Source organism: Jaculus jaculus, chromosome X, assembly GCF_020740685.1.
Source record: "Jaculus jaculus isolate mJacJac1 chromosome X, mJacJac1.mat.Y.cur, whole genome shotgun sequence".
Lineage (NCBI taxonomy): Eukaryota > Metazoa > Chordata > Mammalia > Rodentia > Dipodidae > Jaculus > Jaculus jaculus.
In genome coordinates this window covers 150,951,518-151,023,268 of record NC_059125.1, presented here as the reverse complement: position 1 = coordinate 151,023,268, position 71,751 = coordinate 150,951,518, and the positions used below count along the sequence as shown (strand labels likewise).

At 48.0% G+C, this 71,751-nt stretch overlaps 1 protein-coding gene across 1 annotated transcript; it reads left to right on the top strand.

The window, feature by feature from the left end:
- Window positions 1–37,036: 37,036 nt before the first annotated feature.
- On the top strand, window positions 37,037–51,906 carry LOC123456589 (heat shock transcription factor, X-linked member 3-like). Its single transcript, XM_045139974.1, has 3 exons — window positions 37,037–37,369; window positions 37,863–38,400; window positions 51,818–51,906. Exons 1-3 carry the CDS (start codon window positions 37,037–37,039, stop codon window positions 51,904–51,906), a joined length of 960 nt encoding a protein of 319 aa, XP_044995909.1.
- Window positions 51,907–71,751: the final 19,845 nt, after the last annotated feature.

Here is a 71,751-nt window from a genome sequence, read left to right as displayed (position 1 = left end):
CGGGCTTCCCATGGGGTCTCGCGCACGCGCGCCCCGCACGACTTTGCCGTCGGGCCTAGCTCCTGCGACGTGACGTCAGAGGTCCTGGAGCGTGCCGCAGGCCCCAGCAGCGCGCTGCAATCTGTGGCTCCAAACTTTCCCCTTGCTGGGAGGGAAGGAGCCTTGCTCGGTCGTCCTTCCTGAGGGCCTCATGGGAGAGTCTTTCGGTGGGTGGGGCTAGGCCTGCTGCTGTGAGCCCTCTCCCGCAGACATCTGCTCCTCTGCCTCTCCCTGGGGGGTTGTCTGCACCCATAAGTGAAATGCACACACATGCTTAGGTATTATGGATGGGCCCATGGATCAAAGGTAATGCATGGAAACACCTATCACCAAGGCCACATCAGCAGTGGTGTCATCAGAACCACATGCTATTCATAGAAACCCTGGTCTTCCCTTCTCTTGGGCATGAGGACAGTTCCTCTTGCTGTGGTGGCCTGGCCATTATGGTGGGTGAGAGGTGGAAGTGGTGTGCCCTGTCACCATGGGCCTGAGTTGGCTGAGAGCACCAAAGCCCATGTGGTCTAACAACCACTGTCCTTAGGGAAATGGGATTGAAGGGTCCAAACTCTGCCCTAGGCTATATGCTGCACCAGCTTAGCTCTCACCCTGGCCTGCTCTTCAAGCAGCCACTTGCACACTGGGTCAGGAATCCAAGCTCCACCCAACTTTCTACCTCACCATTCACAGCCTTCCCTCTTCCGCAGCCCTGCTGAAGTTTATATCAGGCCTAGAACACTTCCCCCATCTCCTAACTCAGTCCCCACAGCCCTGCCCCACTTCCTTCATTACCCCACCACACGTGATGGCCCTCTCTGCCACCAAAACTCAATATAACATACACAGGTAGGACCCAATTTCTACCTTAGCACTCACAGCCCCTCATAGCTTCCAGTTTAGCCCACCCTAAATGAACCCAGCCCTGCCCTCCTACTTCCTGTGGCCTTGCCAACATGAAAACAAGATGACCAAGCCTTGTTCTGTACTCCGACCAAAATTCCCAAACCATATTCTCCCACTGCCCTGGCACATCGCTGTCTCAACAAATTCAGCTCTGCCCTGTTCCTCCCAAAGCCAACTCCTGCTTCTGTGTTTTTCCTTGCTCCTGCTTGCCACCCCATCACAACAGTCCTACTGGATGGCCTCATCCTGCTCCTTCTTCTTGGTCCTTTTCCTCCTTCTTTTTCTTCCAAACCAACTGCTGCAGATCCCCTGAACTTACTCCAAATTTCTAGAGTGCCTCAGATCCAGGTGTGTCCAACAGAGGTTCCATTATCTCTGAATTTTCCATTTTTAAACTCTCACCAGAATAGTCTATAAAATTTGGCTAATTGCTCTGAAAGGCTTGTGGACTCCCAGGTACCAAGTCCCCCAGCAAACAAGGTCCAAAAGACTAAAATCCATTTGGACAGATTCATCTCACCAACAGCAATCCACTCCTCACACCAATTAACTGTTGCAGTCAGCTATACATTTCTGGGATGAACATCCACTCAAACACAGTTTATTGGAGGAAAGGGTTTATGTCATGCTTACAAAATCAAGGGGGAACACAATCAATGGTTGAAGAATCTGGCTACCTTTCGTAGATGCAAGCAGGGATATAAACTGAAAAGTAGCCAACCAACATCAAAAGCAGCATGCACAATCCACCAGAGCTCAAAGGCCCTGAAAACCCTGCAGCTGGCAGCCTCACATTGCTGGGATTAACTTCCAAAGAAGGCACACTTTATGGGACAAACAAAATTTATTTGAAGTTTACATATCCAGAGAAACTTCCATAATGGCAGAAACTGGCCCACATTCACAGGCCCAAGGAGAGAGAGAGAGAGAGATGCCACAAGCCACACCCTCATCATAATCAAGCACACTTAGGGACTCCAGGCAAAGCTTAGGCACTTTGTTTATTGTTAGACTGAAATCACCTTAGGCCTGGGTACTGGGATCCACCCACAGTGACACCTCCTCTATCCAGGTGGCCATAGATCTAAATTATATTTTTAAAATAAAATTCTGAATATATTGGGGGCTATCCATTCAAGCTATCACACACTCATAGTAGGGTTAGGTATAAAACTGTCACCAATGACACACCCCCTCTAGCAGGAATCTGCCTGGTAGGGGCTCAATTAGGAAGTTTAATCAAAAATCACTGAGTCTGTGTAGGCAAACATTCAACCTACCATACTCCCTTAAGCCTCAGGTAATTATCTATCCTGAAGGAGGGGTGGGCTGTTGGAGCTCTTACCCCTAGCAACTATATTCTCTTCCTCCTGCCTGATTCTGACAGTGGGTATCAGATTTTTGGATCCCAGCACTGCTTCTTCAACACAGATCTCATTTGTACAATCTTCCCCTGCATGCCAATCACTGTAAAAATTTAACCAGAATCCCCTTCCTTATCTTCCTTTTCTTTCCCCCTTTCTATCAACAATCAGAGGCTAACAACTATGTACCCATTCCCCACTCCCACCATCCTTGTAAAATACTTTTCCCTTAGGCACAGATCTTTCTGAGAGGACGTCTGAACCTGCGATGCATGTCTTATTACCCACAGCAAAGACCATGCCACAGCCAGTTTATGATCTTGTTCCACACATGATACCTCCAAAGAGGCTAATATGTTCTCATGTCCATCGCCTATTAGGGGACAATCTCATACTCAGGAGGAAGACAGACACATTCATCAAGGAGACTTGAGACAGTATATCAAGTAGAGGAAGATGGCCTCTCTGGGATTTTGTCCAGAGATACTCCACTCACATACAACATGGCCTTGGTTTCTTTTCCTTCACTTACCTGAAAGGAGCATTTACCCCTCACTACAGCAAAAATGCCCACCATCCCACACTACATGGGGAAAGGAAGACACTTCCGGATTAAGCCTTGTAGATGTTAGGAGGAGTTCAGCTGCAGAGATCCAGCACAGAGGCCAGAAGTCAGGGATGGAGCCAAGCTGATCATGAGGGAAGACTGGGACCCAACCACAGTGTAGCAAAGAAGAAAAGGTGGATATGTTAAAAAATGGGGCACAGGGCTGGAGAGCTGGCTCTGTGCTTAAAAGTTGCTTTCTTAGAAAACCTGACAGCCTTGGTTCAATTCACCAGAACCCATGCAATTCAGGTGTATGGGCTCACACATGCAGATGGAGATCTTTTGCAGGGTAACAAGGCCCAAGTATCTCCAATACCCCCCATGCTGTTTCTCTGTACTTGAAAATTAATAAATGCATTTTTACATGCTGGGCAATGCTGTAGGATAACTTCTGTCCTATGATCAACAGTGCATGCAGTTGTTGTGAATTTCCTCCTTCCTTGCACAATGGGCATTTGGAATAGTGTAAAACCCAATGCCACTGGCAGTTGGGGATGCGTGGCCTGCAGAGAGCTTGGCTGGACTGTGAATTTCAGCCTTGCGTTGTGAGGCTCAACCTCAGGGTGTCTGCATCACAGGTGAGGGTCCAGGCCCTCCTGCAACCTCCACGCCACCTGGAGAGCCCCCTGTAATGCACCCTCAGGATCAGGTGGAGTGCTGAGCGCCCTGCCCGTGCAGGTTTGTTTGTGTCCTAAGGACATGGCTGTCATTCTCTAACTGTCCTGCTCAAGATCCACCCAGCTCTGCACACAGCCCTGCCTCTCCTATGCTGCAGCACAGAGCACCGCCTGCCCTCCTGTCTCCGCCCCCACGGTCCCGTTCTGGTGCTCTTCCTGCAGAAGCTCCAGTAGCTCTCAGCGCTGCCTGCCTCCCTGCCTCAACTCTCACAGCCCTGCTCTGCTTCTCTTCCCTAGCCCCCCTCCAGATGTCTTCCTCAGCATGACTATCGGCCCTGCCCCACTCTGGCCGTCAGTAAAACCCTTCCTTTATCCCCTGGCAGGAGCCTCATATGTCCACCTGAACACCCCTCATCCTTCCATACACTGGTGAGGTGTAGACATCAAGCTCCCCCCTCAGCACCCACCCCTCAGGCTCAATGACTATTGAGAGCACCGTGCCATGTCCATCCTCCAGAAGGCAACACTCAACGTGTCCCCGTCTCTCAATCCCGTGTGCACAGCATCCAAGGTCTGGTCCAGCTACAGTCCACTTCCACTGAGGAAACTGGCTTCCTCAGAAAAGCTCAGACTGCCTTGGTTTTAGGCCTGGACACTCAGGTAGCATGTTCCGTAGCACCCTCCCCTCTCCCTTATGTGACCTGCTCTTTAGTGAAAGGTGCGTGTCACCTCCTCCCTGGTATTGCTGTATTGTTCTGCTGCTGACTAGCAGGTGAGGCTTCCCGAGCATGCCACTACCACCAGGAGGCCTTGCAACAAAAGGGGCTCAACAAGGGCGAGGGAAGACATCTGCCACTGAGGAGAGACTCCTTATATTTCACTTCAGGTTTGACTTACACTAACAAAACCCCAGTGAGTGTGTAATAATTTTCCAAAGGACACATTTAAAAAAATACGATGGGCTGGAGAGATGACTTGGCAGTTAAGGCGCTTCCTGCAGAACCTAAGGACACAGTTTAAATAACGCAGTACTGAGTAAGCCAGATTTACAATATGATTCATGTACCTGAAGTTCGCTGACAATGGCTGGAGGCCCTGGCCTGCACATTCTCTCCACCTGCCTCTCTCTCACTCTCTCTCTTTTTCTCTCTCAAATAGATGAACAAATGAATGAATCAATAAATAAAATATTTATCAAAACAATGTTCTGCTGGGCAAGGTCATGCACACCATTAATTATACCCACATAAAATAATGAATCCAGTAACTTTTATTTTTATTTTAATATAAAGGTCATTGCAATTTCCAGCGACATTCCAAATCCCACACATGAGTTGTGGCAGATTACAGATAAAATGGAAGGGGCCCAATGTATTTTACAAAACAGCAAAACTCTAACCCGGATTAACAGCAAGGAATGCATAGCAAACACAACAAACATATGTAAAATTTAAAGCTAACGAACCTATGTTAAAGTAACATCAGGCTGTAATGCCAAGAACATAAATCCCTAGTCGTCTAAACGCAGCAGAGGTCCAGGTGTCTCACCCTTTACCCTCCAGCTCCAGCCTCGGCCTCCAGCACGGGAATCACTGCCTGACCTCATCTTTGCTGCAGCCGGCCTGTGCACGAGAATGTGCACTGACCACGGCAGGACCTCAAACTTCTTAGGCAGCTATGGCCTGGGCCCTCCTTGCCTCATCTATCAAAGCCTGCGCACACCACAAGGGGCAGGTTCTGGGTTCCAGCCCATAGGTGTTGCACAAATATAGTAGCACATCCAACTTGCTTGTTTCAGCATGTGCCCTTGGGCCCCAGAGGAACTCGTATTGAGCAGGATCAGTGTGGGGCACCTGGCGGTACTCCAGGTACCCTTCCCGCACAAAATCTTCAGTGACCAGTTTCCAGGGGTACCCGAATATGAAATCATGACTGTGCGCATGCACGCTGCAGGCTTCCAGCCTTCCCCACATATCCTCCTCACTGACACTGGCATTCTCCATGAAGACGAGACCCAGCACTAGGATCAGGAGGCCCATCTTGGGCATGCCCTGGACATCACTCATCAGCCCATCATATGTGAGCCCCAAGGCAGGGACAAGGACAAAGCAGTGGTCTGCAGGACGCACTACCTTAATTTCAGTACCGAAGAGCACACGGAGGGAGTGAACTGCCTGACCCCATATCTCATTGGAGTAGTGCTGGTAATTCCTGATGACGCTTCCCAGCACTTCTCCCTCAGTGACCGCTTCCTTCATTTCATACTTGTGCAGCAGGAAGGTCACCAATTCACGCACCTTTGCCTTGATTGCAGAACGCAGGAAGGCCTCGGCTCCTGCCGGGTCACCTTCTGGGTTCCCATGGGACACTTCATCAGAAGAGCTACTTGGAATGACAGCCATGGCATTGGGGGGAGAGGAGGCCCTCTGAGAACTCTGAGGATAAGATGGTATGGCACCAGAAGGCACCTGCATTGGGGTGACTTGGATCAGGTTACTGGAGGAGGGAGTGGCCTCCTCCTCTTCCTCAGCCATGGGGACCTGGTCATCTGGCAGGTCCTGAACCTCTGCCTGGGGCTGGTTCTTCTGACCTTGAGACATCCTGCCTTTCTTGGGGACAGCAGACAGGGTAGTAAGCACACTGGTGGGGACTCACAGGCCTGGAGGACAGGAGAGAGGGAACATGTGAATGGATTCTGCCGATGTTCCCTCCTCGACGCCCATGGTCCACACTGCTCTTGAGTGTCTATTACAGTGGTTTTCCAGCATGTTCCTGTAGGGCCACGTGGGCTCCTGCCTTCCTGACAAGCCACCACTGAGAGACCAAAGCTGCTCAGGGTACAACCAGGACATACAGCATGAGAATCCCTGGCTGTCAGTAGGGTGGTCAGTGTCCCTGTGTTTGGTTGTGGGCCCTTTTGCACATATTCTGAGTGTGCAGCTCAACTTCACTCCTGACTTTGCCTGACTTTCCCCCTATTACCTGATCAGAGGATACTTGCTCACACCAAGACCCCCATTCTGTGATCTTTACACCTGCCGTGAGAGGCACACACAACTACAGTGTGAAGAGAAAACAGATCCCTGACTACTTACATGAAACAAATGTTCACCACTCCAACTAGGTACAAAATGGAAATGACTCCCCATCTGACTACCCATGTCAAGGGAGACTCCATGAGGTGGCTCAGGGTCTGAGAGATGGTTCAGCAGTGAAGATGATGGACTGCAAATCCTAATGGTCTGGCTTCCATTCCCCAGTACCCACAGAAAGCCTGATGCTCCAAGTGACACGTGAAGTGGTGAAAGCCCTGGCACACCCATTCTCTCTTCCCCTTTCTCTCTGTCTCTCTCTGTTTGTAAATCAATTGAGACATATTTTCAGAAGAGGGAGAATCATGATTTCCATAATACAAATCCCCATTTCTCTGCAGCAGCAAACAGAATAAGTGAGGGGAAGGAATCCGTCATGATTGCCCGGGATTCTAACAGTTGATGAAAAGGGCAGAGAAAGGCTGGGTCCCACGTGTTTAGGTGAGGGGATTCCCTCACTTCTCCTCACCTTGAGTCTTGACAGGCCTGAGATCCTGCCTCTGATAAGTTCCGTCCAGCTCACTCTTAGCAGGGCCTGCAGCTCCCTGAAACAATCACCTGGAAACAAGACGACGTGCTCAGACAGATAGACATGCACAGGACTGTGGCAGTGATGGTGGGTGTCAGGCACACTTCTATGTGGTCCTTAACTGTGCTCTGGACTGGTGATACTTGTAGCTATCCCTTGGGGATCTCAATTTGTCTCTCTCCAGAACCCTTGAGTTCTACAACCCATTGGTTCAGTCAGACCAAGGCCCTCATCTCCTAGAGAGCTTGACACCAGTCAGGAGGTGTAAAAGACAGAAGTTTTTCCTTCATGTGACCTGCCCGTTTTCCACATTTCCCGTTTACACTAAACCTTATCTCCCCAAATACTCCCACCTTCCTGCCCAGGTAGAAGTAAGAATGCCAGTGAGTCATCTCAGTGCTGAACCAAGGATACGCCCAGAATTTAGGATCCCTGCTTTTTGCACTCCGGACACCTACAATCTTCAGAATTCTGTACTTCAGTTTTGCCAAATCCAAAACCCTTTGCCTTGCTCACCATTTGGCACACTCTGCTGACCTGACCTCACCCATAGGGTCAAGCTCTTCCCCACCCTGACACCTCCCTCCCCTAGCCAAAGCTGAGAAATGCGAAGAAGCCACATCCTGTCGGGGTTCTTGGGACCTGCCCCTCCCCCCGTCACAGGGATCACAAGCTCCCCATGCCCATTCTGTGTGCTGCCAGCTGTTGGAGGGTGTGTGCTGCTCCTTCAGGCCCTTACTCTGCCATCACACCTCACCTTGATTCCTTTAGGGCTGTGGACAGCTCCCCCTGCTGAGCAGCTCTCCCTCTCACTCAGGTGGACTTCTCTCACTCCATCCTCTCATGTCCCTAAGGAAGGGGACACAGAAATGTGACTGTGAGTATGAGCGTGGTGGTGGACACGTGTTAATCCCAGCTTCTCGGAGATACAGACCAGAAGGACAAAAGTGCCAAGTCACCCTCAGTACATGTGGACCCCATGTGTGGGGTTTCCCTAGGCTGAGAGAAGGATTTTGTCTAGGGTATCCTGAGGATTTACATATTGACTTTTCACAATCCCTGGGTTCTCTCGTTCTGGTCACATGCAGATCCAGTTTGGAGACTAAAGCCACAGTCCCTAGGTCCCAACTACAGCCAGAGAAAGAAGCCTGGAGGGACATATGTGGCGGACAGTCCCTCCCGGAGATAGCCTGTGCTTTTCCATGTCGTAGAACAGGACTCTTCCCGTTCCTCTATCACCACGCTGTACCTTAGTTCTCTCAAGGGAAGCCCCATTCCCAGGCCCATATCCACTCTTCCCTGACCACCCACAAGCTGAAGGGAAAGAGTACTTTATCAGCTACCCTGCCCAGGGCGTCCCACACCTGAGGGTGGGGTGGAGGGGCCCTGTGATTCCATGTGCAAGGTCCCATAACTATTGCCTCTTTTCTGGCCTCGATTCCTCACAGGACCTGGGTACCTCCCTTTAGAGAGGTGATGCTCTGTAGAAAACCCCTAACCCCTCTCACCCCTGGATCAAGAAGTCAGCAATAATATGCTGGTCGCTGTATAGAGAGCCTGCCTGGGCTGAAGGCAAGGAAGGTTCCCTCACGGGTAACCTCTGTCTTCCCTCCCGTGGACTTACATCCGTGTCCAAGCAGGTCCTCTGCTCACCTGAAGACCCACTTCCTGTTCCCAACCCCAAAGTTCTCACTCCCACGTGTACGACTTAGACTTCACCTGCCCTCTCTGCTGGAGGGATTTGTACCACACAATGGCAGACCAGTCAGAGTCAGTGTGAGAGGTTAGTTCTACTGGACAAGGCACAGGCTCTGTTTGGACTCTCAAAAGTACCCTGGGGAAGGAGCATAGGGAGGGGGCGGGGGAGGGGCAAAGGGGGAGGGGAGGGTAGTGTATGGGAGGGGAGGGGAGTCCAGACAGGAGAGAGGAGAAGGGATCATATGGAGTGCACAGGACAGGACAGGGCCATGGAGTGAGTGCACCTTGGCATAGAACCAGGAAAAGGGGGCATCAGGACTGGACTATTCAAGGGGAGGGAGACCCCTGGACCTGGGGTGGGGATCACACACCCAACCTCAGCTCTCTCACTGACTGTGAAAATGGCCCATCTTCCCTGCTGCAGGAATCTAAGGAAATTACTGACGCTCCCAGACACGCCTGGCAATATAAAGGGATGGGGGGGGGGGTCTCAGGTGGACAGGCTGACCTGTGTGCAGGGGGTCGGGACGCTCTGAGCTTTCCTGCCAGCGCTGGAAAGCCTCCAGGCCCTCTCCAAGCCGGGAAAGTCGGCAAGGAGGTCCCCAGCACAGAGTCCCCGCATGCGGGCGGGCGCGCTAGGAGAAAGACGCTCTGCCAGGCCCGCCCGCGCCGTCGACGCTCCCCCATGCGGCCCGCATGCAGCGGGATGACCTGGGGGTCCTCTCTCTGGGGGGGGCATTCCCTCCCGGCGGCCCGCAGCCCTCGCCTAGACTCACGAGGAGAGCTCCCCTCGACGGCCCCGTGCCTGCGGGCGTGGGGCAGCTCCGAACGGCTCCCGCTTCCTGCGCCCACCGTGCGCAAGGCCGAAGGGGAAGCGTGGCGGCGCCCGGTCCTGCACGTGGACGCGGGGCGGAGCACCGGGGTGCGGCTGCACGATGGGCGAGGAGAAAGACGCTCTGCCAGGCCCGCCCGCGCCGTCGACGCTCCCCCATGCGGCCCGCATGCAGCGGGATGACCTGGGGGTCCTCTCTCTGGGGGGGGGCATTCCCTCCCGGCGGCCCTCAGCCCTCGCCTAGACTCACGAGGAGAGCTCCCCTCGACGGCCCGGTGCCTGCGGGCGTGGGGCAGCTCCGAACGGCTCCCGCTTCCTGCGCCCACCGTGCCCAAGGCCGAAGGGGAAGCGTGGCGGCGCCCGGTCCTGCACGTGGACGCGGGGCGGTGCACCGGGGTGCGGCTGCACGATGGGCGAGGAGAAAGACGCTCTGCCAGGCCCGCCCGCGCCGTCGACGCTCCCCCATGCGGCCCGCATGCAGCGGGATGACCTGGGGGTCCTCTCTCTGGGGGGGGGGCATTCCCTCCCGGCGGCCCTCAGCCCTCGCCTAGACTCACGAGGAGAGCTCCCCTCGACGGCCCGGTGCCTGCGGGCGTGGGGCAGCTCCGAACGGCTCCCGCTTCCTGCGCCCACCGTGCGCAAGGCCGAAGGGGAAGCGTGGCGGCGCCCGGTCCTGCACGTGGACGCGGGGCGGTGCACCGGGGTGCGGCTGCACGGCGGGCGAGGAGAAAGACGCTCTGCCAGGCCCGCCCGCGCCGTCGACGCTCCCCCATGCGGCCCGCATGCAGCGGGATGACCTGGGGGTCCTCTCCCTGGGGGGGGCATTCCCTCCCGGCGGCCCGCAGCCCTCGCCTAGACTCACGAGGAGAGCTCCCCTCCACGGCCCGGTGCCTGCGGGCGTGGGGCAGCTCCGAACGGCTCCCGCTTCCTGCGCCCACCGTGCGCAAGGCCAAAGGGGAAGCGTGGCGGCGCCCGGTCCTGCACGTGGACGCAGGGCGGAGCGGGCGGTGCACCGGGGTGCAGCTGCACGGCGGGGGGCGGGGGGAGAGGGGGTCCCTGCACGAGGGAGGGGGTCCCTGCACGGGGAAGGGGCTTCTGCAGCCCCTCGCTCTCACCTGCACCGTGACTCTCCGCTGCAACCACCTCCTCCACCTCCGGACACTCACAAAATGGCTGGGGGCTGGATTCCCGGATGTGGAAGGGGCGTGGGGGGTCACAGCGTGGGGTCAATGCGTGGGGGTCAGGGAGTGGGAGGTTCAGGGCGTGGAGGGCAGAGCATGGGGGTCAGGACATGGGCGTGGCAAGTGGGGTCAGAATGTGGGGATCAGAACGTGGGGGGTCAGGGCATGTAGTTCAGTGCATTGGGGGTCTGTGAGTGGGTGTGAGAATGTGGGGGGTCAGGATATGGAGGGTTCAGGGCCTGGGAGTTAAAACATAGGGGTTAAAGCTTGCAGGAGTCAGACCTGCCTTTCAAAACGTTGGGTTCAGAGCATGGTGTGAAAACATGGGGGTCAGAAAACATTATAGGCCATTGCTGAGGCCCTTGGTTTCCCACCAGCAATAGATGGTAAGACCATATTTCTGAAGACTCCACATACTTGGGCTGCAAGGCCACTGAGAAATCCTGCTGGAACTGACCTGATAACCTCCTTCATGTAGACCAGCTTACAGAAAGCTGGAAGAAGCCATTCTACATGTAGTCCAATGGGAGAAATACCACCAGTGAAGATACTCAACAGTAGACACTGTAAGCCTTATAATTGCTCAGACAGGCCAAAGGAGCCTATGGGTGCAATAGTGGCACATCTGTCATGGTGGAAACCAACTTCCCTCCAACTGGACTGGAAGCCTGCTCCATGGGGGGAAACACATCCTTGATGCTGAAAACTTAAAAGAGGGGTAGTCATGAGCCTTAGGGGTGTAACATCTGCTGATGTCTGGAAAAATGTATATAATATGATTATCAAACTGCCCAGTTAGCACTTCTCTTAATATTTATATTCTTATATTGAAGGACTCAGGAACCAGAGGAATGCCATGACAGGCTTCAGAGTCAACAGTAGGCCTAAGTTTCTATTTCCCAGCAAGGTTTAAATAAGAATTTAACAGTTATTGAAAAAAGATCACAAATTGCTTATGCCATACATTTCTATAGTCATAAGACAAGTTGCTTAAGTTCCTCAAACATACACAGCCAATCACAATGAAGGTTACCTAATCTGCTTGAACTTCCCCTAGCCCCCTGCCCACCAGCTCTGCCCCCCAGCATCCTAAGCCTATCAGAAAAATACAAGTGCAGTTACTACTTAAATCTACCAATCATGTAACCATTCCCCTACTTCTTTGTTCAAATCTGTTGGGCCCTGAAAGGCCCAGGCGTGAGGCCTAGTGGAACTTCCTGAGCCTAGCTAATGTTTGGCGACCTGTCTCTGGCCAGCTATGACTCAGCAAGACACCTAGTGGCTTCTGGCCTGCTACCTCTGTGTGGCAATTGTAATTACCATTTCAATAGTTAAAGTTTACTATTGGCCCTTACCTCTTCCCCCATCCTAAAATCCCCGCCTTTGTCCCCAACATTATATAGGCAAGTTCTCAGAGTAATAAAGTGAGTTGTTTCTGTGAGTTCCTGCATCAAAAAGACTCCTGACTCAGTGTGTTTTTTCTCTAGTGGCCAGGAGAGGTTCTGAGTCGTCCGACGTTTATCATCCCCTCAACCCCTAGGGAGGAACCAGCAGGCCTGGTCCTTCCCTCAGCACTACCTGACCGGGCAGGAGCCCTGCATCTGGTGCCCAATGTGGGGCTCTGGGACCCCAACAGATTAGTGCACCCCATGAGAGGCAGTCATTGAGGAGGTAATCGGTGTGTGCGGGTGAGTGTACCCTCATGAGTTATGAGGAAGTCTTCATATTTAGTGCACTAAACTTTGCTTCTATAACCTGTACTTACTTGTCGACATCTCTTCGTTCCCTTTCTCTTTCCCTTCATCTTCGCTTCACTGACGGCTTTTGTATTTCTAAAGGCTTGTGCTTCTCTCTCTCTCTGCTTGGGCCTGTGAAGGCAGGCCAGCTATTTCTGCCATTATGGAACTTCCTCTGGCTCTGTAAGCTTCAATAAATATTCCTTCCTCCATAACTGTACCTGGTCTGGAAGTTTATCTCAGCAAACCTAAAGCTGTCTAATGAACTGAGATGAACCTGACCATGTGGATGTTAATCTTTTGGAACCTTTGCTTTAAAAAAATAGACATGGACTTGATGCTTACAACTAAAGGTGTCTTCTGGAGCAGTAAGCCAAATTTTATGGACTATTCAGAAGAAAGTTTAAAAATTCTAAGTAGAGACAGCATTAAACTTCGAGGCTTAGCTTATAAGCTTTCTAAGAGGAAAGAAAGACAACAGGGAACTTCGTTGGAACTGGGCTACTGGAATAATGGCCCCTACTTTGTAAGCAAGACCTTAATAGATTTTTCTCCAGACCTGGAAATTCTCACATTTCACAGACATTCCATACAACCCCCGGGGCCAGGCTATCATTAAAAGATATAATCAAACTCTCAAATCTCAATTAAAAAAACAAAAGGGGGAAACCTTACCCCCACACAACCAACTAAAAAAGGCCTTATTTACCCTAAATATTTTAATTTTTTCTAACCATTTATAATGTGTGATGGTTATAAATCTATTGGGCTCCAGGGGCAGAATGTGATAATTTAAATAAATGGCCCCCAATATATTCAATTGTTTATCTTAAAGTGTGATGGTGGGTTTCAGATTTCAGTCTATGGATATACAACGTGTGCCTAACAGGAGTTCCTAAAGTGTGCTGTGGCTTTTGGCTTTAGGCTTGTATTTTAATGTCTAACTATCCTTCATACTCACAGCTTTAAAGTAGTTCCTGAGATAGTTCAAACTGTACCTCCCTTTAAGATCTTGGGCTTGATCCTTACCATAGATACATACATAGATACCTGTTAGATGCTCTATATACTAGGGTTGAAAGTTAAAACTTGTTTGGAGTGTCATGTAGATTTTCAATGGATTTGTGTTACTTCTAAAAAATATGTAATAACAACTAACAGCGTTGGGAAAATACATTTAAGAGATATTTGGCACAACGATAATATTTCCTTAGATCTGATTCAGTTATATTCAGAGATTTTGTCTTTACAAAATAATCATCTTACTTTTGATGCAGCTAAAGCTGCTGATGACTTACTATCTACTTTTAAGTCTGCCTTGTCTAGATGGAATTCTCTCACTTCTTAGATAGAAAGCTTTACTACTACAGGTGTTTGTCTTTTACTCATTCTGTGTCTGCTGCCCATACTCATTAAATGCCTTTTAAGATCCTTTATGGATATGCATACAGAAGTACATGGGATACAGCTACGGACCCAACCCCGGCTTCCTGAGACATCATCTTAAAGCCCCTACAGAGGCTGGTAGTCAAAGACAGGTAAGATTCTCTCGAGTTAGGTCAACCTAAGACAGGGAATGAATGGTGAAATTCATGTACCGATGATGGGTAAGGCCTAAATATTGTAGAGAACAACCTAAGACAGACACAGTCTTTCTACACCGAGGCCCGGAGGGGCCTGGTTCATAAAAAATAATAAATAAAAAGGGGGGATTGTTGGGAGCCATAGCTCTGGGCTTTCGGCAGCAACACTTTAGCAAAACTATAGCAAGGCTTTAGCAAAACTATAGCACCTACAGTAAGCAAGATTATGTATATTCAGTGTCAGGAAGCTGTTCCAGCAGCAAGACATTAGCACCTACATGTAAGCAAGATTATGTATATTCAGAGTTGAAGCCATTTGGCTGGCCTTAATAGTCTTTTGTACTGAGAAGTAATTAAAATACAAAAACTCTGTAACAAACTGGATTTTTTTTGATAGAAACTTGTGTGAAGCTCATAAAATTTTTGTCCATGGGAAAACTTTGTAAAAAGAAAAAGACCCACTTGGGTACCAGCGAGAGACCTAAAATATTTGTCCCAACAAGGGGACACTGACAATCACTTCTCTATGGATTGTCCCAGCCCTGAGGACTGTTCCTAAAATGGTCCTTCACCCTGCTAAACTAAATAACTCACTACCTTGCAGAGGATTGCTGGCTTTGCCTCCGATCTAGGCCTCTCCGGCTAATTACAGTACAGTTGTCCATATGACCTTAAAAAGCTGCTCAGCCACCTTCCCCATCCAGCTTTTCCCAATGTTTCCTCTGGGCATTTGGGCCCTGCCTTCCCCTAATAATTCCAGTATAGAAGTGAGATCCATTCATCCTTCCTTATATACTTTTAACACAACTGAGCCCAGTGCTCAATGCTGCCTGCCTTCTGGAATGGCTTATGTTTGCGGAGGCGAGATGGCCTATGACTTTCTGCCCAGCAATTGGACAGGCCTTGTGCCCCAGCCACCTTAATCCCAGATGTAGATATCACTCCTGGAAGCTAGATTCCCTGGCTAAAGTATTCCTACAAAACAGGAGAGGACTAGACCTACTAATGGCCGAAAAGGGAGGTGTATGTTTGTTTTTACAGGAAAAATGTTGCCTTTACGCCAATAAATTTGGAATCGTCCAGGATAAGATTAAGAGGCTCCAGGAGGACTTGGAGAGGAGGCGACGGGACCCCCAGGACAACCTGCTGCAGACGGGCCTACATGACTTCTCACCCTACCTCCTCCCTCTACCTGGATCCCTCCCCCTCCTTCCCCTTCTCCTTATCCTCACTGTCGGGCCTTATGTAATTAACAAAATTACACAATTTATTCACCAGCGGCTAGAGGCAATAAAACTTCATCAGGTCGAGATATCACAGGCTGGCAACTCAGGAATTAAGTTCCTCAGATGACCCACTGCCACCTCCCCTGCCCTCCATGTGACCAATGATGGGTAAGATCCCCAGAGGGGGAAAACTAAGACAGGCCATGGAGTGGCTTCTCAGTGAGCTAAACACCTAGTAATCAATGACGGGTAAGATCCCCAGATGGGGACAACCTAAGACGGGCCATGGTAACTAATACTCTTACAAAAACAAAAGGGGGAGAAGTTGGGCCCTGAAAGGCCCAGGCGTGAGGCCTAGTGGAACTTCCTGAGCCTAGCTAATGTTTGGCGACCTGTCTCTGGCCAGCTATGACTCAGCAAGACACCTAATGGCTTCTGGCCTGCTACCTCTGTGTGGCAATTGTAATTACCATTTCAATAGTTAAAGTTTACTATTGGCCCTTACCTCTTCCCCCATCCTAAAATCCCCACTTTTGTCCCCAACATGATATAGGCAACTGATCAGAGCAATAAAGTGAGTTGTTTCTGCGAGTTCCTGCAACAAAAAACTCCCGACTCAGTGTGGTTTTTCTCCGGTGGCCAGGAGAGGTTCTGAGTCATCCGACGTTCATCATCCCCTCAACCCCTAGGGAAGAACAAGCAGGCCTGGTCCTTCCCTAGGCACTACCTGACCAGGCAGGAGCCCCACACAAATCCCTATAAAAAACCTGCCCCCCTGCTGCTCAGGGTTCTTGTATGGATCCACTGCGTTGGTGAAGTCAAGGGTCCGAGCTTAAGCCTGAAATAAAGCTCCTTGCCTTTGCATACGTGTTTGGTTCCCCTTGGTGGTCACTGGGGGTGCCGAGAACTGGGCATAACATTTGGGGGCTCGTCCTGGAACCCCCAGAGATCCTAAGGACCCCCAACAAGTGGAGCTCAATATTAATGCTACTCTCATTTTGGGTAGAGAATCTTCTCTTTTCAGATGGCAGTGACCTTGGGATGACTCAGAAGGTATTATACTGCTGGAAAGAAGTGACTGGAGTACCGAGTAACATCTTGATCACCTTCCAAGGCTCAGGATTTTATGCAGAAGAGGTGGCGGAAAGAATGTAAGAGCCAAAGGAAGGGTAGGACTCCTTACAACATGCTCCCTCCAGACACAAAATGGCCTGGATATCCATGACCTCACAGTGCCTGACACTACCTACACAAGACCATCATAAGAGGAGGAAAAGATCATGACATCAAAATAAAAGAGAGACTGATTGAGATGGGGAGGGGATATGATGGAGAATGGAATTTCAAAGGGGAAAATGAGGGGCGGGGAGGAAAGATATTACCATGAGATATTAAAAAAATTGTTTATTTTTATTCATTTATTTGAAAGTGAAGGACACAGAGAGAGAGAGACAGATAGAGAAAGAGAGAGAATGGGTGTGCCAGGGCTTCCGGCCACTGCAAATGAACTCCAGACGTGTGTGCCCCCTTGTGCATCTGGCTAACATGGGTCCTAGAGAATCAAGCCTCAAACTAGGGTCCTTAGGCTTCACAGGCAAGCACTTAACTACTAAGCCATCTCTCCAGCCCCCATGGGATATTTTTTATAATCATGGAAAATGTTAATAAAAATTGAGAAAAAAAAAAGAAAAAAACATGGGGGTCAGGACATGGGGTCAACGCGTGAGAGGTATTGGAACCATCTGAGAATTTACCCAGATCTATTTTGATTTATGAGTTCTCACATTGGGAATGGGGCATGGACTTTGTTTGGCCCAGGACCTCCCAGTGTTTCTGGGAAAGGACATGAAAAAGCAGATATTTCATATAGAGAAGGTATAGACTTAGGAGCATCTGAAGAGAGCTTTGGTATAAATGGTGCTGGGGTCATAACTGAAGAAGTCTCTCCCGTTGGGCTCTGATAACACACTGACCTCAATAAACAGCTGGGTCTCTTTCTCCTCATGCAATGACTAATGTCAGGCTCCATTACTGCTCTGATGCAATAATCTGATATTGGCATGACTCCTGTCAACTTGCAGAGACTTTGTTGAGTGCAGGGATAGGGTCAAGACAGCTAGAGAAAGTCCCAGACGGGACAGGATGTGGTCAGGGCCTTGGAGGAACACAGAGTATGGACAGCTTCTAGATCTAGTCAGGACGTCACAGCCCAGTGTGATGGCTTTTGCACAGAGGGACAGTCTAGATTCTGTTGCCTTCCTTGTCTGTGTATAGCATGGCCACCCCAAGCACTACCAGCTGTTGAAAACAAAGCCTCAGGATCTGACCTCTCATCTCTTGCAATGCCCTATTCGACAAGGTGGCTTCTTTATGGTCTCCCGACTCCTTCCGTTGCTACTCCCCTCGAGACCCTTGCCACATCCCGTGACCTGAGCCTAAGCACTAGTGATAGGCAACAATACTCTCCTCCAGCCATGACGTGGTCACTGTTCTCTTGAAAGGGCAGCAGCTTTCATTACTCGAAGAAGTGTGTGGTAGTTTGAATGGATGTACCCCAAGAGGTATAGTAGTTTTATTCAAGCTTGTGACTGTGGTTCCCAGCTACCTGGCTGGAAGAGGTGTCTGTGGGAGATCCTAGGGTCCATCCCTGAGAAATGTTTGGGGGTGGATCTGTAATTCCAGCCTAAGATGTGCTGAGAGTAGTTTGAGTTCTGCCTGGGTTCCCTGCTATTTGAGCGCCTGCTTTGGCTCTTGCTTTTGGTTGTGGGTTTTCTTTTGTTTGCCTGTATGGGACTTCCTCAGGATATATAGGCCTGACATAAATTCTGTTCCTCTTATAAACTGTGTCTGGTTTGGAGATTAATGCCAGCAGCATGGAGCTGACAATACCAGAGAACTACACAAGATTGGATTCACTAATTTTCATCATGGATGTGGGAGGGGCCCATGAGGTTATGGCCCTCCCCAAGGATTTAGAGATAATTAATAGTTACTTGCAAAAGGGGGCTCATGATGACAAGCTCCTCCCTAGAAATTATAGTCAGTTAACAGTTGCTAGCAGGCTCCCTTTTCCTTCTCCATGGATTTAAAGAAGGTTAACTTTTGCTTTAGACCAAGTGACATTTCCTTCAGTGATGTAGCCCTTACAAGTTGTTCATGGTGTTGTAATCAACCCCTTACCCGGACTCCTATAAGGAACTACAGCTAAATTCACTGTTTCACTCATCTACGCTCTGTTCACTACTGACTTCGGTTCTGCAACTCGTGTCTTTTCTGAGGAGTAGAAGTTTGCTCACACCTCTTCAGAGAAAATTCACACATGGAATGATGGGACCAGGCCAAATTGCCCCAAGTACTCAGGCACCTTCTCTCTGCCCATCCCTGGGTGAACTCCAAAGGTCAGTACCACTGCAAGGCCCCATGCAGAGCAGAGGAGAATGGGTTGCTCTGGGAGGAAGCAAAGGCACAGGGAGACAAGGACCTGATTTCATGCACCTCCTTGCCTGGTCATTGCATGTTTGTGGGTGCCCTGACAGAAAGCACAACAGTCAGGGAAACCTCCACCAGAGGTATTGGTCTGTAGAAAGCCATGATCGTAGGCTCTAGCACAGAGTTTCCCTGACTCTTCTCCTCCCATGGGTCTTCCTACTTAAAGCCTCAGGCTCCTTTGCATCACCCCAGCCTATGTTGACAGGGCAGCCCAGATCTGCACCTCTGGGTGCCATAGCCAGGTTTCAGATAAACTATGAATAGGCATCATGCTCAGGTTAGGAAATGAAGAGGACTGTGTAGAAAGGCAAGTATCCTGGCAGTGTGAGTTCTTAGAAAGGGTGAAAGGTTTTAGGAGGTGTGGGGCTTCTAGAACTCTCTGTGCTGAAGGAATATTTTGGGGAAGAGCTGGGGCAGGGCCTGGGATATTGCTATCTGTTGGAGGAACAATATGTCCCTGTTGGCTTTTAGAGCAGGGGTGGTGTAGTGGGAAGAGCAGGGTGGGACTGTTAGTGATGAGGTGGTTGTTGGGGTGGCACTGCATTGAGATCTCATGAATGGGCTGTTGGGAATGCAAGGGCAGGGCTGAGATTGTGAAGTAGGAGTTAAGGACTGGCTTGTGAGTCCTGATCTAAGTGATCAGAGCCGTAGGAATACCAGGGCAGGACTATGAACTGTGACAGTTGACTTGAAAAGGTGGGATAGATATGTGAACCCACACATAATTGGGCGGTAAGGCTGCTAGAGAAATAGAGTTGGCCTGCGGGTGCTGTGGTGGAGTTGCTGGCCTTCAGGTGGAGTGGGGCAGCACTCTGAATGCCAGGTAGGATTTTGCTGTGATGCTGTGAGAGCTGATGTGAGCGAGGGGGTAGGCGTGGAAATATGACTGCGGGTGAATGGTGGGATACCTTCCTGTGAGTGGCTTGTAAGGGAGGCCCCTGTTGCCTGAATCTTTCTAGGCTACTATTGCCAAGGAAATTGGCTTCCCAGAAGAAGTAGATGGCAAGTTTCTGTTGCTGAAGGCACCATATTCCTGGGCTGGAGGTCACAGAGAAACTAAGCTGGAGCCGAGTTGGCGCCTCCTCCCTGTAGACCGCCCCTGCCAGTCACCATGCTGAAGATGCTATGCATTCTGTGGGTGAGAGATGCTCTTAACCAGCAGCGGACCTGCCAGCTTTGCAGCTGAACAGCCAGACCAAATACACCACCTGGTGCCGTGGTGGTAGGTATGGTATGGGTGAAGCCAACTGCTCTCTGATTGGGCCAGAGGCTTGCTCCACAGTAAGGAATTTATGCCTGACACTGAAAACCAAGCCCAATGCCTTATATCTGAGGATATCATAAGCGCTGGGAAGGGGGAGAAGTCCTAGTTTTGTTTGGCTAAATGGTTACGTTATGCACAACAAACTGCTCTCTGAATGCTTATGTGTATATCCACATTTTAATGCCACTTTGGTTAGAGAAGCTTCCCTTTTCAGATGGTGGTGGCCAGTGGAGAGACTCAACCTCACCAAAGTGCAGAGAAGAGATGTCAACGGTATTTTCAGCACAAGGTGCCGCACCTGTAGCACGCTCTCAAAGGCTCAGGGACCACTGCAGAACAGGTGGTGGAAGAATGTAGGAGCCAAAGGAGGAGGAGGAGTATCTTGCAATACTGTCCTCCAGACACAAACTGGCCATAGTATTCATGACCTCACAGTGGCGGAGCCTACCTACGCGAGGCCTGCCTGCCAGGAGGGGAAAACGATGCCCTCCAAATAGAAGACGCTAGCTGGAAGGAAGACAAGGTCCAGTGAGGACATCTGGGGAGCGGGAGATGGGAGGGTTGTGGAAGGGCATTATGGCCATGATATATGTATACAACTTGTCAATAAAAAAGAAATTTAATGTACCTCCAGCAACTCAGCCTCACCATTACTCTTGTGTCCCTATGCAGTTTCAGTCGGGAATCAAAGCCCTGCCCCCCAAGCACTAACTCGGTTGTCATAGCCCTGCATGCCCCATCTCCTCCCATAGTCCTGTCTCTACTCTTGAGAACTCATGGCTCTTCCCTGCTCCCCAGTGGATGCTGCAATGTTGCACAGCTCTGCCTGGTCCCTGGCATTATGCCTAATAGTGGACATGGCCTGAGCATCTTCTAGGACCACCAGCAACACTCCCCATCCCTCTCCACCCCACTCCCCACCTTGCCCCTCTCAAAACCATGCTTCCTAACACTACACTCCGTATCTCTGATGGCTTCGTAGTGATTGGCAGGCCATGCACATGTGCAGGGTGCTTGATCTTATTTTCTGGAGGGCGGGAGCACTTGTGTAGTGAATGAGGGTCAATGTTCCTTTAAAAGAACACACCAGAGTTAGGGTGAAGGCATGAGTTATCACCAGGGCACACCTATCACCAAGCTGTTATCTATAATCCCATGGCAGCGCTGGTGTCATCTGGACCCGACGCTGGTTGCCCCTTCTCAGCTATGACGCTGGTAATGCCCTCATCTGAGCAAAGGGCCATCATCCTGTGCTGGGTTCCTTTCATCATAGAGGACATATCTCCATCATTCTGATATCACTTTGTCCTTCTCCTGGTGACAGTGTATCTCTGTGTTTTCCTATTGACCCACTGGTAACACGGGGCCTTGCAAAGAGAAGGTGCTCAAAGAAAGCTTGGGGGATGGGAAGAGATTACTTTTACTTCACTTTAGTTTTGACTTTCATAACTTCAAATGATCCTGAGGTATGCTGATCGCTTCTCAGAATGAGAGTTTAAAGAAAATGAAGGAATCACACATTAAACTTAGCTATGCTCATTTTAATGTTCAGTTATTAACAAATAAATAAATAGAAAAATGGAAAGATTCCAATCCCAATGGCACCGTATCCTGTGACCAGTGGCATGGAAGGCACTTAACTTGACTGAAAAAATGGTAAAACTATTTCTCTCAAGATGAATAAGCAACAATACACACACGACTAAAGCAATTTGTAAACTTAAAATCTGGCAAAAGTAGCAACGTTCTGGAATACCAAGAACATGAATTCCTAGGGTCACCCAAAGATAACAGAAGACAACGCTGTGTCACACTGTAGTCCCAGTAGATCCAGCTTCACGCATCTGCCTAACAGCTTCTTCACTGGGAGCTACCAGTGCACCAACTAAGTGCTGATGCTCTGTGCACGGTAGGGCTGTCCCCTGCTGGGGCAGTTCTGGCTGGGCCCTATCTGCCTCCCCTCTCAAACCCTCAGCATGCTCCATGGCGTGGGATGTGGGATTACAGCCACTGATATCAGATAAAAACTTCAAGATTTTAATCTGGCCAATTTCAGCATAAGCTCTTGGACCCCACAGGAACTCATAGCGTTCTGGATAAGTGTGGGGCACCTGCTGGCACTCCAGGTAACCTTCCTGCACAAAATCCTCAGTGATCAGTTTTCTGGGATGTCCAAACATGAGATGATACCTTTCCCCAAATACCCCCATGCTATCCAACACACTCCAGACCACCTCCTCACGGGCACTGTTGCACTCCAGGAAGATGACGCACAGGACTAGTATCAGTAGTCCTGTCTTAGGCATGCCCTGGGTGCCACTCAGCCTCCCGTCATAGGTGAGGCCCAGGGCAGGGACGACGGCATAGGTTTGGCCCAAACGTGGCACTTCTTTCACCTCAATACCAAAGACCAGCAGCATGCACTCAGAAGCTTGACTGAAGATGGTATGATAGTAGCCCTGGTATTTCCCCAGGACACCAGTCAGCATTTCTGCCATGGTGGCTGGCTGTTTCTTCATGTACTTATGGAGAAAGTACCTCACCAACCTGTTTATTTTCACATCTATCTCACTGCTGGGCAAGGGATCAATACAAGGCAGGGCCTGGGGGTTGATGGGTCCCTCTCCAAAGTACTGCGCTGGGCGTCGCGCCACTAGAGGATGGCAAGGGATGAAGAAAGGGTGGGATAAGGAGGAGCAGGTATAGGAGGAAGCAAAATCTTCCTCCCTTACGTACAAATCCATATACTCTGTATCCTGTGTCTCACTGTGGGACAGAAGGTCTTCCTCGGCCACGGGGAGTCCACCTCTCCGAAGTTGAGGTCGATGTTGAGGACGAGGTCCAGGCCAACGTCGAGGCCGACCTCGAGGTCGAGATCGAGGTTGGGGTTGAGGTGGACGCATGTTGACTTCGTGAGGGGACGCCTCCAAGGATAATGCGATTGTAGATTCAGTGATCTGGGGGAAGAAGGGGATAGTACGGGTGTATTCTGCTGACAGCGCTCCGCTGACTGCTCTCTCTAAGGCCTTACTGTGGGTGTCCTCTTGGGGAGAGCTGGAAGGCCAAAGAAACTCTTACGTGTCAGGCTCACCCTCACAGAGGAAGTTCCCGGTCTTCTCTGGGGGAAGCTGCACCACAGGAAAGGAGGACATGAGGCTTCAAGCAGTCTGTGTACATGGAGGTGAGGGTTCCACATTGACAGTGGACACCCTCACCTTGTTTCCTGATTCCACTTGGGTTCCCCCTGCTATCTGACCTGAGGATACTGAGTCACACCAGACCTTTTCCTCCATCCCTACCACTTCAGGAACAGGTATGAGGGCACCCACATCTGCGGGCACCAAGAACCAGACCTGACATGGTGGGCTGCATTCTAAAGGTTTCCCTGTCATACCAGAGTGCAGGGTAGCTGCTCTGCTCACTCTGGGCCTCCATTTTTCCCTGTCAGGGACTGGACCCCACCACTTACCTGTCCTGAGGGAAACTCATGGAGCAGGTGTCCACCACTGTCATGAAACCAAGGACAATGAAGGGGCTTCCCAGCTGACTACAACCGTGTGGGGAAGACTGCAAGCAGTGGCCCGACTCAGTGGGGTCCTTGTGACCAGCAACAGTTCAAAGATAAAGTGCTCAACAAACTTAGCACCTTGAGTCTGATATTGGGGTGGTGGGGATTGCAGAGGGGCCCATTTGCACGAGTCCACCCTCCCCTTGTAGTACAGGGACATTGGCACAATTATACCTGAATTATGGGGCCAATCTGGGTTGATACTTTCCCTGTCCATGCAGATAAGAGGCTCCAGAAATTGTGGCAATTTTGTTTCCTAGCACAAACATTCAGCTGTCAGATCATTGATTCATAGGCCTGAGTCGGCCATCAGATATCCTCCTCTATTGCTCTTCTGCATTATTTCTTTGAGACAGGAATGTCTAAGTGAAATTGGAATTCACACTCTTTTTTTTTTTTTTTTTTTTTTAGTTACTCTGGCTGACTACTGAGCCCCAGGGATCCTGCTTTCTCTACTCGCTCCCTCACAGGGCTTGTTAAATCTTATTTTCAAAAAGTTTGTGTGTTAGTCACCTTCTCATCACTGGGACAAGATACCTGATAACAGTAAGTTTAAGGGAGGAAGGTTTGTTTTAGCTTACACTGCCAGGGTGCAGTCCATTGGGGCGGGGAAGGAATGGCCCAGGAGTTTGAATCAGAGTCAGTCATGTTCAAGCCTCAGTGAGAACGCACAAAGCAATGACTGCTGCCACTCAGCCAGATCGCCTCTTTTTCTATAACTCAGGACCTGCCCCATACATTGGTGGCACCCACTCACCTACCCACCCACTGATCACTTGAGTCTTCCCTTCTCAACTAACATAGTCCAGATAATCACACAGAGTCATGAGACAATAACCTAATCAATACATTTCCTCACAGGTGGCTTTAGGTCTCCTGAAGCTGACAATCAATATGAACCATCACACAGTTTGTTTTGAGACAGGGTTTCCCTGTGTAGCCCAGGCTGGCCTTGAACTCTCCATACCCTTGTCTCACCGTGGGATTATAGGTGTGCACCACCCCTACCTCCCATGGCGCTGTGTGTCTCTTTCTTCAAAGGTCATGCTCCCCGTGACCTTGGTAAGGGCTCTTGCTGCCCCACATGTGCGCTGTTTGCCTTGCGTTCTCTAACGCTGTGCATTTACTGAATTTTATTCATGAAACTTCAATTTATATGACTAGCCAATGACAGTAAGAACAAGATCCTTTAATGGAAATGTCTGGCATTATGGGCTGTTCATAATAAATGCCAACTGCCTTTCATTACAGTTGCTGCACCTGGAAGATGTGGTGCCAGGGGCTTCATGGAGAGAACACATGGTCTAGCCATCCTGCTGGATGGATGTTACCACAATCCCTTGACATCCAGCCTCCCTGGGAAGCGATAGGGGTGGGAGAAAACGAATGGTCTGCATGGGTCTGGAGCCCATGCTCTCCCTAATTTTCACAGACTCTCAGGCCAAGACTCTATCCAGCACTGCATACTGTCTGTCAGGTGACAAGAAGTAGGTCTTGGAGCAAGCCAATGTCACCTACTAGCTGCAGCCCTAAAGCAGGCGACAGGATGAGCAAAACGCAATGCGAGATTCAGCTGGGTCCTTGGGAGCCGACTCTCAAGTGTGGGCATTTCCATCTGCTTCGAGCACTTCATTGCATTACCACCTCTTGCCATGCTTGTCGCCCAAGTGCCTGCCCTTCCAACTCTGCACTGCAGCCTGTCGCCTGTCCTTTTCCACTTCTTCTTAAAGCGAGGAGAATGCCCGGCCCTTCCCATGACGCTGAGCACTGCTGCTCCCTGAAAACGTCTCCTGGCCTTCAACAGCTCATGGCTACTCCGTCACAACGTCATGGACGTCTCGTGAGAAACAGTCACGTTGTACTGTGATGTCAGGCACCTGGTCATCAATTCAAATCAAATAAACATTGGAACTCTGCCACATTCTATAGTCCTGACAACTGTCCCAGTCCTTTTCTTCGCTCTCACGTCACTCCCACCCTAACCAGACTAGTGTGTATTTGCTGTGTTATAGATGTCTGTCCTTCAGTGGTGCAAGTGGGAAATACTCAATACCTAGAGTGTCATAACTGGAGATGGGGGAGCTTGTGGGAAATCTCTAAGATGTTGCCTGCTCCAGAAAGGGGCTGTGGGACCTCATGTCACAATGGCCCATGTTCCCCTTCTTGGCTCGGGTTGCAAGTAGTATGCTATCCCACACACTTCTGCCTGGCCGGCATAGGCTGCCCTCAGCAGAGTCCCAAAGCCAGGGGAGCTAAATAAAGCTTGGTTTAAGAAGCTGTCTAAGATAATTCATTGTAATGAGATGGAGCTGATGAATAGACCTAGGACAGGCCATTAGAAAAATATCATTCTCAGTTTGAAGCACTTCCCTAAGAGAATTGTCCTTGCTCTACAACTGAATGGGAAAGGCTGTTTAAGTGCACATTCTACTAGCCACGCACGGTAGCTCCATGTTTCTGGCATGAACTTGTAATGAGACACAGTTTATGGGAGGAAGGGATTTATTTCCAGCTTTCGGGTTCAGGGGAGGTTCTACCAATGGTGGAACAACCTGCTTCCATCCACCCCAGCCAGGAGAAAGACCACGAGGAACAAGCACAAATGGGCAGCAAGCAGCAGGGGCCACGCCCGAACCCAAGCTTCTCTCATGCGCCTCTGGGCTGGAATTCAGATCCAGCCTCCGTGCCACCACAGGGCTAGACTCCAGGACTCGTCGCCCCCCACCTGTCGCCCCTCCTGCAACCAAGCAGCTGGAGATCCAAGTTGCAAGCTTTAGGAAAACCCCCAAGTCTATGGGGGACATACATTCAAACTACCACACCATCTTCAGAGACATTCTAGGGGCCTCCACTTTTCTTCTTTGCTTCTAACTAAGTGGCCTTGCAGAGGAAATAATCCTTGAATGGTTACTTTGTAAACTTGTTTATACCACAAGAATGGAGCAAGCCAGAATCCAGATATGGTACCTGGCAGATTTGAATTATATTCATTGTGTCTAGGGAAACAAGCAGAAACTCACTCTATGATACAGTCTGAAAATTTGCCTTCAAAAATGAGCCTGTCTCGGGCCAAGGAAACATCCTCCCTGGGAAAGAAACACAATCTAGAAGCCACTGTGTTGTGATTCACCTAACAACGAGATTTGAGGGCAAGCACAGTCCCACGTGGAAAACCACAGGCAGGGCTTAGTTCATTTACACTTGTCACAGTGCATGGAGTCACACTGCCATCCAGAAAGCAGAGGTGCCCACCTGTCCTGTCCTGCTCAGACAGAGCCCTACTCTGAGGAAAACTGGTCCAGTGTTAGTGCATCATGCTCATTATTTCGTCCCCTCAGAGCAGACCCAAATGACCAGCAGGAGCTGTTGGAAGAGACCAGTGCAAGGTGGGTGAGTGTGGTCGAGAGCAGGGAGGTTAGGCCCCTGTCCCATGTTGATGTAGTCATCTCGTATTCTATTTGAGACAAAAGGTCATGTTCCAGCTAACTAGGATATGTTTCTCAACTCATGCAGGACTGGCCTATGACAAAATGTACCTGTAATTAGACTGGAGACTGTCCTGAAATTCCTACCACAGCAGTGTACATGCTTGTAAAAATAAACGAGGTGGGCTCTTGATATCCTGTCCCCCATACTTGGCTAAGTTTTCCATCACTCAACTGCTTTTAGCCACCTTGATAGCATTACTCGTCGAGGTGGATGGAGACTTCACCAGATGGTGGCCGCACTCCCCATTGAGACTCAAGAACTCTGGATATGCTTAATGGAGCTAAAAGCACTTTGGGGGTGGCAAGACATGATTAGTGATCCTCAGTCCACGTACCGCTGATTTAGTGCAGGACCATGGAGACTCAGAGCATCAACGAGAACCATGATGCCATCAGGGTGCCAGATGTTTGGTGACAAGCCAGCCAGAAAGGCCTGTCTAATGCTCCTGTGAGCCAGAAGGAGACTCAAGGGAAAGTGGGGAGAGTCACAGAGATTCGAGATCCAAGAACTGGAGAGAACTTCCAAACTGGAGGAGAAGGATAACGGGCAAAGGGAATGGTAGGGGCTGGAGACCTGGTTTGGCCGTTAAGGTACTTGCCTTGCTGTGAAGCCTCAGTACCCACGTGAGGCCGATGCACAAGGTGCACATGCGTGGGGCTCTGGAAGAAGCGGGGCAGGGCTGTGAACGGTGAGGAAGGAGTTGAGAATGGGTTTGATACTGGCCTAGGTGCGGGTGTCCATGAGAATCCCCGTCCTGTATTGTGTGTGAGTGGTGACACAGGAAGTGCAGGGGGAGCTTGGAATTCTGACATACTCTGTGGCAGGCTATCGGGGGCTCTGGGAGGGCCTGAGGGTTCATGACGAGTGGTTTGGGGTGTCGTAGGAGGACCACGATGGCACTGTGAGGAGGAAGGTAGAAGTGGAGCTTTGAGGTCATGGATATCCAGGCCATTTTATGTCTGGAGGGAGCACATTGTAAGGAGTCCTACCCTTCCTTTGGCTCTTACATTCTTTCCTCCACCTCTTCCGCATTAGACCCTGAGCCTTGGAAGGTGTGATGGAGATATTACTCAGTACTCCAGTCACTTCCTCTCAGCACCATGTTGCCTTCTGAGTCATCCCAAGGTCACTGCCACCTGAAAAGAGAAGGTTCTCTACCAAAAGTGAAAGTAGCATTAATATATGGGTATGAACATTAAGAGAAGTGTTTACTGGGCAGTTTGGTGAGCATAGTATATGCAGTTAGCCAGACAGCAACAGACATTACACCCCTAGGGCTCATGACTACCTCTGTTGTAGGTTTTCAGTATCAGGGATGTATTCCCTCCAAAGGAACGTGCCTCTAATCCAATGAGAGATTTGTTGGTTTCCTGCATAGGAGACATGCCACTATTGCACCCATTGGCTCATGTGATAGTTAAGGTGTTGTCAACTTGATCTGTTTAGTAATCCACAGGCTGCTTCTAGGAAAGATCAACTAAAGGAGGAGGTCATTCTCCCAGGGTGAGCCCTTCCCCCAGAGTGGGCGGCCCCACTCAGAGAGGGACTTGATATAAGGAAGCTCTGGGTAGAAGAGTTCCCTTTTCCTTCCTTCCTTCCACTTGGCTGCTGGAGCTGCTCCCTACCTTCTAGGGTGGATTGAAGACCAGTACGGACTAAAGACCAACATCAACTGAAGACCCACGTGGATCGAAACCCAGCGGCTCCTCAGGAAGCCTCCCGGCTTTCTGGCACCATCTGCAGTGCCGGGTCGGGACTGCTGAGGCATCTGGCCACGTGGACTGAGCAGCTACCAGGTTCAGTGATTCTCAGGCCTGCAACTGCTATTGGACTACTGTAAGATAATCCAATAAATTCCCTTTATAAAGTAATTCATTCTAGTAATTCTGTTCCTCTAGAGAACCCTGACTAATTCAGCTCATTTGGCCTGGTTGGACAAATATAAGTCTTGCAATGTCCACTGTTGACTCTCTTCACTGCTGATTTCTCTCTCTGCCTTTGAACTGCATGAAGCATGGCTTCCTCCAGCTTTCTGTCACCTGGTCTACATGAAGGAGGTTTTCATCTCAGCTCCATCATGATTTCTCATTGACCTTGCAGCCTAAGTGTGTAAAATCTTCATCAATAGGTGCTCACGTCTGTAGCTAGTGCCTTCCCAATAAACGTGGAGGAGTTCTTGAACCCCTGTGTGAACTTCACCCAGGTCATGTGGGATTTTATATATTTTTTATTGACAACTTCTATACTTGCAGACAACAAACGATGGTATCTTCCTCCTCTCTCCCCTCCCCCACTTTCTCATTCATAGCTCTGCTCTCCTATCCCTCCCTCTGCCCATTAGTCTCTCTTTTAATTTGATGTCATCATCTTTTTCTCCTATTATGAGGGTCTTGTGTACGTATTGCTTGGCACTGTGAGGTCTTGGGTATCAAGGCTAAATTCTGTCTGGACAGTTGTATGTAGGGAGTGGTACCTTTTCTTTGGCTCTTACATTCTTTCTACCACATCTTCCACAATGCAACCTGAACCTTGGAGGGTGTGAGATGTTTCAGTGCTGAACACTCCTCCATCCCTTCTGATCAGCACTGTGTTGCCTTTTGGGTCATCCCAGTGGTAATTGCCATCTGAAAAGAGAAGCTTCTCTAACCAGAATTGAGAGTAACATTAATATAGAAGTATGAACATTAAGTGTAGTCATTTCAGGGCAATTTGGTGAGAGTAATATATGCATTTATCCAGACAAGAGCAGACTTTTTACCACTAAGGCTCATGACCTCTCCTGCCATAAGCTTTTGATTAGGTTTTCAGTACCAGGCATGTATTTCCTCCCATAGACTGGGCCTTCAGTCCAATTAGAGAGCCATTTGTTTCCCCCAGAACAGACATGCCACTATTGCACTCGTTCAGACATTTGGCCTGTCTAGGCAAAACTGAGTTTTCCAGTGTCCACTGTTTTCACCACTGATGACTTCTGTCTCCCCTAAGACTGCATACAGTGCAGCTTTTTTCAGTTGGCTGAGCTTCAGGGAGAAGGTTTTCTGCTCAGCACCAGCTAGATTTCTCAGTGACTTTGCCTCTCAGGCATGAGAAATCTTCAGCAATAGGGTCTTACCATCTCTTTCTCGCAGGGAACCAAGGTCCTTGACAATAGCCTATAATGTTTTGCAGGCAGCATAGACCTCCCTGGCCAATGACTCATAGGGAGGTATCCCGTCCCAGGCACTAAAAATTTTCAAGTGACAACCTATGGCTTCTGGATGTGTCATTATCCAAAAAAGTAGGTTTTCATATGTCTTATTCAGAATATACTGAATTTTGATGGACCCTCCCCCAAACCCCATCTTTCTTTACATGATCTTTTCCCCTGACCTCACTTAGGACTTTCCCCTCCTTGTAATCTGTCCTTCTACTTACATGTATACAATACCATCCTCTTAAGACCGTCCCTCTTCTCCTTCCCTTATATCTTTTTTCTAGCTTATGGACCTCTGCTACTAACTTTTGGATCCAGATCACACACAAGGCTATACATTTGTAGCTAGGATCCACATATCAGAGAGAACATGCAATGTTTGCCTTTCCGGAGTCTTGGTTACCTCACTTAGTATAATCCTTTCCAGATCCATCCATTTCCCTGCAAATTTCATAATTTCAGTTTTCTTTACTGCTGAGTGGAACTCCAATGTGTAGATGTACCACATCTTTATTAATCATTCATCTGTGGATGGACATCTAGGCTGGTTCCATTTCCTAGCTGTTGTGAATAGAGCAGCAATAAACATGGTTGTGCAAGTATTCCTAAGGTAGTGAGAGGGTCATTAGGATATTTCCTAAGAGTGTTCTAGCTGGATCATATGGCAAGTCTATTCTTAGCTGTCTCAAGAACCTCCACACTGATTTACACAACACAATGGCTGTACCAGATTGCATTCCCACCAACAGTGCAGAAGCATTCCTCTTTTACCAAATCCTCACCAACATTTGCTGTCATTTGTTTTCTTGATGGTAGCCATTCTGAAGGGAAAGAGATAAAATCTCAAGATAGTTTTTATTTGTATTTCCCTGATGGCTAAGGATGGTGAACACTTTTTAGATGTTTATATGCCAACTGTATTTCTTCTGGTGAGACCTCTCTATTTAGTTCCATAGCCTATTTTTTGATTGGGTTATTTGATTTCTTATTGTTTTGTTTTTTGATTTCTTTGTATATTCTGGATATTAATCCCCTGTCAGATGTGTAGCTGGCAAAGATTTTCCCCCATTCTGTAGGTTGTCTCTTTGCTCTATTCACAGTGTCCTTTGCTGTACAAAAGCTTTGTAATTTCATGAGATCCCAGTAGTTGATTAGCAGTTTTATTTTCTGAGCACTTGGGGTTATATTTAGAAAGTCATTGCCAAAAAAAAAAGAAAGTCATTGCCTATGCCAATATGTTGAGGGGCTTGCCCTACCTTTTCCTCTAGCAGTTTCAGAGTTTCAGGTCTGATATTAAGGTTCCTGATCCACTTAGATTTGATTATTGTACATGGGGAAAGATAAGGATCTATTTTCATCTTTCTACATATAGATATCCAGTTTTCAACAAATAGGTGAAAATCCCTTGTCATAGGCAGGTGCACTTGTCAGGAGCCTTTCTATCTCTGTGAAGTCTCTTTCCTGGTCAGGTCCCCACATCAGTGGATCTTTGCCAGGTTCTGCCATTGCCTCATACAGGGACCTGGCTTGTCAGAGAACCCCGCTCCTACAAAGAACTCTTGGACCTCCTTCTTGGTGCTTGGCCTTATTTTCTCTCCAATGCCAAGTGACATTCTGAGATGATCAATCCGAGGCATCTGAACCTTTGTACACAATGTTTCAAGCTTCTTCCAGGAGACAGAAAGCAGAGTCAGCAGGGCTTTTGTCCATTTCCAGAAATGTTTTTGGGTGTAACTGGTCAGAAGCAGGTCATCCACATACTGCAGTAGGGTACAGTTGAGGGCTTCACTAGGAAAGGCCACCAAGTGTGTAGCTAGTGCCTCCCCAATAAATGTGGAGGAGTTCTTGAACCCTGTGTGAGCCTTGTCTGGGTCATGTAGGAATTTTTTTCCCAGTCTTTGATTCTCCCATTTAAGGGTAAACAGAGGCTGACTAACAGGAGCCAGGCAGAGAAAGAAGAAAGCATCTTTAAGATCAAGGCAGGTGAACCAACTCTCCCAATGGGGAAGAAGGCCCAGCAGGAAAAAGAAGTTTTGCAGTCCCTGGTGTAGAGTGATGGCAGCATTGTTAACTGATTCTAGGCCCTGTACAAGCCAGTAGTCAGTACCTCCTGTCTTTTTCACTGGGAGCAGTGGGGTGTTTGAAGGGGACTGGAATTTTACTAATATTCCTGCTTCTTTTAGCTGCTATATAAGGTCTTGACTTCCCAAATGTGCCTCTCATGAGACAGGGTATGGTCTCTGGCTGACCAGGAGAGTCTCAAGCCTAAGATCCACTACAATGGGTGTGTGGTTGTGGATGAGATCTGGGGGGTTCTTTCTCTGCCCAGACAGCAGGGAAGTTGTTCAATAGATTTCCTGGCCGTGTCTGACTTTCTCTCTCCCCAGGCCAATAAAGCTATCATTTATTGTCCCTAGACATACTCACTGCCATTATTAAAGTCCTTGGTCCATTTTAAGGTGAGACTTGCAGGCTTCCCTGGGATAAGTTTGATCTGGGCCCTGAGCTTTGTCAGCAAGCCTCTCCCCAGTAAGGAAATACGGCACTTGAGTAAGTATAGGAATTCATGGCTTACCAGATGTCCTCCCTGCTGGCAAATTCACTACTGGCAGAAGGAATGGGGTGGCCTGTGCCACAGTGCCCTGGACCACAATAGCCTTCTGTCTGGTGAGGCAAGCCACAGGCAAGGCCACTGCTGAGTGTTCTGCACCACTGCCTACCACAAAAGTCATTGATTGCCCACCTTCCCCCACAATTTCATTTAGACCATGGGTTCACCGGGACGAGGAACATAGAACCTGGTTTCTCCTAGTCTGATCCAATTCCATCCAAGCTGATGAGATCTTGGGCATCTGGCTCCAGTTGACATTTCTATTTTTCAAGCATTGCTGTTTTGGGAGGCCCTTGGCTTGGTTTGTGATGGGGTCCCGTTTGTTTCTCCACTGGTTTGTCTCTCTGCAATACCCACACTGGTCTCATCAAAAGGGGAGTCGCCTCTTTGGCCTCCCTTTGTGAGGGTGCATTGGTCCTCTGGAGGGGTTGGGATTGCCCAGAATGGCTGTCTACAAAGGCACTTTTGCCTCCTTCTGGGCTTCTCTGTCTAGGTTTATGTAGACCTTGTTTGCAACCTGTAGAAGTTGGGTGATGTTTACTCCAGCCAACCCTTTAAGCTTTTTGTAGTTTTTAGCGATTATCAGCCTGGGATGGAGAAACAAAGACTGTACTGACCCTCTGCTGATCTTCAGACATCTCTGGATCAAATGGGGCATAAACCTGGAATGTTCTACACAGTCAGTTTAGGAATCTCTGGGTGATTCTTGTGGTTTCTGGAGGTGTTCTTTTGGGGTCTTAGGTATATTAGCTGCTTTCCTGGCTCCTGCCTTCACTCCTTGAAGTAGTGATTCCCAGTCAGTATTTACACAGGGGTTTTCATCCAGCCTCCATATGGAAGTTACAGTTTTGTCTGGTCTCTCAAGCTGCCTCTCTAGCCTAGTTCTCTGTGTGTGAGAAGCCAGCTGGAGCATGCTTCTGTGGACACTTTTGGTTCTCTGTTATGATTTGGCACCTGTCTTCCATACTGAAGAGGGTCAGAAGGAGCTGGCAGCAGTCATCCCATGTTGGTTGGTGGGTGTGGAGGGCTGATGCTGTGTGATCAATCACAGCCTATGGCCTCTCAAAATAAGTTGGAGTGTGTTGTCTCCAATTCAAGAGATCAGTGGTGCTGAAGGGGTGTTAGTACAAAATGAATTGACCAGGCAGAATTGTGCCATCTGGGCCCTCCTGTGAGGATCCCGGGGGCCTCCTGCAAGGGCATCTGGAGGGCAGGCAGGCTGGGAGACAGGCTGTGGGGCAGATGGCAACCACTGTGCTATTGGCTCTGGGCTTGGCTCTCTACTAGGACATACTGAGATGCAGCCTTGGGAGGGAGCTGGGCTGAAGGTGGTGGGGCAGGGGGTAGATATAGTGGAGGCAGTGGGGGTTAGCTTCTAGATCCACTTAGTGGATGGGCTCTTTAGTCTCCTGATTCTTTGCACCCTGCAAGGTCTGGTAATCCAATTTCACATTGCCTGTTAGCTCAGAATGGAACCTAGGGGGAAGCACTATGTGGGCTATCTGTAACCAGGAATCCAACTATGGGAACCGTTCTGGACGCCCTGGGATTCTTGTTACTACTCAGAGACAGCCCTGTCTGCAGCCAGCCCTGATGTTCTCTCTGGGGGCCATTTGACATCAAAGAATGGCCAGTTCTGCTTCCACATGTTATGGGGCCTCTTGGGCAACATCCTTATTCCAAGGTCACCTGCAAATCCCTCTCCCAGCTGGGCCCAGCAGCATCAGAACAGGAAGGACCAGTGGCGATTTTCTTACCATCCTTAGTTTACAGCAGCCAGTGAGGAAGAAAAGTGTAAACAAGACCAGAGTCAGGTTTAATGTACACTTAGGTTTAAATTTTGTATTAAGAATTTCGCCATGGCTCCTGTGAGGGAGCAGCTGATGCCAGGACCGCCTGTGAGAGAACTTGTTCAGTGGGACTGCTGTCACATCTCAGTGCTGTCCCCACCTCCTGCACCTCTTATTTTTGCTGGTGCTCTGTTTGCCCTGCCTCTCCTCCTAGTGCTCACCCCCAATTCATCAGGAATGCCAGAGAAGGAGTTGAGCCAGCATGGAGAGACAGCGAACAGCCAGCAGCCTGGAGCCCGGGGTATTGCGCCACACCACTGACAGGCGATACCACACTGCGTCCTCACGGATACAAGGAGCTCTGGTGACCAACACACGTCTACCTCGCTGGGGTGAGGCACTCAGAGAGAGCTAGGATTCAAGACAGAAGCTGGGGTCCACTACCACCATGAACCGATCCATCCCTACACAGGTTCAGCCTCCACACTATGTTATGACATGGATAGCCAGAGATTTTGTCATTCAACACACAAATAAGCAGGACAGAGAAGCACACATGTGCCATCATTGCAGGAACAGCCCTACTCAGAAACAACATGACCAAGTGTCAATAAAATGACTCCTTATTCAGTCCCTTTGAGGGAGAAATAGAAGCAAAGTCATGCTTTATTTAAGTGTTCAGCTGTGGGAGTGCCCAAAGAGAGGTAACAAGGAGATGTCACCCCACCAGCTACAGCAGAACTGGAATGCAGCAGCATGTGATCCAGTCTCCTTGCTCAGTGACGGCACCCCTGCTACTTCCCCAATCTAGCACAGGACCGAGGAGGCCTAGCATCCGGGTCAGCCCCTTTGAGTCCAATCCAGTCAGCTTCCTCCCAGACTCACCTGAGCCCGATGGTAAAGCCCAGCCCAATAAGCTATAAGAGGGGCCTGCCACGTGGGCAATACCTTCTCCTTGGCTGTCCATCTCTCCTGGTGGCTGAACCTCCAAGTCTCTGCTCTTATATACTCTCTCTATCCCAGCCTGGCTACGATGGGATGTGGGGAATGTCCTCTAAGATGGGAGACACTAACTAACTTCTAAATTGTTTATTCTTTCTCATGTGTTGTCAGAAGGCATGCATCCTTTTCCTTCACTTTCTGTGTGTGTGTGTGTGTTCCTTTAAGTTCTGGAAACTTTTCAGTTCTCCTGAAAAGTCCCTCTCACATCATCATGCATGAGCTTTGCAGTTCTGCCTGCATATGGGCATCTGTAACTGACCTCTAAGTTTTTTTTTTTTTAATTCTGATTATTCAGTTCTTTGTCAAAAATGACAAGTGCCCAAAAGTTGGGGTTCAGAAACTCCTGAATTCCAAAACCCTTTGTAACCATCACTGCAGAACCAAATAATTGCAGGAGCAGTTGGAAGAGCACAGTGAATGACAGAGCTGGGATTGGGGTGATTGTCTGTGATGATAAAAGGAAGGCCTCTGTGCTATGGAGGTACTGGGGCCTCATAGCATATCTGACACAAATAATCTTTCCGAAAACTGACATATATATGTATATTTATTTATTTATATATTTATATATTCATATATATTTATTTATTTATGTGTGCACATGCATGTACTCAAGCATGAACACACACACACACACACACACACACACACACACACATACACACACACACAAGCAGGTGCACCGAGGCCTCTTGCTGCTATAATGGAATGGACTGAGCCAGGGATTGGAGGCTCTGCAAGCAAACGTGTTTAACATCTGAGCCACCCTCCAGGGCCCCACGCTGTCTTACATGCATATTTTAACCAAGTAGGTGCCGACCCCTGACTAAAGCAGAGAGGATGAAAACTTCTTTTCCAGTTCCCATCCTTCTTCAGGTGTGTGACAGGAAATAGGATCTGTTTCTCAATACTTGGAGGATTGAACTATGTCAAAATTTACCTGTCAGAAGACAGGCAAGAATTCTGAAAATGTACACTACACTTTGATCCACATGACTGAGGAAAACCATTGCAGCTGAGGTACTATTAAGCACACCTCCAAATGTGGGCACTTGTCTCTCCTGTAACTGACTAAGAGGCACCATGGTGACATTACACATCAATGCTCTTGGTGACATCAGCAGATGGTTGCTGCCCTACAGAGGTTCTAGAACAGAGGCACTTTGGGTGAGGTGGGACATGATTAGTGGTCCTAACTACAAGGAGCGCTAATTTAGTGAAGGACTATGGACACTCAGAGCGTCAAAGAGAACTATGAAGCCATCGGGGAACCAGGGCTTGGTGAAGAGCCAGCTAGAGGGGCCCTGTCTCAGGCTTCATGTGCTCCAAACGGGGATGCAAAAGGTGGTTTGGAAGCACAGAGTGACCAAGGCAGGAGTGGAGATCCAAGCCTTGGAGAGAAGCTCCAAACTGAAGAAGGAGACCAACGTGCAGCTAGCAAGGAAGGCACCTGCAGCCTCCTGGGGCTGTCCTTTCCCAGGAAACTCTGGGCAATAGCAGAGAGTGAGGCCTTCAAGTCTGTGGGCTGGAGTGAGGGAGGAGACTCCGTGAAGATTGAGGTAGCCCTCTTTGAAACAGAGATCCTTCACTGCAGGGGTGCAGATAAAATTTTTGAAAAGGACAGCTTAAATAGTTTCATCTATCAACTATATCTGCATGGATTCAGGAAGATGCGCACAAAGAACTCAGCGGGGCACTCTGGAGAGAAGAAAATGATGGTAAAGTAGAGAGTGTCTTTGTGTCCAGTGTCCTGTGATGAGAGAAAGTCTTCTTTGTTTAGAGTCCCACTCCCAATGCCATAAGCAAGAAGCTGTAAGCTTTTCATTTCAAGGATAACTGAAACTATTAATGGAATGGTAACTGCATAGAGTTCAAAAGTAGAGCCTTTGGTATTAAAATGAGCACATCCATTTCAGATAGGTGCAGGCAAGGAGGACTCAGGGAGGCCAGTCATGAGCCGCATAGGAACTGCCACCTTCACCTATGAGCAGTTTGTTTCTAGTGAGGTCATGCTTTACCTCAGAAGGGCTAAAATGTTCCTTTCTCTTTTAGATCTGCCACAATGCCAACTTTCAGAGGGACAAGCCGAGGCTGCTGGACAACATCTTGAGGAGAAGAGGCCGACGCAGCCCTGCTCAGGAAGAGCCGTGCTGCAAGAGGAGGAAGCTCATCTGCCTCCGACGCTCTCCACGCCTGCAGAAGAAGGAGGAGAACGCCATCTCCCCGAAGCAGGCCCCCGACGACTGGGCTCCCAGAGGCCAGGACACCTTCATTCCACCTGCTGTCGCTGGATGCCTCCTACCAGTGTGCCCCCCTCAGGAGCACAGTGTCCCCTGTGCAGAATGCTCCTCTGAGGATGGCACCACGGTGTCTACAGCTAGCGACAATGCTGAGGGGTCTGGGCAGGTGAGCATCACATGCTCACAGTGCCCGGCCTGGGGTTCGGTGAAGTCTTTCTACAACAAGTGCTGTTCCACGCTGAAGGCTGCCGTGTCTGCCATGTCCTTAAGTGAGCTGTCTGATGGAGAGAGAGAGGAGGGCTCCCCAAGTGAGTCCTCTGATGAGGAAGAGCAGGAGGGCGCCCATCACAGTAAGTGTGTGATGTGTATGCTATTCAAGGGCAGCTCTCGTTCCTGAGCTCCCGGCCACGGAAAACTGGGAAAAGTCGTTGTTTACTAATTACAACCTGGTTCCATTCCCATAATCAACACACAAACCCATGGTATTAAATAAATAATCTATACAAGTGTCTGAGCCTTCTGTCCTTTTGCTCTATTTGTGGGTCTTTGATTTCCACACCCTGATGTTACCCTTGTCCCTCCATTGAATACACGACAGGGGAGACCCTTTGCAAAGCGCTCTCTGCTGGTGAGTGTCGAGGGCAAGCCCAGGAAGCCTTTCTCCCTGACACGTGACTGCTGGCCAGTGGACAGAAGAGCTGGGGTCGTGACTCGTGGGAGTCACCTCACGGTAGTCAGCTCTGCTGGGTAGTCAGCTCTGCTGAGAGTCACTTCCCCTGAGTCCCCACCGCCACTCAAGATGCCAGGTCCTTTCTGGTTATCCGCTGAGACTCTCTAGCCCAACACTCAGCAGTTCTCAGAGGACCACCGAAAAGGCAGGCCTCCACCTAATTCTTCTCAAAGGACAGTCTCTGTGAGCAGCACAGTGCGGATGCTCCCGATAGGACATGCGGTGCTTGGAGTCAGCCACCTGCCAGCCCGCCCGCAGGAAAGGCATATGTTAGCAATGTTTGCGCCCCAGAGGGTGGAAAGGTGGGAGGTGGAGACACGTTGGGAGAAGCGTGTTGCTGGAGGCCTACCTTGAGTTTATTAGCACCAGGCTGGCCAGGGTTAGCGGCTCACGCTCCTGCAGCACTTTTCACCTGCTGTGGCAGAGGCGGCGTTCCGCCTCCGCTCATGCCCACCTTTCCACATCCACCATGAAAAGGAAATCCTTTCCTCCCATCATCTGCTGTGGATCAGGTGGTTTGTCCCAGCAAGCACAGGTAACATGTGACATTCACCCTGCATTGACAGAGGGACATTTTTTTTTCCTATGGTGGCAACAGCACTATTGAAGGAAGGACAGACTGCTCATTGGTTTCCGCATCTAGCTGCCTCTTCATCCTGAATACTCCAGGACATTAATGGCTACATAGTACAAAAGAAGTCAGTGCCTGCTCCCATACTTGACACAATGTCCCCTGTCTGGGCCTACATTGACAGAAGTTAGACCTGAACAAAATCAGAGGAATGCACTTAAGGGAACCCCCTGCCCTAAGCAGCTACCACCAACACATTTGTATGAACCATCTAGACAGATGCAGTTCCAAAGGCAACAGCAGAGATGGGGCATCTCCTAGTATCTCTTCCTTATTCTCTAGAGGTCAAAGCAACTAAGACAAGTCAGTAAATTCAAAGACGTACAGCAGTCAGTCACTTCTGAGTTAGGCTGCTCAGTACATCTTGACTTTGTAGTTCCACATAGTTTTCACAGCTCAGGGTTTTTAAAATAATTTTTTAAAAATATTTTAATTTATTTATTTGCAAGGAGAGAGAGACACACAGACAAAGAGAAGACGGACAGACAGAGAGAGCATGGGCATGCCAGGACCTGTAGCCACTGCGAACCAACTCCAGATGCATGTGCCCCTTTTGCATCTGGCTTATGTGTGTTCTAGGGAATCGAACCTGGGTCCTTTGGCTTGGCAGCAAACACCTTAACTGCTAAACTATCTCTCAAGCCCAAGAAGCTCAAGTTTTTGAGAAATGCAGTCTCATCTCCACACTGAAAGAATAATCCAGAGGGTTTGCTCTTGCATAAACCAACACACCTTGTGTAACAAGAGATGTTTATTTGTGAACTGCTGAGAAACAATATAACACCTGAATGGATTTTTCACATATTAGCTCTTCTCAGAGAGCACTGGGGACATGCCAATCCCTACTAGGTGAATCTTGGTTTTGGAGTATATGTCTTCATGCACAAAGGCTGATCCATGTCCTCTGTGAAGCCAGAAAAGCAATGGTCAGATCCCAACAGTGCTGCTAATGGTCATAGTGACACTTTGGATGTGCAGCAGCTGCAGGTGCAACCAGGCAGCTACGGCCAACAGCATGCATAAACATTCACAAGGTCATTCACAAGGTGACAGGCTGGTGATTGTTCCTACAGTCATTGTGGAGGGAGCAGGCATGGAAAGCCAGGTAGGGAGCCAGGCTCAAGAGGACGATCATCTATGGGCTCAGGGTCCATGGTGCCTCTCTTAGGCCCTTCCATTTGCACACACCCAAGCACACACACAGGCCCGTGCCCTGTGCAGACACAGCACTGACAGAAGGTCTCAGACCATCTTCAGGAAAGGAGGCCCAGGATGGACAAGCGAACTACCGCATGCTTTGGAGTACAAGCTTGGCATTCCTACACAGGGCTTCTGGTGGCCCATCTAATTAAAATACTTTGAAAAACCATTAGCTCACAGGTGACTGGAGCCAGCAGCTAACCAGAGGAACAGCATGCTAGAGGTTCCTCTCTATGTTGTCTTCACCATATGTGACCAAGCCAACTTAGCAGCTATCACCATTAGGCCAAATTTTTCCCCTTCACGTGGTGTATCCAAATCTACATGGGGTAATCCCCAGGTTGTCCTGTGGACTACCATGTTTGTAATACCTGTGAGCAATGTGGATGCTGATGGTACAGCTCTGGTGGCTGCTCATCAGGGGACACTGTGGTCTCTCAAATGTCTGGCATAAACACAGAAGCAAAACACAGACCTACCTATCAGCCTCACTGTCACTGGATCCACCTTCCTAGGTATCTTCCAGGGATGAAACTTATGTTTATTCACCCTTGATACAACTCAAAGAGAGAACAAAGAAAGGTTCCACGCAATTCCAGCTCAGGGAATGAATGCATTTAATTGGAGTTGTAGACAGGAGTGTGGGTGAGGAACCATCTACATGAGCATGTGCAACTTTTATTCAGATACAACTGTGAAGAAAATATCTCTCTTCAACCAGGAAGAGTTAATAACATGGTATACTTTCTTGGGGTGCAAGCCATGTGAGCCCCTCACTCCTAGAGATTAGAGAGATTAGATTAGAGAGAGATGGAGCCTCTCATGCCAGTGGCTCTGAGTTTGTTATCTTGCAACTTGCAAAAAAACCTGACAAGTACAATCTCAGCAGAAGGGCAAGTGAAGTGATATTTGTTTTGGCAAGAAAGCAAGACAGAAACCCTCTGCCTAGCGAGAGGTCTGGAGCAGGTCGTCTGCATGGTGACTTGGGTCAGGTGTTCAGTCAATCTTGGACATGTCGATTAGGTGTCAAGATGGGACACACTTTACTGGTTAAGTTAAAAGCATGTAGAGGACCTTCATTGCTTGGCAGATCACTGAAAGAGCGGACTTTGTCAAAATAAGCCTGTGGGAGGATGTGGGTTGAGGGAACCCAGAAAACGTGCTTTGAAGGTTAAAGAGCCAAGAAATGAAACAGGGCCTCCCGTGATCCCCGTCTTGATGAGTCAGGTGTAGGGTTTGACTGGAGTGGCCTTCTAGTCTCCCTAGGACATGTGACATTTATGTCCTTTGGATCCTGTGTGTATAACTACTCACAAAAGTATCCTACCTCCCTCCTCGTCTTTATCATCAGCAACTGTTAACTGTCTAAAGATCCACTGGGAGGGGGAAAGCTCATGACCCTGTCTTAGATAGAAACTGGAAACTGTCTATCAGTCCTTCAGGAAGGTTTGGCCTCGTGAGTCCTGCTTCCCTAGAAACTGTTAATTGCCTATGACTGCTATAATTTCTCTCCTAAAAGCTGGTCACTGTCCACAAGTGCTGGGCAGGGCCATGGCCTCATGGAATCCTCTTGGCTAGTAACTCTTAAGTGTAGATCAACCCTAAAGGGCAGGCGTGTCCTCCTGAGTGCTTCCTTCCTCCATGTTGGAAAGCTCACAGAGCCAATCTCCTTTGAAGGTCTCCCTGTGGTTCCTCACAGTGGCTGACATTCAAAGAACAAAGGTCATGGCATGCCCTGAAGAGAGCATCACACTGCAAAACAGCTGCCTTGAGCAAGGCATTATCAAGATGGTAACATTTTGAAGCTTGGAGCACACTGGCAGATATTGGCTTGTTGGGTGCCCTCAGTCACTCATAACCTTGAGCTATGCTTTTCTTCAGCCTAATTGTGCTCATCTGTCTGCTCTTGAGGTGGAGAATCACCTTACAAAATTGTGTTTTCCTACCAGACGCCCTCCATGCCAGAAGTTGTGCTCACTTATTTCTCTTAGAGTGTCTAACCCTGTCAATTGTCTGTAGCACTTGCAATGCTAAACTAAGAGAGCCCCAAGTACAAAGTGGGAAGAGCTGTGGCAAAGGAGCTGCCTAACTCCAACCGGAATGAATCCCAGCACAGCACGATGCAGGCGTGCTTGGTTCGGATGAAGTGGAAAGTGATGATATGTACAGGAAAGGCAAGAGAGCGCTCCTAAGGGATGCGGGGGCGGGGGGTCCTGTGCACTGGGACATAATCATGCTGGAGATTTTTAGCTAACTTCCTCTGCAGATCTTCATTCAATACACAATAAACCTCATAATTCATACTTTCCCTAAATTTATGACTTACCCTCCTTGAGTCAGATTTTTCAATTCTTCATTAAAATAACATAAGGGCCCAAAAGTTGTGGTAGTCATGCCTGGGGTGCCACTCTTGACCCCCCACATTGTGAATCACAAGGGGGTATTGTGGGATATGGACAAGGGCCAAGGTTGATCGTATAGCTAATGGCCAGCAGGGTCACAGGATTACCACTGAGGTGTGAGTCTGCTTGGAGGACAGAAGTTTGGTTTCTCCCTCCCACTTTCCCACAGTGATGTGGTTGTGAGACCACTCGGGGTTTGTTGCACTGGGCGGATTCTACCTTCTGGCTACCAGGGAGCACAGTCCTCCACCAGGCTGCATCTGAGCCAGAGCCACGCCTACAGAGGAAGGGCCTTCACGCACATCTCAGGGGACACCCAGGGTCAATTAGAGACCATGTGGCCAGCATGCGGTCCAGATGATCCCAGTGCTACCAGGGTCTCCATAGATATCAGCTTGGTGATAGGTGCCCCAGACACTAACTGTGACATGTTCACTCCAATACTGATGTTCCTTTACAAGGGGCACTCACCAGTGCTCCTACATGTGTGTGCATCCACCAAGAAGTAAGAACAAAGTCCCAAGCATGCATGAGGCCTACACGTAGTCAGCCACTCAGGCCCACAACCACTTCCAGGCTATGCAACTACAAAGTCATGTTCTACTGCACAGTGGCCATAAGGAAGTGCTATTGGAGACACCATGGCCCAAGGCTCTCTCTGCTTATCAGGATATGGACAGAGGACTGTAGCAGGTGGACAGGAAGGGAAGGAGAAGGCAAAGGACCCAGGGCTGGGTGAGGAAGGGTCAGGATGAGGCCATCCAAGAGTGCTGTGGTGGGGTGGCAGGGAGGAGAAAGGTGAGTGAGAAAACAGGGAAGTGGGATAAGGGGGCATGGTATGGAGAGGGGCATGGCTGTGAGGGTTGAGGCATGTCGTGGTCAGACAAGGAAGTTGTTTAGAAAACAACTGTGAGTCTTCAGGTTAAGGACTGAGGGTGAGAATGTGGAAGGAGCCAAGCTAAGCTGTGAGCACTGAGCTGGGAGTTAGTAGCAATTCTGGCATTGCAGCATCCTTTGAGCTGTTGGAAGGGACTGTGAGTTCTTATCATGGGGGCAGGAAAGTGAGAGCAGCTTGATGGGAGTGGATGGGGGTTTCTTTTTTTTCACAAATTTTATTAACTTTTTCCATGACTATAAAAAATATCCCATGGTAATACCCTCCCTCCCCTCACTTTCCCCTTTGAAATTCCATTCTCCATCATATCCCCTCCCCATCTCAATCAGTCTCTCTTTTATTTTGATGTCATGATCTTTTCCTCCTCTTATGATGGTCTTGTGTAGGTAGTGTCAGGCACAGTGAGGTCATGGATGTTCAGGACATTTTATATCTGGAGGGAGCACGTTGTAAGGAGTCCCACCCTTCCTTTGGCTCTTACATTCTTTCCACCACCTCTTCTGCATTAGACCCTGAGCCTTGGAAGGTGTGATCGAGATGTTACTCAGTACCCCAGTCACTTCTTTCCAGCACCATGAGGCCTTCTGAGTCGTTCCAAGGTCACTGCCATCTGAAAAGAGAAGATTCTCTACCAAAGTGAGAGTAGCATTAATATGAGGGTATGAATATTAAGAAAAGTGCTTACTGGGCAGTTTGGTAAGCATAGTATATACATTTATGCAGACATCAGCAAATGTTATACCCCTGGGGCTCATGACTACCCCTGTTTTATGTTTTCAGTATCAGGGATGTATTCCCTACCATGGAGCGGGCCTCCAGTCCAATTGGAGGGCAGTTGGTTTCCACCATGATAGACGTGCCACTACTGCACCTGTTGGCTCATTTGACCTGGCTGGCCAATTATAGGGCTTGCAGTGTCCACTGTTGAGTATCTTCACTGGTGGTATCTCTTTCTCCCATTGAACTGCATGTAGCATGGCTTCTTCCGGCTTTCTGTCAGCTGGTCTACGTAGAGGAGGTTATCAGGTCAGTTCCAGCAGGATTTCTCAGTGGCCTTGCAGCCCAAGAATATGGAGTCTTCAGCAATAGGGTCTTATCATTGATTCCTGGTGGGAAACCAAGGGCCTCGGCAATGGCCTACAATATTTTGGGGACATCAGGGACCTTCCTGGCCAATAGATGGGGGTTTCTTAAGGTGAGATGAGGTGAGGTGAGGTGAAGTGAGGTGAGGTGAGCAGAGCCACAGGAGTAAGGAGCTGGGGGAGGCTACTACTGTTGTAGTGTTGGGGAGGGACGGTGTGGTGGTTTGATTCAGGTGTCCCCCATAAACTTAGGTGTTCTGAATGCTAGGTTCCCAGCTGATGGATATTTGGGAATTAATGCCTCCTGGAGGGAGTGTATTGTTGGAGGCAGACTTATGGGTGTTATAGCCAGTGTCCCCATGCCAGTTTTTGGCATGCTCTCCTGTTGCTATTGTCCACCTTATGTTGGCCAGGGGGTGATGTCCACCCTCTGCTCATGCCATCATTTTCCCCTGCCATTGTGGAGCTTTCCCTCGAGCCTGTAAGCCAAAATAAATCTCTTTTTCCCAGAAGCTACTCTTGGTTGGGTGATTTCTAACAGCAATGCGAACCAGACTGCAACAGTGAAGTGGTACCGAGGAGTGGGATTGCTGCTAGACACCTGACTGTGTGGCTTCGGCCTTTTGGAGCTGATTTTCAAGAGGAATGTGGAAGGAGTTGAAACCTTGGCCTAAGAGATGCCTTGCAGTGCTGTAAGTACAGCTTGATGGTCTATCCTGGTCAGAGCTGAAAGACCTGAAGGCAGCAAGAACTACGGACTGTGATTTTTGGCTTATGAGGGTGAGAAAGAGCTGTGTCTGGACTGGGCTAGCAGTTTGTGTGAGAAGCTTGCTCTTATGCCCATGTCCTGAGAAGTTGTGCAGGGTTGCTTTGCGTAGAAATGAACTGGTGTGTGCAGAGGGATATGGCACAGAAAGAAAAATCTTTGGGTGAACTGTTGCCCGTTCAGCTGCAACTGAGAGATGACAACCTTTGAGACTGGGCCAGCTGACCTGCGCTGGGGCAACAAGAAAAATGTCAACTTTTTTGAAGGGGCCTGAGTGCTCAAGGAGTGTCCTGTTCTTCAAAGTCTGCTTTAATCCCCCCTGGATTAACAAATTGGCACCCTACCTGTTATCGTGGAGTATAAGAAATGCTGGTGAGAGGGTCATTGAGTTTGCAACACGGTCTTGTGTTTTGGAAATGGCCATGGGCAGTGTGAAGTGGGTTTGCTGGTTGCCTGCATAGAGACCCCATGGGGCCATGAGGATGGACCGTGGCTTGCAGTGGAGACCCAGTGGAGATGCCGGGACCATGAGATGGCTGCCAAGGAGCTGCCGGCCCTGATGAAGTTTCCCAGGACTGTGAGTAGCCTAGCTGGAGGGGCGGAATTGGAATGCCAGAGACTTGTTGCTGGTTAGAATTATCAGACTTGGAGATTTGTCACTGGCTAGAGTTGCTGGACTTGAAGCTACAGAGTTTGTTTGTCCCAGTTGTTTAAATCTTGTATTGGTTGAAAGTTTCCTTGCTATGTCCAATGCCATCTTTTGCAGTGTGACTATTTATTCTGTGCCATTATGGGTTTTTTTGTGGTTATTTTTTGGTATTATGGCTCAGTTAAAAGATCTTGAACTATGGGGATGTATGAACATCATTGGAATTGATAAAAACTATGGGGACTTTTAAAGTCAGACTGAATGCATTGTATTTTACATCATGTATGGCTATTAGTTTATGGGGGCCAGGGGCAGAATGTGGTGGTTTGATTCAGGTGTCCCCCATAAACTTAGGTGTTCTGAATGCTAGGTTCCCAGCTGATGGATATTTGGGAATTAATGCCTCCTGGAGGGAGTGTATTGTTGGGGGCGGGCTTATGGGTATTAAAGCCAGTTTCCCCATGCCAGTTTTTCTCCTGTTGCTATTGTCCACCTTATGTTGGCCAGGGGGTGATGTCCACCCTCTGCTCATGCCATCATTTTCCCCTGCCATTGTGGAGCTTCCCCCTCGAGCCTGTAAGCCAAAATAAATCTCTTTTTCCCAGAAGCTACTCTTGGTTGGGTGATTTCTACCAGCAATGCGAACCGGACTGCAACAGACGGTGAGGCAGGAGTTGAGGGTGAGGCTTGGGCCTATTGGCCTCAGATGGGGATGCAAACAGGAGTCTGGTTTGGTAGTGTTGGGGCATGGCCTGCACAAGAAGCAGGGGTGGGGTAAGAGTGAAACCGTGCTTTCATAAGAGGGGTCCTCCTGGAGCCTCTGGAAGTTATGGACAGAGGAAGGCAGGCCTGCCTGGGCGATTCAGCTTTGCCCTGTGAGACTCAGTTAAGGCTGCTTGGCTGCAAGGGAAGTGCCCAGGCCTTCAAGTGGCTTCCCTGCTTCTGGGGAGCCCCTGCAGTGCAACCGCAGGTTCAGATTAGGTCCCTGAGGTCTCTGGCCTTTACCCTTTGTGCCTCTATCCTAAGGACATGGCACTCAATCCTATCTCTGATTGCGCTGCTCAAGTTCCACCCACCTGTGCCCACAGTGCTGCCCACCTGTACTGCAGCCCACGTTGTCCCAAACACAGCCCAGTAATACATTTGTTAAGTGTTCTTCTCCTCTCTTCCACACTGCACTAGAGATGCCCAATCTTCCCCCTTGGCTACCACTGTGCCCTGCTCCTCTGCTCCACTACTGGGCCTTGTGTGGACATCCTTCCTCTGAAGCACCCCTAAAATATTATTCCCCTCCAGGTCCCAGGGCATCTTCATGTGGCCAGCCTTCACGTGTTGTTGTCTGTGCTGATCCAGGAACCCCTAAATCTCCCCAGAACCTCCTGATTTCCCTGCCTCCAGGCAGTCTCCACCACGACACAATTTCAAGTTGTATATTGCAAAACCATTACAGAAGAAATACTCCAGCCACACCTTCTTATCTTTGGGTCCTAACACCAGATTACAAACATGGGACTCACTGCCTTTAGGACCTAACATGGTTCAGGATTCTCCTGTGCTGTGGGCTCTCTTGTGCCTAGCACGAGAGGATCCCTTCCTCATACATCTGTTCCTTTGAATCCATGGTGTCTATGGGCAGCTCCATGTGTGTGCATGGGAACAGCCTTGAGGCCCAGTGGGAGGAGATGACAGGTTACTAGAGGAAAGGGAAGCAGGGACCATGTGCAGCAGGCTGGTCTGCGTGCTCCAGACCCCCTCACCTACCTGCGCTGGGAACCCTGCCCTGCCTAGAGACAGAAGTCACCAACCATGGATTGCCAACCATGAGCAACATTACCATATCCTGCTCTTACAATATAAAGTGTGAAAACCATGCAATCTGGGCTCAGGTTCTATGGGAGGTTACTCCGCTTGAGTCTTAACTGGCTAGTAAAGCCGTTTTCTTGGGATCTTGGGGCCTCGGTCTTTACTCTCCTGCCACAATCCTGGTCTTACCTATTAACTAGTGATCATTAGTTGTCTTAACCTCCCTGATTTACTAGGGAGCCATGAGCATGCATGTACATAATACTAGGTGTAGTACAGGTCTAAGGATATAACTGACAAGTGAACAATCTATCATCCACTAGGTACACCTGGGCATTTAGATTACCTCCAGCATGTCTGTTTAGCTGTGGAGGAGGGCACATACCTTATGTACAGTGATAATTAACTACTTTAAAACCTTCTTTTCATTTGGCTTCCAGATCCACTTGCTGCCTTCCAGTGTGGCACATTCTCCTGTTACTCTTGGCCACCTGATGTTGGCCAGGAGGTGATGTCCACCTCTGTTCATGCCATCTTTTCCACTTCTCATCATGGAGCTTCCTCTTGAGTCTGTAAGCCAAAATAAACCCTTTCCACAAGTTTCTCTTGGTCACATGATTTCTGCTACCAAACATGAGCCTGACTACAACAGTAAAGTTGATACCAGAGGAGTGGGATTGTTGCTGCTAGACACCTGAATGTGTTGCTTTGGCCTTTTGGAGCTGATTTTAAAGAGGAATGTGGAAGGAATTGGAACCTTGCCCAAAAAGATGCCTTGCAGTGCTGTAAGTACAGTTTGATGAACTATTCTGGTCGGAGACCTGAATACAATAAGAACTATGGACCATGAGGTTTGGCTTGTGAGGGTGAGAAAGAGCTTTCCATGAACTGGGCTAGAAGCTGTTTGTGTGAGAGGCTTGCTGTTAAGCCCGTGTCCTGAGAACTTGTGAAGAGTTGCATTGCTTAGAAATGGACTGGTGTAAGCAGAGGGATATGTCACAGAAATAAAATCTTTGGCTGAAACTTCTGCCCATTCAGCTGTAATTATATGAGAGATTATAACCTTTGATATTGGGCCAACTGACCTGCATTGGGGCAAAAGGAAAATTGCATACTCTTTTGAAGGAGCCTGAGTGCTCAAGGAGTGTCTTGTTCTTCAAAGCCTGCTTTATTCCTCCCTGGATTAAAAAGTTGGCAACCCACCTTGTATTATCGCATATAAGAAATGCAAGAAAATTAGGGTCATTGAATTTGCAACATGGTCTTGTGTTTTGGAATGGTCTTGGGCACTGTCAAGCAAGTCTGCTAAGGACTGCCAGCATGGAGACCCAATGGAACTATGGGAATGGACCATGGGTTGCAGTGGAGACCCAGTGGGATGTTGTGACCACAAAAACCATGCAAAGGAGAGCTGTTGGTGGTTAGAATTATCACACTTGGAGAATTGTCACTGACTAGAGCTATTGGACTTGGAGCTACAGAGTTTGATGTTTGCCCTGGTGGTTTTAAATCTTGTATTGGTTGAATATTTCTTTGCTATGCCCAGTGCCATCTTTTGCCATCTGAGTGTTTATTCTATGCCATTATGGGTTTGGGGGGGAGTTTTTGGTATTATGGCTCAGTTAAAATACCTTGAACTATGAGGCTGTTTGAACTTCACTGAAGTTGATAAAACAATAGGGACTTTAAAAGTTGGACTAAATGCATTGCAATTTACATCATGGATTATTATCAGTTTATGAGATTCAGAGATGTAATGTGGTGGTTTGACTCAGGTGTCCCCCATAAACTTAGGTGTTCTGAATGCTAGATCCCCAGCTGGTGGGAATTTGGAATTAAAGCCTCCTGGAGGCAGTGTATTTCTGGGGGTGGGCTAATGGATAATTTAGCCAGTGTCCCCTTGCCAATGTTTGGCATACTCTCTTGTTGCTGTTGCCCATCTGGTGTTGGCCAGGAGGTGATGTCCACTCTCTGCTCATGCCATCATTTTCCCCTGCAATCAGGGAGCTTCCCCTTGAGTCTATAAGCCAAAATAAACCCTTTTCTCCTGAAAGTTGCTCTTAGTCAGGTGATTTCTATTAGCAATGTGGATCCTAGTGCAGCACCACACTATAGCATGATTATTTTACCTTTTAATGCAAATTGTGCTTCCTTATGCCTGCTTAATGCTTTACTAGGCACACAAGACAAGTGAGTCTTATTACAGCTTTTAGTTGCTAACTTAGATTTCCAAGATTGTAAGAATGCCCACCACTTGCTCAGGGATTGACAATGTGTTGTGACTTTATTTCCAATGTGAGGATTGTCACAGGGGACTTCTGAAAACATGTCACTTGACCAGTAAACCAGCACACTGCCAATGTCAATAGTTACTCCCCTGGCGTTAGGAGAACAGAATCTAGAGGTAGTCCACTGTTCTCTCCTAACAAATGCTATGTGGTACCGTGCCCATTCCCCTACATCTTCTCCCAGGAGCTGAGTACTTGCCAAGGCCATTCCTGTGTTTACTTGCCCTTCCCTGTCAGCTGACGTGATCCATTCTTAAGAGCAGCGCTCCAGCAGGGCCCAGATCCTGTGTCAGGTACCTCAGGGTATTTATGGGCATTAGGGTTGTCCCATGCCTTTCAATGGCTGCGACACGAGGAGAACAGGAGACTGAGGGAGGATGGCAGGGCGGGCCTCCTCAATAAACACGCGTGGTGTCAGTGCCATGCAAGGTAGACAAGCTCTTCTTACTTCCACAGCCCCAGTCTCTCTGAACTCACCAGAGTGGGGAGAGCTGGGACGCTGTTGTCACCGTCAGGTGGTCAGTCCACGCGGCTGGTAGATCTTTCTCTGTAAGAGTGTGGGGTCTCACACCACGTGGAAACATGGAAACAGCAATGACACTGGGGTCAAATGATTTCGATGCTTTGGCACCTCAAGTGTGTCCCCAGAGCAGAGGGTTCAACCACACCTCACTTGTTCTCAGAGCGACCCAAAGAATGAGAGTGAATGAGGGGGTAGAGGAAACAGCAGAACCCAGGCACCAACAACAACAGTGCTGGCTACAACTGCAGTGGGATCCTGTGATGAACTGAGACAGACGAGGTGTCATAGACAAACTGGGGTGTTGTTGGGGTGTGTGGACTTCTGTGTAGACAGCACGGAGGCTGTGTGCTCTAAGAACGGACATGACCTTGGGGATGTTCCAGAGAAGAGCCCGGAAGGACTTGTCTTATCAGGCACAGGCCAGAGGGACAGACCAGGCCTGGCACTTACCCCACTGCTAAGACCTGCATCTAGAATTACGCACCATCAAGCATGAACACGAACCTTTCTTTAGAGTAGTAAGAATGAAACTTGAAATGAACCCTCAATGTGACAACAGCTCCAAACCAGCACACTTCCCCATGTTACTTCCAAGAGGTGTCTTTCTGTCAGCTCACCAGTTGATGACAGAAATGAAGGGGTCCCTTATAAGGAGGGGACAGAGGAGGAGCTCTGGCTCATAGACTCCTGGCTGCTGATCTCTTCCTAACTGTCTTTAAGCTGCTCCTGTCAAACAGTTCTTTCTCTCTGCAACGCACAGGCGGGCCACGCAAATACTTCTCTTCTGCCGCCTTGTAGTTCAGCCCATGCAGGGCAGCGATGGAGCAAGTGATGGCTTCGGGGAGAAGAACATGCACAGTGAACTGCATGGTGTCTCCCCGTCATAGAGAGCAGGTCCCGTCTGCTTGCTTGCAGGTTTCCTGATAATGCTTGGCCATGGTGTACAACTGGTCCTCATCCTCCAGGGAGGTATCCACGCAGAAGACTTTTCTCTTTGCATTCAAAAGGGATGGCAGCCATCTGGACCCTTTCCTGCCCTTCATGACGTCCAGCACGTGTTGCTCAGCCCCCTCTCTTCAATATGAAGTCTGCCCCCTTCTGGCCGTCTCTCTCCCCAGCAGCCCTCATGCGAGCAGGCAGGAGTTTCCTGCAAGGTGAGTTCCGAGTGCAGAAACAGAATGCTCAGGCAGTGTGCTCAATGGAAGGTTCACACGTTTTTCTCGACGTATGCTTTTGCCCATCACCCAGAGTTCTTCTATGAAGACCTGCACACAGGCCTGGCATGCAGGGTGTGTTCGTATTTTCTCTCAATGGGAACAAAGTGGTCTTCTCCACCTCTAGAGAGACAGAAGAGTGGGGAGCTGGACAGTCTGGTGGAGGGAAGAAAGGACGCACAATGGAAGAGACACAGACTCAGAGGGATCAAAAAGTGTTTACGAGCATCGTCCCCTGACGGGCCTGGCAGCGACCCAGCCTCAGAACCATGGGGCCAAGCATAGGGGGAGACCAAGAGGAGCCCCGTTACCTAGCAGCAGCTCCACCTGCAGAGCGGATCCTGAAGGCACCCCCAGCTGCTGGTCCCCAGGTGGACAACCAGGCCCGGGGAGCACAGTGAAGACTAACACCTGGACACAACTCACACAGGGCTGACCAAACTCGGACCCTTGGGGCAGCTGGTCAGGTCACAGTGGTTTTACCTCAGCTTCCCTAACGCAGCTGTGGCAGCCTTTCCTCCGCCAGCTCCCCGGGGGCAGCACAGTCTCATCCTGGGGGACGCTCATCTGGGAGCACTGGCCAGGCCGATCCCCGCCCCCGTGCCGTGTCGCCTCCCCCTCAGTCCACACCGGGACCGATACAGGAGGGGGAGGGGGAGGGGGGAGGAGTGTCAAATGAATCAAGTAACATTGCCCAGGCCGCACGGGACAGTGCAGAGCAAGCAAAGGGGAGGGCTCCATTGAGAAAGAAGCACGGAGCAGTGTTCCCTCGCAGCCTCGCAGGACAAGAGCGCGCAGCAGCAGCTGTCACCTCAGGACACTGAGCCTGGCTCGGTGATGGAGGACCGTGCCCGGCTTCCTTCCATCCGGAGCTGCTGCCCCCCCCCCCAGACTGCAGGGGTGTGACAGCCCTTCCTGTCCCGCGGAAGAGCCCAAGGCGCGCACACACAGGCACACCGTCACGTTCACTGCAGACACCTCCTCGCTGCAGTGTTTCTAGTGACTCAACCTCTGCAGTCCAATAGCCCGTGAATAGCCTCTGCCTAGGAAAGAATGGTTTGTCCTGGTTGTCATAGAAACTAGTCCTCACCAGGTCTCCCTCCTCCAGGCAGGACCTCCATGCAAAGCAGGAAGTACTAAACACCAGGGAGGCACAGTGCTGATCTCTATCTGTCAGATACTGGCTGCCCAGCCCCAGGAATTAATGAGGCAGGCATGCAGGAGGCGAAGACATGTTGCTGGCCCGACCTCCCTGTATTAGGCCCTGGGAGCAGGGGACCTTCTTCCTAGTGGGTTTAGGGGACGTCAATGCAAGGTGAGACGGGTTCAGTTCTAGAGACAGACTCGGGATCCAGATCCTGAGAAGGACTCCTTGTCACCTGCCAGGGACAGAGGAAAGGCACAGTGGTGCAAGCAGAGTGCAGGACTCTGGGTCGCTTTCCAGTGTCCTCCAGAGCAGAACACGCTGGACACAAAGCGCCTGCCTGGAGACAAAGGCAGAGCCGAAACTCGAGGGGCATCCGGACCACCTGTCACTAGTGGCAAGTAGGATTACTATGATTTGAAACGTAAATATACCGTGATGTGCTAGTTAATTCACTAGAACTCTTCAGCATTTTTTATTTTTTTAAATTTTTATTTATTCATTTGAGAGTGACAGAGAGACAGAAGGAGGCAGAGAGAGAGAGAGAGACATTGGGCGCACTAGGGCTTCCAGCCACTGCAAACGAACTCCAGATGTGTGCGCCCCCTTGTGCATCTGGCTAACGTGGGTCCTGGGGAATCAAGCCTTGAACCGAGGTCCTTAGGCTTCACAGGCAAGTGCTTAACCGCCAAGCCATCTCTCCAGCCCCTCTTCAGCATTTTGAAACTTTTTTTTTTCAAAATCAGATGGTGTTCTTGAAAACCACTTACTTCCTTGTCACATTAGTTATTCCCCATGAAGCGTGGAGGTCGGTGCCATCAGACAGAGTCACGAGAGTGAGCAATCACCTCTATGCATTGCTCCCCATTTCCCGCAGCGCAGAGGCACACACGTGGCTGTGTGAGCTCTCTTGTGCCCCCTTGACCGCTCCAACCCTGCTTGTCGAGCTCCCGTGAGACCGCGTCTTAAAGGAGGTGGACGCGTTCCTGAGACTGACACCTGAGGGTCTGCTGCTGCGGGCTTCCCATGGGGTCTCGCGCACGCGCGCCCCGCACGACTTTGCCGTCGGGCCTAGCTCCTGCGACGTGACGTCAGAGGTCCTGGAGCGTGCCGCAGGCCCCAGCAGCGCGCTGCAATCTGTGGCTCCAAACTTTCCCCTTGCTGGGAGGGAAGGAGCCTTGCTCGGTCGTCCTTCCTGAGGGCCTCATGGGAGAGTCTTTCGGTGGGTGGGGCTAGGCCTGCTGCTGTGAGCCCTCTCCCGCAGACATCTGCTCCTCTGCCTCTCTGCCTGGGGGGGGGGGATTGTCTGCACCCATGAGAGGGGTGGCTGTGTCATGTGTGCACTTATGTTTGAAAGCTATGGTAGACCACAAGTGTTTTCCCCAGAAGATGCAGAATTTTCAGTGCCCGTCACCAGTGTGCAAGCCCCTTTATGCCTTGCTATGGTCAACTCTGATTCTGATTTAGCTATTATTGCTGTGGGTTCCTGAGCACTGCCCTGGGGACAGCCTGTGGTTTAGCACATGCTCTAAGGTTCCATGCTTTGCACATGCCCAGATCATCTTTTTCTACCTCATTTTCAGTTAAACTTCTACTCACACCTCAGGATCCATCACCTACTGAGAACTGAGAGTACCTGGTGACCAAGGAATGAGGAACCACAGCATGAGATGCTTGGCTGTTAAACAGTGCTGGCAAGCTGACAGCACAGGCTCCTAAGAGACAGCAAGGGCATTTGCTCAAGAATGAGGACAACGGAGATTAAATGGGCATTGTGCTATGTGGAGGAGTGCCAGCAGAATGTTCTCCCAAGGTGTGGCACTGAGACAGCTCCCAGCATCTAATGAGTTTTCTGTAGGTGTTTTTTTTTTTTTCCTGGAGTACATGTTGACATCTCCATGCCCTTTTGCATTACACAGTCTCTCAGGAGAACCACGTCCCAGGGCTGCTGAAGTTATATGCCAGCAAATGTTTACTGTGTTTGGGAAAGGTAAAGGATAGATTGGTCATCTTCAGGAAGGTCCCTGTAGGAAGCCACCTACTGTTATGTAGCAGGGAAAAGAAGTGTTCATAAAACAAGAAAGGATATGGGATATCTAGTACAGTTGCCAGAAGAAAAAGAATAATATGAATACAATTTAAATAGGTCTCCACAAAAGACACACATGCCTTAGAGAAAGAGTCCCTGTATAAGATAAGATGCCTGGGAGGTACATGGTGCTAACATTACTCTATATATGTTTCAGATACAATTTTAATTGCCAAAGATACAAAGAGACACTCCAGTGCCCAAAAGCTGACCAACAGACCAGAATGTTCTACCATGGGCTCTCAGATAGGCCTGCCTCCAGAGGTTCTTGGTTAGGTCTCTGTAGGGAGAGGGGTCAGAGGAGCCACCCTAAAGACTGGAGATTTTCTGATATTTCTATTTATTTATTTATTTATTTATTTATTTATTTATTTATTTATATAACAGAGAAAGGGGGAGAGAGAGAAAGAGAGAGAGAATGGGCACGCCAGGGCCTCCAGCCACTGCAAACGAATTCCAGACACGTGTGTCCCCTTGTGCATCTGGCTAACATGGGGACTGGGGAATTGAACCTGGGTCCTTTGGCTTTGAAGGCAAGAGCCTTAAGCTCTAAGCCATCCCTATAGCCCAAAATTGGAGTTTTTGAAGCATAATGGAGGAGTCCTGAGAATGGGTCTCTTTTGGGGAAGTCTAAAATGGATCCTCTCTATTTGGTAAGCTAAGGCTTTTCTGTCTCTGGATCAAAGCAGATGACATGGAATGTTTCTCCTGAGGTAGGCTGCCAAGTCCTAGTCCACTCTTGTGAGCCTGACTGGAAGAAATCACTTTTTTGGGCTTGGCATCATGGTAGAGGTCATGAAGGACTCATCAGGTGTATTAACCCTAGTAAAAGATAGGGTGTAGGGCTGGACAGATGGCTTAGCAGTTAAGGCGCTTGCTTAAGAAACCTAAGAACTCATGTTCAAATCTCCAGGTCCCACCTAGCCAGATGCACAGTGAGGCATGCATGCAATGTTGCACATGTGCCACAAGGGGGTGCATGCAACTGGAGTTCATTCACAGCAGCTGAAGGCCCTGGCACACCCATTCTCTCTCTCTCTCCCTCTTTCTTGCTTTCTCCCTCTGGCTAAACCAAGATAGGGGGGCACTGTTCAAAGTTCTTCTCAAGGTATAGGATGTTTAATATTGCTAGATCAGGATTTGGGGTCTTAACCAAAACCAAGCCTCCTGAGCTAAAAATGGTGGGGTCCCTTTTGTTCTTGGGAAAGCCCAGTATGTATCTCAAAGTCCAGTATCAAGTCATCAGTGAAAAAGAGCCTGCCAAATAGAGCTTCAAAAGAGACTAAGCCTTGGTGTTTAGGGGTGTCTTTAAGCCTTATTAAGGTGAGCAGTAACAACTTAGTCCAGGGAAATTGTGTCTCCTGGGTGAGCTTCTTTAGATGCCTCTTTAAGAGTTCATTAGCTTTTTATGTTTTTCCTGAGGGCGTAGGCCATCAGGCACAGTGTAAGTAGAATTGAATACTCAGTGTCTTAACCAGTCCCTGAGTGACCTCTGCTGAAGGATCATGGATAGACCAAATTGAGGGATTGTTCCAGTGAGTAATAACTTAATCACCCCTGAGGCTTTATCATTCTTACAAAGGAAAACCTCTACTGCCCTAGAAAAAGTATCTATCAAAGTTAAAAGGAGCTTGGAGTTAGCCCCCCACCCTGGGGATGTGAAGGAAATCTAATTTTCAGTGTTCTTCCATATATATTGCCTGTTCCTGGGTTCCTGGTGGCTGTAACGCCAATTGAAATATTCTTTTTTTTTCCCAAACTTCACATCCTTGTACTACTTGGTGAATCACATCTTTAAGGCCCTGTCTCATAAACATTTTTGCTAAAATAAGAATATTTTCTTGTCCCAAATGGTATAGCTGGTAAGAGGCTTTAAAATTTTTCCATTAAAATGATTTGGTGATAGTAGTAGCAGGGCAGTTTCCATTCGTAGATGTCAAATCCAATTCTTCTGGAGACTAGGCTTTTTAGGGAACAGGAAGGACTGTTCCCCCAGGGATGGGGCAGTGTATATCCCCCATCATAGATCATTTGGCTTCAGAATCAGTTGTTCTGTTTTGCTTAGCTACTGGGCCATCTCCCCTCTGATGCCCAGGATGGTGAATCACAGCTACCTGTGTGAGCAGGAGCCCCGCAGCTAAGAATCTAAGGATCTCCTGTGAGTACTCAACAGGGGTCCAAGCTGTACTGAAGAGGCCTCTTTATTTCCATATTGCCACATGGGCATTGGGGCTTAGAAAGGTATATTTAGAGTTGGTGTAAACATTGAATTTCCCGAGACAACTCTAATGCTTTAGTGAAGGCTATTAATTTGGCCAGCTGGACACTGGAATTTCTGGGCAGCAGCCCTGAATCAAGAGTGCCAAAATCAGAAACCACTACATAACCTCCATAGCTGACTTCTTCTTCTTCTTCTTTTTTTTTTACAAAAAAAACCTCACATCAGTATAATGTATTAAGTTAGGGTTCTCCAAAGGTTGATCAAAGAAATCAGGGCATGCCGCATAACTCTTCATCAATATCTTTCACAGGAATGAATGGGTCCTTTCTCTTCCTCTGGTAAAATGGCTGGATTATGATTCTGGAAGGACTGGACCCCTACTGGGAGGGAGGATTTATGTAGGATATAAATATTGTGATTGGTCAAGTTCAGCCCTGTAACTTGGTGTTAGGGCTAGCCTCTTCCTGAGACAGCCCCTCTCCCTAACCAACCAGCTGTCACTCTGGTTCACCTGAGCCAGAAGACAGCCCACCACTGTAAGGTTAGCCCCCCTTTGCAAGGGGACAGCAGGCTCTCTGATCATGTAGGAACTTCCAACTGTGTGTGAGTTTTTCCCTAGGCTGGGCCAAGGGGAGGGCCCCTAGCGCTTACTGTCTACATGGGTTCTTTATCCCCTCCAACTCCCCACATGTCAAGATCTCCTTGAACTTTCTTTTCTCTCTTTTCTTTCCATGATTTTTCCAGGCCTTCCACATGGGATCTCTAGCCATGAGGGTGTCTGTCCTTGGCTCTGTACTTCCTTCAATAAATGTAATAATTAAATAATTATCCTTCTCAGTATTTTTTGTTTTTTATTTCATTTGATTAAGTATTTGATTAAAATTAGAAAAGAGGGGCTGGAGAGATGGCTTATCGATTAAGGTGTTTGACTGCAAAGCCAAAGAACCTTGGTTGGATTCCCCAGGACCCACATAAACCAGATGCACAAAATGGCACATGTGTCTAGGGTTCATTTGCAGTGTCTGGAGGCCCTGACCTGCTTGCTCACTGGCTCTCTCTCTCTCTCTCTCTCTTTCTCCCTCTTTCTAGATCTCTCAAATAAATAAATAAATAAATAATTTTTTAAAAGAGTATTTAAGGGCTGGAGAGATAGCTTAGCGGTTAAGCGCTTGCCTATGAAGCCTAAGCACCCCGGTTCGAGGCTTGGTTCCCCAGAACCCACGTTAGCCAGATGCACAAGGGGGAACAGGCATCTGGAGTTTGTTTGCTATGGCTGGAGGCCCTGGCATGCCCATTCTCTCTCTCTCCCTTTGCCTCTTTCTCTCTCTGTCTGTCACTCTCAAATAAATAAATAAAAATTAAATTAAATTAATTTTTTTAAAAAACAACAGTATTTAAAATTAGAAACAAATATAGGGTTTGGGGTTCAAGGACTTTCCTGGGCCCTGAGCACCCTGTTACAGTAATGGTCCTCTGTCTTTCTAAAGATGTCAAGTTTGGGTTTACAGGCAACATCATATTGCTCCAGGCCAGATAGTGTAACTCAGTGAGCTGGTGGAAGGCTTGGATATCTTGATCTGATTGTTGGTGTAGCTCCCTGGTTCTCTTTGTAATACTTTAAATTCTGTGAGGAACAATGGAGCATGGACTAATTCTGGTCCAAATTCTCCTCCTGGGACTGACTTAATGGGGAACATACCCTGTGACAGTTTGTTCCTTCTCCTACTTATCTCTGGATAAGGAGGGCGGGGCTCAGCCCGAGGGAGATCACATGCAGAGGCTTCTTATGGGGGAGTCCAGTCCTCCAAATCAGGGTATAAGATGGGAAGAGTTGTAGGGGGGCAGGAAGAGGCTCAGCGCTGGGGTTGTCCTTCTCTCCCTGTGGCTCTGACTAATCTCCAGAGTTTTCTAAGGCCCCCAAGCAAGCCTGCACGAGAATCTGGCTATATATCTTATAATCTTTGACCCAATCAGAATGTTCCTCTAAAAAGAAGAAAAGCCGTATAAAGGGTATTTTGGTATACTTTACCCCTACACTTTTACAAAAGATGTCTATCACAATGGTGTTATGGTTGAGAGTGCCACCTTCAGGCCATTTCTGTCTGCTCCCCAAGAGAGATTTGGGCACGCTTCATTGTGATTTAAAAAAAAAAAAAATCAGCCTTTTCTTCTGTAAGCTCTGGGGATCCAATTCATCCCAATGCTCTAGCAGACTGGTAAAGGGGTTCCTCATGAAACCTTAGAGGGGACTGCTCTCATCTGGTTTTTTCCTATGTATATAAGGTAAGTACTAGTTAGAATAAAATAAATGCAAATCCTCACTTCCTCTGAGGGGAGTGATGGTTTAAATTAAAAAATCCCTCAAACCTTGCAGCATGTAATAAAGACTACAAAAGAACAGATTCTTGGGCTGGAGAGATGACTTAGCAATTAAGACACTTGCTTGAGAAGCCTAAGGACCCATGTTTGACTCTCCAGATCCCACATTAGCCAGAAATACAAAGGTGAGGCAAGTGCAAGGTCACACGTGCCCACAAGGTGGTGCAAGCATGTGGCATTCAATTGCAGTGGCTGAAGCCCTGGTATGCCAATTCTCTCCCTCCCTTAGACACACAAAAAAGAACAGATTCTTTACTCCCAAACATGAGGTTATTAATATACTGTATTGGGCAATATTGTGGGGGAAGAGTGAGATACAAGGTACCTCATCAAATAAGGAGGAAGTCTTGGTGTGATGATATTGGAGAATAAGACTTGGTTTTCTCAATCGTTAATAGCATGAAAGATATAAAAAATATAGCTATGTTGATTGAGCATACTAAAGCCAGGTTTCATAACTGTTATGAAAAAACCAACATCAGTGAACTGAATTTTACCCTTACATTATGACACATAGTAACATAAACTAATATGTCTTTTATTTATATCCCACAAAAATCTAAGAACTAGGTTTAACAAAGCTTTAGTAAAGTCTTAGTCTCTAAGCATGACTCAGCCTCTAAAGCACTAGCAGCAAGAAAAACTCTGGAGTACATACTGAGCCTCTGCTAATTTCGGGAAACCAAACAACTTCTAATAAGTACAAGAGATAGGGAGGGTCTCTAGCACCCTTGTGGGTTGAGCCTGTAATATACTCTTAAAACATTTTACTCTTTTTTCTGTAATTTTTAATCTAGACAGACTGTAAACATGATAGCACTCAGGGTAAATTCTTCATTTTAAATCTTTAAGAGAGCCACACTGTAATTTACTACATGCAATACAAACATTTAAAAAACTGTACCCAGGTAATAATCCTATTCCTTCTAAAGCAAAAAGGCAGAACACAAAGTAACAGACATAGTTACTAGCAAGTGCTTCTAACCACTGAGCCATCCTCTTAGCCCTTAGCTAGCTGATTTTAGGCATGAGTAGGTGAGCCTGTTCATTGAGCTTTCTTACCAACTACCACATTGCTCCTGCCATTTGTTCTGGACCATCAGGTAGGCTGTACCCATGCTGTCCTTGCTGGAGGGATTTGGCTGTTTCTTGGGGGTGTCTTTGCCACCATCCCACCTGTTTGCCGCCTAGTACCAGTTGGAGCTTTGCAAGTTCTGAGCACCCCATGGACTTTCCCCTGTTGCAAAGGGTTCAACAAACATGAGATGCAGTCTCTGCACACTGCATGAATTTTTGCACATTGTGTCAGCACATTAGATCCTTTGCTTTGGCTGAGCATAGAACTATACTCAGTTCCATAGAACTCTGAGAAATGTTTCCCGTTTTCTTCTGGGGACAGTGAGGCCTACTGAGGAGAGGGGATTTAAAAAGTAGGGTGGTGCCAGAGCAATGGATAAATGGTTAAGGCGCTTGCCTGCACAGCATACTGACCCAGGTTTGATTCCCCAGTACCCATGTAAAGCCAGATGCACAAAGTGGCGCATGCATCTAGAGTTCATTTGCAGTGGCTAGAGGCCCTAGTGCACACATTCCCCCCGCCCCTCTTTCAATGAAATAGTAAATAAAAATTTTTCAAGGCAGGGGAAAAACCAGCAGTCTGGAAAGCAAGGGAGATGCCAGGAAACTCAATGGTCACACTCCCCATTTATTTCTCAGTTTGGCTTGGTTCATCCTGACCTTGAGATATGCCAGAGTCTGAGTTGATGGTTGTCAGAAAAAAAAATCCCAGACAAGCCCCCAAAAGATGTTACCTTCTAAGGCTTGGGTTCATTTTTTCTGCCAATTAAAGACTTAAAAGGCAGAAAAAAAATTTAATGGGCAAAGTTTATTCAGAAGCAAAAGTAAAGAGGAAGAGAGAAATGAACTCACTGATTGAGGAGACTATACAGAAACCAGAATCTGCTGCCCCATCTGGAGCTGAGCTTCTATTGAAAGAGAGAAGCCCTCCCACACAGAGCTTATAATTGGACAGCTTAATCAAAGATGAAAGCACTTCTTGGTCCATGATGCATTCAGCACTGTACAGGTCCCAGTAAGCCCACCAGTTGAGACCACTAGTGAGAAAATGTAGTTCTGTGTCTTTTGTTCTCAGTGAATATGAACCAGGAAGTGAGCTTTTCTCTCTGCCATCTTAGGTTGCCATCTTGGAGCACTCCAGAAAAGGAATGTAGTCACCTACCAAGGGCCCTGCTCCCTCTCTCTCTGCCTAGCCAAGGAAACTATCTCCTATACTGTCTCAAGATGATTTGGTGGGCCCTTAAATCTGAATGTTAACATTCATCTCTCCTTCCTTACATTTCTCATATACTCTGCTGAGAATAGACATATAGAAAAGATTATATAGAAAGTTCTCACCAAGGGCTGGAGAGATGGCTCAGCAGTTAAGACACTTGCCTGCAGAGCTTAACAATCTAGGTTTGATTCCCCAGTACCCACGTCAAGCCAGGTGCACAAAGTGGTGCATGCATCTGGAGTTAATTTGCAGCAACTAGACACCCTGGCATGCCTATACTCTCTCTCTCTCTCTCCTTCTGCTTGCAAATAAATAAATAAAAATACAAAATAATATTTTTTGAAAAAGAAAGTACTCACCTGGAAGTGCTCTGTTCAATGGTTGACGTAGGAAATTGTGACATAGGCACAAGCCCTTTGGAGGAACTAGACCTAAGACATTGAGAAGCCAGGCTGAGGAGAAAGTCTAAATCATAACAAGATGCGTTTGTGGAAGCAACAGGCAGACAGACGGGAAAGTACAGAAGGGGAGTGGCGACAGTGTTGATTGTTCCTGGCAATGAAGTGAGATGAAGGCCAAGAATGATCATCCCATACAGTTCTACAGAGGCTCACTGGTCACTTTACCATGCGAGTACTCGTGGAGGAGATGTAGAGCCCAGATCGGTTTGTCATGGGCTAAAGAGCACTTCACATGTCAGAGAATGTAGTCAAGGAACTTAGATGAGTCTTTGTGGGGGAGGAGAGTGGTTGACACAACATTGATTGTGAATGGGGCCCTAGGGTTTTAAGTTGAAAGAGATTTGGGAATGTGGAAAAGAGATAATAAATATAGTCATGGGACATAGAGTTTATGATCATAGGCCAAGGAACATAATACAGGCCAAAAAAAGTCTCCTCTTCCAATAGGGGAACGAGTTGAAGAAGTCAGAAGGAGGATAGTCCTACATCATCACATATCCTCAAAGGCTACAGAGCATAATTGATGTGGCTCTGGGAACCACAGAGACAGACAAAGGGAACATTATACAAGGGCCAGAAGTAGACTGAGCATCACCATGGAATCTAGGCAACTATAAGCATAGAAACTTCTGTGGGGACAAAAGAGCATATTTATTTATTTATTTATGTGTTTGTTTAGCTGTTTTTTGTTTTTTTTTTACAAATTCATGTATGCTTATATGTATTTTGATCCTATTCACTCTTCATTACCTTCTCTTCTTCCCATTGAGTTCCAATTCATACTTTCTTATCTTTTTTTTCTTTTTCTTTTATTTTTAGAGACAGAGAAAGGAAGAGGGGGAGAGAGAGAGAGAGAGAGAGAGAGAGAGAGAGAGAGAGAGAGATTTTGGATGTGCCAAGGAACTTGAGCTGCTGCAAACGATCTCCAGGCACGTGTGCCCCCTTGTGGCGCATGTGCAACATTAAGCTCTTGCATCACTGTGTCTAGCTACTTGGGACCAGGAAATTCACTGGAACGTGAGTTCTTAGGTTTCTCAGGCAAGTGCCTTAACTGTTAAGCCATCTCTCCAGCCCTTTTCTATCTTTTTTGATCAACTCAGTTTAAGGTTGCTTGCATAAGCACAGGTAGACATTATTTTCTGGAGCATGGACAACTTACTGGTAAAGAAAATGAGTCCCAAATAAACATTAATTGTCAGTAGTGCCTTGGGGAATGGTAAAGCAACATGAATGTCTCTTCACCCATGATGGAATGCTATGAAACCCAATCTATTTCTTTGTTTTCTTTCTTTATTGATTTGTGTGTGTGTGTGTGTGTGTGTGTGTGTGTGTGTGTGTGTGTTTTGGGTTTTTGTTTGTGTGGTTGGTTGGTTGGTTTTTCGAGGTAGGGCTTCACTATAGCCCAGACTGACCTGGAATTCACTATGTAGTCTCAGGCTGGCCTCAAACTCACAGCGATCCTCCTACCTCTGTCTCCTGAGTGCTGGGATTAAAAAGGTGCAACACCACACCTGGTTATTTTTTTTTAAATATATTTTATTTATTATTTGAGAAAGAGAGAGAGAAAAAGAGGGAGAGAGAAAGAAAGAGAGAGAGAGAATGGGCGTGCCAGTGCCTCCAGCCACTGCAAATGAACTGTAGATGCATGTGCCCCCTTGTGCTGTGGCTTATGTGGGTTCTGGAGAATTGAACCTGGATCCTTTGGATTGCAGGCAAATGCCTTAAATGCTAAGCCATCCCTCCAATCCCTGTGCATGTGCTTTCACATGCACGTGGACACATATGTGTATGCTGATGGGTGTGGAGGCAGTGGTCAATGTTGAGTGTCTTCCTCAGTCACTTTACATTTTTTATGGAGATTGGGTCTCTTACAGAACCCAGAGATCACCAATTTGGCTAGTTAGATAGCCAGCATGCCCTGGGAATCCTCCTGTTTCCCCTTCTCAGTGCTGTGAGTATAGGTCATTGTAACCCATCACTTGGCAGATGAAGCTCATGGGTAACCTTGTTTCTGGGTCATTGCTTGGGATAGCAGGAGATGTCAAAAGCTAAAAACTGGATGATGCATGAGGGTTTAAGGCCTCCATGTCTCCCTGAGGAGTTATTGGTTGCTGTAGGAATGGGGACATACTCTACAATGGTGTTATGTAATCCCTTACCCAGGCTCATGCAGGCAACCCTAGTTAAACTCAGTGGGTCACAGTCAAACTAACAAAGTAGAAATAGTACTAATTGGGAAAAAGGAGGCACTCAATGGAAGAGGGACAGAGACTGAGGTCAAGAGAAGTTAATGGGAAGTGATTATGATCACTTTACATTATATACACATATAAAAATTGTCAATAAAAATTACAAAAATATTAAATAACATTAAATTTTAAAAAACTGAAAACCTTCCTAAGCATGTGTGTAGGCTTTAGCTTTCGCAGGTGATGGTCAGGCTCTGGCACAGAGGTAAGGCTCCTAGAGCAGCACCTCCTGCCCTAGGCCAGCTCACTTCCTGTCTGTCTCCCAGGGAGGGCCTGGGTTACAGCAACTTTCACCGGAAGGCTTATACAGACATATGCCTGAATCAAATGTCCCTGGCTTTGGCCTAATTGTGTTTTACCTGCACATACATGATCCCACAGATATGCATCTGCCTTAAATGCTTTTGTCCTCAAAGGTCCTGAGAAGCTCCATAATGAAGGTATTTGTCCATGCAGATAATGCAAGTACCACAGATGCTTCCTTTACAAAAGGTTTCTTCCTTTCTTTTCAATGTAGCAAAAAAAAACAGCACTTTATGCCAGCAAGGAAGACAGCTCTCCTTCAGGACCACACGTGTAGTGTGACAAGTGATGTGTTCCAATTTTGGCTGCTGGTAAAGGCATTTACAAAGTCAACTTGGCCTCTTGGAACATCTACTCTATGTAAATCATATGGCCTATGACACCTCCACCAGCAAGATATACCCTGTTTTACCTACATTTAATTTGAAAGTTAATGTAATTTCTTTGCAGGGATGAAATTCAGAAAATACTTGAAGAATTTTAAGATTGTTTTAGGAGACATTGGTAGTGTAAAATCAATGAACTGTAATGCCAGGAAGGCTCACCAGTGAACAACAGGTGTGCATTGATGTCTTGGTCTTGTAGGCTCAATGTTGTTTTTCTTAACTCACTTTGTAAACTGTCTTACTTGTCCATTTTAATTTTTGACAATAACCACATCATACCTGTGATAGTGATGCATTGATCATATCTACTGTGAGGTCTTAGGAGAAAACTGGGTGAAATTATCAGCATCCCAGGATGTATTTCACATAAGGTGATGTACCTATATTTAATATCAGGCTTTTATATTTTGGTTTCATATTATATACTTCTCCAGGTCTCTTTTGTGTGGTGATGGAGTACAGACTAAGATATATGAAATATCTCATTCTTGCTTAAGTTCCATAAATAGTACATGCAAGAAGTAAAGCTAATGTTGTTAATATGTGAGCTTTGTATGATCAGAATCAATCCTGTTTTATTTATTTGTTTAAAAGTGCTTTAATTTTTTTGTTTGAGGTAGGGTCTCACTCTAGCTTAGGCTGACCTGGAATTCACTATGTAGTCTCAGGGTGGCCTCGAACTTGTGGTGATTCTCTTACCTCTGCCTCCCAAGTGCTGGGATTAAAGGCATGCGCCAACACACCTGGCCCCTTTAAAATGCTTTAATTTTTATGAGAGAGAGAATGGGCATGCCAGGGCCTCTTACCACTGCAAAGGAACACCAGATGCATGTACCACTTTATGTATCTGGCTTTATGTGGGTTCCGGGGAATTGAACCTAGGCTGGCAGGCTTTGAAAGTAAGTGCCTTTAAATGCTGAGTCATCTCCCCAGCCTTCAGTCTTATTTTAAATTGTGTCAAAAAATAGAGACACTAACAAGGTTAAGGCTTAAACACAAATTGAGTCCGAACCACTGTAGATTTTTCAGTTTGATCAAGAGTCAACAATTAGACATTATCCATGAAATGGGATCAGAGTAGCTGAATGGTAGAGCCCTTGCCTAGCCAATGTTCCAGACCCTGGGTACCATTTCCTGTATCACACACACACACAAACAAATTTATGGAGGAATCTGTTTATTTTATTCTCTAAACTATTCATGTAGTCAGCCTGATTATCAATTTTGTCTGAAAGCCTCGGTGGCTTTGTTAAAATACAGCATTTTTTATCTTGTTTGGCAATGAAGTCTGAGCCTTTGAAGCACATTGTGAAAGGAATCCTTTTGTGTTTTACATGAAGCAGTCCAGCAGTCCCTCTTAATGCATCCTTAAACTGAAGGAAACATTCTGCATTGGTTCAAAATAGACTTTTAAAATGATTTCTGAGATATAAGGTAATTCCTTTGAAGCCCTTTTGATAAGTATTGCTAAATCCCATTTGCTATTAGCTATATTTTTACATCTAAAGTAGAAAAATTGCATCACCCACTATACATTTTGACTGAAAGAATGGAGGCAAAGGATCCTGATTTTTGACATGGAGCCCATGAATTTCTATTGAGCATCTTTCTAACAACACTGAGGTGACTTTACCCTTCTTGACTTAGCAATAAATGATCATGAGGTTATATTTTCCTTACAGGGCACATGAAGAACTTTCTTCAGAGAAGCAGAAAAAGATCCATAATGAAGATCATTGTGTCATTCCAATCCCTTGAGGAGAAAACTGAGCATGTGGTAAAAGTGTGAGCAGGTAAGGCTCTTCGCTGTTGGTGTTTTGATACCAGATCCTTTGGTCATTTGTGAGTCATCAGTAGGCTTGAAGAAATAGCCACCATTTCTGTTTGTTCAGGCTCTATTGCAAAATTTATTCTGCTTGGTTTTCTATGGAATATACCTCCTTTGCCTTATGTCCTCACATCATTTCTTAGGGACAAATAAACATGACTATTGTGCTACTGTCAAATTATAGTGGAATTTGTTTAACAGGAATAAAATCACTTGGTTCCCATGAATGTGCTGGCACCATAAGTCATAATGTCTGAGAACATTCATCATGTAAGACATAACTGTGTTCAATGTGATAGAAAAACGAATCTGGAATTATGAATAATGGATAAATTTGGTGATCAAAGCTCACCATTTTGTGTTCAAAAGTCTCACTGAAACAAAGAAAAAGGTGATGCATGAGTTGAAGAAATGGCTTAGTGGTTAAGGCGTTTGCCTGTGAAGCCAAAGGACCCAGGTTGGATTCCCCAGGACCCACATTAGCCAGATGCACAAGGGGTACATGCATCTGGAGGTTGTTTGCAGTGGCTAAAGGCCCTGGTGTGCCCATTTTTTCTCCCTTTCTCTCTCTCTCTCTCTCTCTCTCTCCTCATTGCAAATAAATAAATTTTTTTTAAGTGATACATGAAATAGTGCTCCATTCTTTGAGGGTCATGGGCATAATGTCAATATTCAATGTGCTCTTCAGAAAAAATAATAATAGGGCTGGAGAGACGGGTTAGTGGTTAAGCGCTTGCCTGTGAAGCCTAAGGACCCCGGTTCGAGGCTCAGTTCCCCAGGTCCCACGTTAGCCAGATGCACAAGGGGGCGCACGCATCTGGAGTTCGTTTGCAGAGGCTGGAAGCCCTGGAGCGCCCATTCTCTCTCTCTCCCTCTATCTGTCTTTCTCTCTATGTCTGTCGCTCTCAAATAAATAAATAAATAAATGAACAAAAAAAATTTGTTTAAAAAAAAGAAAAAATAATAATAAAGGAGGAGCCCTTCTTGTCCCAAAGATATGTAGTTGTGGGGAATTTATTTATGAAATGGCAAGTCTCAGTTTTCTAGATCTAAAGTCTGTGAGGTTGCTTCTTAAGCACTAAGGAACAAACAAATATTGCTGGTGTATGACCAAGCTATCGACTTCATCTTCCTGTTTTCCCTCGGAATATTTTAGGTGCCCTTTCCCTTGCCTCCACCGATAATATCAATCGGGTAAGTCCTTCGTGCTTGAATGCACTTTACTTTCTTACTGCTAGGTGACAACACAGTGTTCGTTGTCATCTTACAGGCAGAAGCTTGATCAAGAGTGTGCTCATCACTTTCTGACTTTGAACATTGTTGCAGTCAGGTTTGCATTGCCAACCAAGAGCCGCTTGTGGGGGGGAGAAAGAGGTTTATTTTGGCTTACAGGCTCAAGGGGAAGCCCCATGATGGCAGGGAAAACTATAGCATGAGCAGAGGGTGGACATCATCTCCTGGTCCACATCAGGTGGACAATAGCAGCAGGAAAGTGTGCCAAACACTGGCAAGGGGACACTGGCTGTAACACCCATAAGCCCGCCCCCAACAATACACCACCTCCAGGAGGCAGTAATTCCCACATCTCCATCAGCTGGGGACCTAGCATTCAGAACACCTATGTTTATGGGGGACACCTGAATCAAACCACCACAAATATGAAGTTGACTATGGGTGCAGAGAAAGTCAAAAACAGGAGGCAAACTCGCAGACAGTATCAGGCTTGGGTTAAGATGAATCTATCACGTCAACGTCTTTAACTAGCAGAGGTTCATGCCATGATTCTGAAGGGAGGATACAGGGCGTTAGCTCAGAGGGTCAAGGTGGGTGATGCGACACTGGCAGTCTTCCGTGGGCTGCTTCTGTGTCTGTGGTGAAAATGACCAAGTCATCAGTTAGGATCCAGCCTGAGCATGGTGAGGGGGCGGAGTAGATGTGGAATGGTTGTGTCCTGGGAGGGAGACATTAAACGTCCAGTATTAAAATACAAATGCTGAGCTACAGGAGGTCCGGATAGCTTTATGACACAGTGCTGACTAATGTAAAATGAGAGAGCTGGCGTGGATGTGGAAGCACAGGGGGAGGGTTGGCTTTGCGGGGTTGGAGTTGAGGCCAGGCCAGGCACAGAAGAGAAGCGGGAGGGGCTTACATACAAAGCCAGAGGTGTGAAGACTGAGGGTGTCGGCTAAGCTGCGGTGAGAAAGGAAGGCCATGTGGACAGGGTTCCAGCACACGGCAGAGAGTGCTGCATCCAAGGGCTCCCACATCCCGAGGGATTACCAGGCTGTCCCACGGAAGACAGTGACTCCAAAAGTAGAGGCTGAATGCTGAGGAAAGCAGGACCAGTCCAGTCCAGTGGTCAGGAGACTGGACTATGGAAGCTACCAATTGGGACGTGGCCATTGCCCGCCCAGTTGCTACCTGTGAACGCTCAGGAAAGTAGCCTATCTCTGTGGCTCGGTTTCCATGTGAATGAAAGTAGAGATACTAATGATGCAGGATTTGGGGGCCCAAGAGGGGTCCCCAAGTTTATGAACCCCAATTTTGGGTCCTGTCCTACCTTTAACAAAGAATTGGTAAAGAAGGACTCCAGAAGGATAAATTATGAACTATTAGGTTTATTTAGGGAGAAATCACAAAGCATGGGGTCTACTTAAGGCCAATTGTGATCTAGGAAGAAGGGCAGGGCAGATCCATAAGCACACGGGACATGGGAAACACACTCATATGGAAAACACAGCATAGTTCCTAAGGTTCACTTAAGAGGAATGCCTGGGGTAGGGCCATAGACACATGGAAGATAGAATCCAGGTCCTTCCATAGGGAGATTTAGAAGGAACACCCATAACATCCACCCCGAGTTTCCCCATGGAAGAAAGTGAAGAGGGGAGATGGTGGTGGTGTAAGAAAGAACAGTAGAGAGAAAATATTCAGATGAGAAATGAGTAGTAAAGAGAGTTATCCCCGTGGTTACCCCGAGTTGGGAGTAATCACACAGGTAGCAGGCCTGGAGTTAGTGAGAGCCCCCATGTGGTAGATCTAGTGTGTGGAAATACGCCCAGGGTAAATGCAGAGACCAGAGCAAAATCATACATGTGATTAAAATGCGAAGTTCCCCCAAAGTATGAAGCAGAGGCGAGCAGAAAAACCTCAGACCAGGAAGCAGCCAGGCTGGATGAGAGGGGAAGCACTTAAATGTATGCAAGCAGAGATGAGAGGGAACCCAGAGAGAGGAAGAGAGACTGGAAAACAGCATGGACAGGCCTTTATAGTCCATTGAAAACGGATGCTTTATTCAGACTCAGTAATGCAAGGGGAAGACCAGATGGGTTTGTAGATTAGAAGAGGGAACCCCAGAGGGCAGCCCACCTAAGTAGTATGCTAGACTGTGGGCAGCAGGAGCTCTATAGCTGAGTCTTGAGCAGACACTAGATCCATTCTTGCCAAGCGTTCGATTCATGCCAAATCAAGGTGGTATCAGTTCTCTCTGGGCCTGTTTCTAACTGAAACTGCCTAAAAGAATCTAGCCTTCCTTCACTAAGAGTATCTCATGGAGTTGTTTTGAAAAAATGTTTATTTATTTATTTTCATTATTTATTTGAGGCAGTCAGAGAAACAGAATGGGCACACCAGGGCCTCCAGCCACTGCAGACGAACTCCAGATTGCATGTGCCAACTTGTGCATCTGGCTTATGTGGGTCCTGGGGAATTGAGCCTCGAACCTGGGTCCTTAGGCTTCATAGTCAAGTATTCAACCACTAAGCCATCTCTCCGGCCCCCCCCTTTTTTTTATTTACCTTATCTGAGAGAGAGAGAGAGAGAGAGAGAGAGAGGCAGAGAGAGAGAGAGGAGAATGGGAGTGCCAATACATTCAGCCACTGCAAATAAGCTCCAGGTGCCTGTACCAACTTGTGCATCTGGCTTTCATGGGTACTGGGTAATTGAACCTGGATCTTTTGTTTTTGCAGGCAAGCACCTTAACCACTAAGCCATCTCTCCAGCCCAAATGAGCTTTTCTGCATAAGGGTATTCTAATTGGTTTGGGGCAGTATCTGACATGTGATTCTTATGACATTCTTTAGCAAAGGACAAATTCTTTCCTGTGGAAAAGAATGGCTGATGATGGGACATGTCATGAACTTATCACTGCTGGGGAGGTAGGAAG

Excerpts from the sequence above, each read along its gene's own strand:
- LOC123456589 (XM_045139974.1), top strand. The coding sequence starts at position 37,037 with ATGGACACTCAGAGCGTCAAAGAGAACTATGAAGCCATCGGGGAACCA. Across the intron at positions 37,370-37,862 it reads GAGACTCCGTGAAGATTGAG|ATCTGCCACAATGCCAACTT; the intron begins GTAGCCCTCTTT and ends TTTCTCTTTTAG. Across the intron at positions 38,401-51,817 it reads GCAGGAGGGCGCCCATCACA|TTCAGCCCATGCAGGGCAGC; the intron begins GTAAGTGTGTGA and ends GCCGCCTTGTAG.